Genomic DNA, 72,089 nt, shown 5'->3' with positions numbered 1-72,089 from the left:
AACCCACAGCCATACAATACTCAACAGGGAGAAATGGAAAGCCTTCCCCCTGAAAGCTGGAGCAGGACAAGGCTGCCCACTCTCACCACTGCTGTTCCACAAAGCGTTGGAAGTCCTGGCCACAGCAATCAGACAAGAGAAAGACGTAAAATGGATTCGAATTGGAAAGGAAGGGGTAAAATTGTCATCATACGCAGATGACATCATATTATGTATAGAAAAGCCTAGTGACGCCACATAAAAACGACTAGAGCTGATACATGAATTCAACAAGATAGCAGGACAAAAGGTTAAATACAGAAATTTACTGCATTTCTTTACACTTGAAATGTTAGAAAAAATAATTTTAAAAAATTCTTTTAAAATTGCACCAAAAAAATACTTAGGAATAAACCTGATCAAGGGGGGTGAAAGACTTATATGCAGAGAAACTAAAATATTAATAAAGAAAATTAAATATGTTTTAAAGAAATGGAAAGGTATCCTATGCTCTTGGATTGGAAGAATTAATATTGTTAAAATAGCCATAATACCCAAAGCAATCTATAGATTTAATGCGATCCCTATCAAATTACTCAGGACATTTTTCACAGAACTAGAACAAATAATCCTAAAATTTATGTGGAAGCACAAAAACCCAGAATTGCCAAAGCAATCCTGAAAAAAAAGAACAAAGCTGGAGGCATAACCCTCTCAGATCTCAGACAGCACTACAAAGCTAGAGCAATCAAAACACAGTGCTGTTGGCACAGAGACAGACACATGGATCAATGGAACAGAATAGAGAACTCAGAAATAAACTCACATAGTTACGGTCAATTAATCTTTGACAAAGTAGGCAAGAATATACAATGGAGAAAAGATTGTCTCTGTCAAGTTGTGTTGGGAAAGCTGAAGAGCAGCATGTAAATTAATAAAGTTAGAACACTCCCCCACACCATAAACAAAAATAAACTCAAAATGGCTTTATGACTTACACATAAGTCAGGACACCATAAATCTCCTAGAAGATAACATAGGCAAAACATTTTCTGATATAAATCGTAGCCATGTTTTCCTAGGTCTGTCTTCAAAGACAATAGAAATAAAAGCAAAAATAAAGAAATGAGAGCTAATTAAACTTAAAAGCTTTTCATAGCAAAGGAAACAAACAAATCCAAAATGAAACTTACAGACTGGGAGAAAATGTTTGCAAACAGTGCAGCTGACAAGGGCGCAATTTTAAGAATATACAATAGCTCATACAACTCAATAACAAACAATAAACAACCCACTCAAAAAAATGGGCAGAAGACCTAACTAAACAGATGTTTCTCCAATGAAGACATACAGACAGCCAATAGGTACGTGAAAAGATGCTCAATATCGCTAATTACCAGAGAAATGCAAATCAAAACTACAATGAGGTATCACCTCACACTATTCAGAATGGCCGCCAGCAAAAAAATCTACAAGAAAGATATCCTGGAGAGGTTGTGGGGGAAAGAGGACCCTCTTACACTGCTGGTGGGGATTTAAATCGGTGCAGCCACTATGGAAAACAGTATGAAGATTTCTTAAAAAACTAGAAATATAGTTATGTGATCTAGGAATCCCACCCCGGGCATATACCTGGAGAAAACTCTAGTTTGAAAAGATACATGGACCCCAATGTTCATAGCAGCATTATTTACAATTGCCAAGACATGGAAGCAATCTACAATAGCCATGGGTAGATGACTGGATAAGAAGGTGTGTGTGAGTGTGTGTGTGTGTGTGTACATGTGTGTACACACACACACACACACATATATATATGGTACTGGCATAAAAACAGACACATAGATTAAGAGAACAATACAGAAAACACGGAAATAAACCCACACACTCGTGCACTTACAGTCAATTGATCTATGACAAAGGAGGCAAGTATATACAATGGAGAAAAGACAGTCTCTTCAATATGTGGTGCTGGGAAAACTGGACAGCTACCTGTGAAAGAATGAAATTGGAACATTCTCTAAAGCCATATACAAAAATAAACTCAAAATTGATTAAAGACCTAAATGTTAAGACTGGATACTATAAAACTCTTAGAGGAAAACATAGGCAGAACAATCTTTGATATAAATCACAGTAATATTTTTTTGCTCTCTCTCCTAAAGTAAAGGAAATAAAAGCAAAAATAAACAAATGGGACCTAATCAAACTTAAAAGCTTTTGCACAGCAAAGAAAACCATTGAAAAAACAAAAAGACAACCTATTGAATGGGCAAAAATTTTTGCAAATGATATATCTGATAAAGCATTAATATTCAACATATATAAACAGCTCATACAACCCAACATCAAAAACAAACAACTGGAATAAAAAATGGGCAGAAGAACTGAATAGATATTTTTCCAAAGAGGGATGCAGATGGCTAAAAAGTACATGAAAAGATGCTCAACATTGCCAATTATCAGGGAAATGAAAATCAAAACCACAATAGTATGTCACTTCGCACCTGCCAAAATGGCTGTCATCAAAAAGAACACAAATAACAAATGTTGGTGAGGATGTGGTGAAAAGGGAGCCCTTTTACATAGTTGGTGGGAATCATGCAGCCACTGTGGGAAACAATATGCAGGTTTCTCAAAAAACTAAAAATAGAACTACTGTATGACCCAGCAATTCAACTCCTGGGTTTATATCTGAAAAAAAACAAACACTAATTCGAAAAGATACATGCACCCCAATGTTCATAGCATAATTATTTACAACTGCCAAGATACGTATGGCAATGACTTTAGTGTTCTTCAACAGATGTCTGGATGAAGATATACACAATGGAATATTACTTAGCCATAAAAATGAATAAGATTTTGCCATCTGCAGCAAAATGGATGGATGGATGGACTTGGAGGGCATTATGCTAAGTGAATTAAGTCAGACAGAGAAAGACAAATACTGTATGATGTCACTTACATGTGGAATCTAAAAATATAACCAACTAGTGAATATAACAAAAAAGCAGCAGACTCACAGATATAGAAAACAAACTAATGATTACCAGTGGGGGTGGGGGGGGCAATACAGGGGTGGGGCAGTGGGTGGTTCAAATTCTTGGGTGTTAGATGAACTCAAGGATATACTGTATAATATGAGGAATATAGCCAATATTTTTAAATAACTGTAAATAAAAAATAACATTTAAAATTCTATTAAAAAAGAAATCATTCTTTCTCTCTAAATCATTCATACTTTATAATAGAATCTTGAAAGTTTTTGTTTGATGTTTAATACCATTTCACACTGAATTTAGTATGCAGGCTGAAAGGGGGATTGGAATTTATATTTTTCCCTACAGACAATCTTTCTTACAGCTGTAATTACTAAACAAATAGTTCCATTTTTTTCCCATGTGCCCTCTCATCTAATTTCTATATCTGCTTGACATGTTTTACTCTATTTGTTTTGCCAATTTGTCTATCCTTATGCCAGTATGACACGTCTTAATTACTATAACTTCAGAATAAGCGTAAGTCTCACCGCTTCCTGTCTTTCTTTTTCAGCAGTATGGCTGTTCAGAGACCTCTATTTTTCCATACCCATTTAAGAATCAGCTTGTCAAATTTCATTAAAAGAAAATTTAAAGACTCGCTGGGATTTTAATTGGAGTTGTTTTGAAATGTTGAGTTGCTTTAGATTAATTTGGATGAATTTTAAGTCTTTACATTTTTAAGACATTCAACATTTAAGAAGCCAGAAAGTTTCAGCCAGGTGTGCCTACAAAAAGATCAGGAAGGCGTCCTACTTGGTCTTCCACAAGCTCTACAGGTTCAAGCCCTGTTGTATCTGAATTTAATTTTTATGTATGATATGAGGCAGGAGTCAAATTTTTCTCTTATGGATTCACAGTTGGTCTAGTATCATTCTTTTCCCCTTTAAGATTCATTTATGGTTTTCATGGAAGGATATGGATGCACAGAGATGCATTTTCTAGAGGTGGACCTAACAGCACTGGGTAGCAGACAGTGACAACTATGAGAATCTGGAGGCTTTTAAACCAATTAACAAGATTCATAGAATGCAGTCAAGAGGTTTCATGGCTTGAACCAGAATAGTGTTGTTGGAAAAATAATTTTTAATGAGAGGTGATCCTTCTTTTCTGTTCTTTGTTCTTTTTTGTCAGATCAGTGTCAATTTGGTATCTGAGGGGAGTTCCTTCTTCCTAGCAAAGTGATCTGTACCTATTCCTGTCTGATGACTCTTAAAAATATTTATTACATTCATATTTGTTAGGTATTAATGATGGGAATGATTTTGGTCATAGAAGTAGTACCTACTATGTGCCTAGTGCATTGACCTGTTATAACAATGACACGTTAACTAATCGATAGAGCCGGCAGATACAACTGATCTCACCTTTATAGATGACATTTATTTTTATTTTGCTATTTTGTTTTTGTTTTTTGTTTGTTTTTATTTTTAATTTTTTTTTATTGAGTTATAGTCAGTTTACCGTGTTGTATCTATTTCTCGTGTATAGCACAATGCTTCAGTCATACATGAATGTACATATATTCATTATAGATGAACTTTATAGATGAGTAAAGATTGGTAAGGTTTATACATATTTCATCTTCGTGATTTATCTAGAGGCAAAAAAGACAACAGAGCGTCCTTTGTTTCATGGCATGTTTTAGAGTGTTATACTGAAAAAGGATCAGTTGCTTGTGCACATAGTTTGAGGACCAAAGATCTAGACTTGAGGACCAGTCCCGCCACCTACCATATGACCTGGGGCTTTCATTTAACCACTCTTAACCACAATCATCATCTCTGTAAAACGGGAGTTAAAAAAAAAAAAACCACATATCTTTTTTGCTAAGAATTAAGAAACAGCAAATGGGAAAATATTTTAAAATTGTATAAATATTAGCTTGTATATTTCATGACACGTAGAGGATAAAAGCCCAGACTTTGGGAATGAGTTTTGTTCAAAGCTGTGCTCTGCAATTAAAACCAAAAAAATCTCCTCCAATTCTTGACTCCAGCTTTCAATCACTGCTTCTGGTTAAGGTACCGCTGTAGCTTTCAGCGTGCTGCTCCCTTGTTTTTCACTAATTTAAGGTGGTTCGATTCAGATGCTCCTGGTGGCATCATTCACATAGACTAGTGTGATCAATGCCTTCAGGTGTTGGTGGCCTGTCTCATGTTTTCAGTACAATTCTTACCTGTTAGTTCCTTTACTTTCTGGTTTAAGTTCCAGTCATCCGACTCAAGTCTACCTTCCCATTTAAGGTACAATTTTCAATCATACATGTCCTGAAAAATTATTTTAAAAATAGCTGAAAATTTAAAAAAAACCCAAAATCTTGCTGATGGAAATGCACACGAGCTAAACAGTTAGACTCACTAAGTGCATTTACAGTGGGAACTGATTCCACTCTGAATGATTTTTTTCATTTGAAGGAAAACTGGGCTTGAAAAACATGGAAACGATCAAGGGTCCTATCTGTGGTTACTGTTCAAATTTTTTATTCTGTTTTCTGTAGACACTGATGGATATATCTTCCCTTTGTTCCATTTACTTTTATGAGGGTGAACTGAATTGACAGAAATCAAATATAACACAAAAATAGCATTAAAAAAGCATAAAAAATGGCTTATCCGTGAATGAATGCCTTCAAATCCTTTCAGATACCTGGGTAGTTATAGCCCAGAACGGTCTAGATCATTGTCAAGATAATCATGCTTTTTAAGATAAAAATGATAACTTTTTGATTGTACTTTGCTTTGTATTCCTCACATATATTTTTCATTCATATAGACCATATAAATTGCGTTTATACATTATAGCCTAACATTATAAGCCATCTGCCTTGCGTATAGTATTGGAAATAAGTTTGAGATGTAGTCATATAAAGAATATGACTGCATTTAAAAAATGAAACAAAAACCTTTAAAAATGGGTAAGGAAGACAACTCCAACAGAAGAATGGGAAAAGTCTTAGGCAATGGAATCCATATTTCCAATCAATATATATATATGAAATGATTAATACCCCTGGATAGACAATAAATATAAATGAAAAGATTTATAAAATATTATTTTTGTTGTGTTCAAGTTGGCAAAGATTCAAATAATAATATTAAGTATTAACCAAGGTAACTGGAAACTCTCATAGATTATTAGTGGAAATATAAATTTTAAATCAGTGTAAATATAAACACTTCCTGGGGACATAATTGGGAGTACTAATAAAAAGTCTTTAAAAGTAGTCATTTGACTAAATTTTTTAGAAGCAACTTACATTTCATTCAGGTTCCTCATACTTTTTGGATGTAGGAACTTAAGGAAGGACAGAGAAGTCAGATCACTGACTTTTCTTTATTCTGCTTTCCACACAGAGGCAAAGGCTTACTTGTTTGCTGCTTCTTACGAATTCTTTTTTTTTTAAACAATGTCTCTAGGTATAGAACACCTGATTTATCAACAATTATGATTTGAGTCAGTGCTGTGTTGACTGCCTAAAACTAGTTGCTACACTTACATTCCTTATAAAAACATTTTTGAACAAATAAATAAGATAACTGGTATACTCCAGCTACTTGATCACCTGGCAAAGGTATTTATAGGGACTCTTTGTAGACAAAACAAATGTAGCTAATATGTGTAAATGGCATTTACCTCTTCTAACACTTGACTAATGATTGTTTCATTTCTCCTTAATGGAAAAAATCTAGGACCTTAAATTAATACTTTTGTAAAAAATGGTATGTAGTAAATGAGGTTTTTTAAGATATATTCAGTAGCTCATTACTGAATTATTGATAAATTAATCACACTGCTTTCTAATGAATGCTAAAAATAATGACTATTAAAGAAAAAGCAACACAATGGTCTCAAAATTAAATCTAGAAAACATATTTTCTTCAAACAAGAAAAAAATAATTTATAATCACTTTATTTATTTTTCAAAATACATATGAAACAGTAGAATTATATTTCAAGTGCTTTTCCATTTTCTTTTACAAAAGTAAGCATAAACTGTACACTTCATAACAGCTTTGAGGTTTCATTGTTACATAATTCATCTGAACCTGACAAATAAGTTCACACATTTTAAAGAATTCGTAAAAATACTGAGATATGTAACATCTTTTAAACGTGGTTGCAAAACATTTGTTCTAAGCAATACAATTATATGCTGTCAAGTTTCACAAATGGTTGGTTACCATGTACAAAAGCCAGATACATGAATTTCAAAAGATTTTTAAATTGCTGTTCTATGATACAGAAGTCAAAGATACTGATTTGAACAATGGCTACACAGTATATCACAAACTTCAGTTAAAAAGCCACCTTATGAACAATGACTGAAGGATACAAAAAAAAAAAAAAGATCAAATATAATGGATCCAAGTTACTCAATGTCATGTATGAAGTAAATAATTTTCATGGTTTCTGCCAGTTTAGAATAACTGACAAGTATCTTGGACTATTCATTGGTGGAATCATCGTATTTACAATGTGAGATATTTCTTTTCTGTTTTGACTTGTTCATTCTCCATTCTTCAATGGAATTCTCACTTCATGTGTTCCATAATTTACCTGTATTTTGCAGATGAAACCAATCATTGCTCTCAGTTGGAAGGGTCAATAAAAAGTTATTGCCAACGACATAAACTTGAATTGGACTTTTGTTTATAAGAACTAAAAATGCAAATATTTTGTATATTAGAGTTGGTCTATCTGCTTCTTTCCTACACGGTAATACAATTTATGATGCTGTTCACATTGGGGATTACTGTGCTTTTAAATGGAAAGCTTAAAGGGTCTTTTAAAAGAAAAAACAAAAAGGTATATAATAAAATCCACAAAACAATCTATATAGATATAAATAGAATAAACCATGCAATTTTTATAGATGATTATTCTGTGACCAGTTTGTTCACAGCCTTAGCGATTATAGGAAGCTTTCTGGTTAACAAACTTTATTCCAAAGCAAAGTCATAGTCAAACATAATTGACATTTAGATTGGGAAAACTTTTTTAATTTTGAAAAAGAAAATAAAAACAAATCCAATGCATTAACCTTACTACATTGGGACTTACTTTTCTTAACTGTGTTTGACTCATTTCAATAATATGCATTATTATCCAATGAATCATTTTTGAGAAAACAAAAACATGAAATTGAATAATTGAAATCCATCACCCTGTACAGGAAATAGGGATCCTGTGCATAGCAGATGCAAATCACAACAAAACTTCTGAAGAAAATGGCCAATTTTTATACCTTTATGACAAAATCAGGCAGTTTGCTCTTTGGAGAGGATCCTTAGGGATTAGAGCTTAGAAGAAATCATTGTCAGTTTGAGCTTAATATATTTCTGTATAAATACTATCTACTCTTTAGATCCATCGATAGCAAGTTATTTCCAGTGTTTTGGAATAGACAAAAATAGGACTATTCTAATCAATTCTCCTTATAGGAGTATATTTAAATTTTTTTCAGGCATGAAGATGCTTATTTTTCCCTTTAAATATCTTCTACTTATTTTTTCAGTCACCATTTCTAGTATCCAAAATGTTTGCATTCAATAAATCCTTAAGACTCACCTCCACCCTTAATTTAGTACTTTCTTTTTGAAGTCTATAGCATGATTTTATCATGCTATCAGGTCAAACCTTCACAATGAATAGAGTGGAAATAAAAACAATTTTTTACTTTGATGAGAAAACACTTGAACACAATATTAATTAATTACCACTGTTCAAATACACATTTTTTTGGTTAACCGATATTGACAGATGACAAGTATTACCAATGCATCCTTTATTAAATTACTATACACTTTAACATAAGACTGAGCAAATATTGGAAAAGTCTTTTAATGAAATAGAAAATTCTTACCTTAAAGAGTATCACTAAATAACATATTGGAAACATTTTGTTTAATTAGCTCTCTTTCCCATGTAAAATATATACTCATTACTTTCTTTTAAATAATGGGTCTTAGTAGGTTCAGATGAATCATATCCTGAGCCATGTCACTGAGTAACCATTAAAATGCTGTGTCATGGGTTTTTTGAACAGTGTTAGAAGGTTTACTTTCCCCTAAAAGTTGAAATACAAAGGTGGTTTTGATTTTGCATATGCTTTAACATTCTATTTTATTTCCATATGCTTTAACATCTGTGTTTAACTGTTTAACTATATAGATTCTTAATTTAAATGATTTAACTTCTGTGGGGAGGGCATAGCTCAAGTGGTAGAGCACATGCTTAGCACACACAAGGTCCTGGGTTCAATCCCCAGGACCTCATCTAAAAAATGAAAAAAAATAAGTAAAACCTAATTACTTCCCACCCCAAAACAAATATAAAAAAATTTTTTAATTAGAAAAAAACAATTGAACTTTCCATGTTTTTGTATCCTTTCTTATTGGCAGCAATAAATTATTGGTCTACAAACTCTAAAAGTTTAAATCAATTAAAATGCATCAGAACAATCGGAGATGTTCAAGAAAAAGTTGTAAAGAAAACAGATTTAGTGGAGAATGCATGACTTTCTAGAATCCTGACAACTCTAGTTTTTTCTTTCTTTTTTTCTAAAAAATTATCAGGTAATTAAATTATAAGATGGCAAAAAAAAATATGGAACTCTATTCCATGAAAATATATGTCTGAGATGATAATATCAAGTATTCTTTTAAAGAGTTAAAGAAATAACCATGTGTTCAATGTTAAGATTCTGAGTCCCTTTATTTGTTATAGTCTCTGGCTCTTTTGATAACTTATTCAGAAATAAGTTAGATTTTGTTTCATGGATAGTAAAAGTTGAGGAAGAAGTGAAATTTTGGCTTTTTCATTTGTGAAGCAATCAATTGTTAAATGAAAGCCTTAAGAAATTGATAAGTTCTTTATCATGTCTCCAAATTTTAAAATAATGAACGTCACAGAGCAAGCACAGGCGGAATTGTCAACTAAATATCACAATCAAGTAGGTTCAAATATATTTTTCTTTATCTAAAACCTGAGTCAGTATTGACCAGTTGCGGTCTCCCTGCAGTAATTAGAACATGCACACGCTCCCAAAAACTGCGTAAGAAAGTGGGTGCCTGGTTCTGTGTTCCCGTCTCGAGATCCCTGGCACTACTCCTGAAAATATGTTTACTGAGCTGTGAATGTATTGATATCATACGTTTTATATGTAAATCAAAGTATCAGAAACAGGGCTGGCCTCACAAAAAAGTTAAAATTGTCAAAAAAAAACCCCCATTATTCAGAAACTAGTGTAAAAAGGCATCTATCTACTGTTCAGATTTTTGTGAGAAGATTCTATATCCACAAACCAATGTTTTTTCATACTCAATTTCCTATTCTCCTAATTACTTAGTGAGTTAGGTTAAATAAGTAAATAAGTAAGTAAGTAAATAAATAAATAAACAAACAAAATAAAAAATAAAGCAAACAAACAAAAAAAGACATCAGTGTTGTTATGCTAATGGATCAACAGTTGTTCATTAGAGTTTTTTTTTAGATTTATGTTTGGCACATCCCTGAAAATGTCCCTGAAATTAGGTATTCATAATATATATACCTAAGCTGCAATTTCAAAATGTGTCAGTGCTGTCATTAAAATACAATGTCTCACACAAATTAATGGAGAATATTTGTAACATCAAATCTTATTTGAAATAATAAATGAAAAATATTCCGTCTTCAATTACAAGTAGAAAGAGGATAAGTTACGTTTGCACAGATGTGTGGCTATGCAGAGTGAGGGCACGTTGTATTGCAAATGGTAGGATTACATTTTTATAATATGAACTATCATTTTTAATAATGCGTGAAATCTGAGTTGTGAATTTTCTCTCCTTAAGCTTTCTCAAGGATTAACAAATACTCAGGCGTGATGGTTTATTCTAATTTCTAGGAAATATTTTTTTTAAATTACCTTAAACAATTATTTTAATCTATAATAGCCATATTAAAGTCCCCTGGTTGGCTGGTTGGTTGCATTTTTCCATCATAAACATTGACTTTCTCTCCATAGGAGGAAAAGAAAAGCATGAGCTTCTGAGAATAAATAAAAGTCCTTAAAATATGTTTTCAGGTGAAAATAATTATTACACTCAAGTAGGAAATATAGTTGCTAATTAATTGTAAGCTGAAGCTATTCCTACAAACAATCGTCTCCAAAAACGTCATTCTATTAAGCCTTCCCCTTTGATTATTTTATTTCTCAATAAAACAGAGAATTACAAAATGGAAGTGTCGTCTTCAGTCTTTCTGTCGACAGCAAGTGGTTCTTTTAGGCTTGATAAGGTAACCAGGTATTTTCAAAGAGATTTCTTTGATTATTTTCAACTAGAAAATGTTAACCAGCAATACTTGTTTTCATTAAGATGGCACAAGTAGTTTTGAAAAATTTTAGGGAATTGTGTTTGCCTTAAACGTTACTGTGTAAAATATCTACATTTTAGTTACTGGTAATACCACCATCATATGAGGGATGCCAACACACAAAATGTTAAAACTTTTAAAACTTTTTATTTTTTTCAATATTTAGAAATAGGGGATTTTGCTAAAATCAAAATTCTGTAATTGCTGATAAAATTTTCTCATTCAGATGAATATGTTTTTATATTCTAACTACAGATTTTCTTGCCTTTTGGGATTCTTGGGGGGGATTCCTTTAACTTTCCATCTTGGGATAAGCTTGAAAGATACACTATCCATGGCACTGAACTTAAAAAGTAAGGTTGGGATCATTCAATATAGATACCTTCCAATAGGGCCCAGAAATGAAACAATGAAAGGCTGGCATGATTTAAAGGAAAGTTCTGTCATGTAAAAATATTTGCATAGTTTTTACAACTAGTGGTCTGATCCTTGACCCTTATGAAAGCAAATGCCTTTCATAAAAAGACAGTGGGTCAGGGCCTTTAGAGTTCCTGTTTACTTTTATTAAATGTTGAAGTTGTATTATTTATGGTATAGTTCTATAATTTGCTGAAAAATAACTCATCCTTTCTTTAAGAAAATATCCTCTTCTAAGGATTAGCTAGCTTCTGATTGGGTTTAAAAGTCACCATTACTGCATACAGTCCACACAAGAGCACAGACATTTATTGTACCTTTGGTGTCTGTTATACCCAGAAATACAGGATCTATGTGATAGCTTTGTGTCACAAAATAAATATGTCACAGTACTGGAGAAACTTACAAACACTTACGAGTTCTGATTCTATTCACTTAAGAATACTAATGCTACATTTGAGTGTCAGAGTAACAGAATCTTTAAAATATCAGTTAAACAGTGCTATAGATATTTGAACTAATATAATTTTAAGACAGTATAAAATAACCCAAATGGCTCAATCTTCATTTTCCAGCTACTAAATATTACTCTTAAATTTATACTCAAAAAGGTCCTTTAAATTACAGGTTTTTCTCTCTATCTTAAAGAGTGAGCTTGAAAGAAAAAGTTTTGAGTTTAGCAAGAGCCAAACCTCATCAAGGAAAGATTCTGCTGAGAATGAAAGAATGTATTATCAGACAAGTAATATTAATTTGATTATGTAAGTGTTTAATACTGTGTGAGTGAAGTTCAAAGTTTCCATTAAAGTTTATATAGAACCATGTACACAACTAGAAATGAACATAGTTTTAACAAAGTCCAAACCATACATATGTGACATGTGCTACTTTACACAGCAGAAGCATTAACAATATTTAATTTTAGGTAAGTATGGATTCTTTTGAAAAAAATGTATTTCTTTGCTTATGCAAAGAATTTACAACTTATTAAAACACTCTGTGCTAACAGGCTTATGGCACGAAGAATAAAATGCCTTATGTAAGTAAGAACCATTAATATTCAAGTAAAATACACCAAGATGTCCAAAGTTAATAAGCAGACAAAAAAAGTAAAAGTTGCACACAAAGTTTGTTCATGATCAGGATATATTTTAAATGAGGAAATCAAACCTCTCACTCTTTTCTGATCTGCTGAGTACACGGTCCTGCGTCCTTACTATAATGGTTTTATTTTCGAGGCATTACGGTGTGGAAGGTGGTTTGGGAGATGAACAGGATCCTTGACTATCAAAACTGGTCGCCCGGCCAGGTAACTGAAAGATAATAATTTCATCATTTAGTGTAAAAAAAAAAAAGTGGGTAGTAGTTGTTACCTTCTAATAGTGAATATTCACGCATGATAGGCAAGTCTCTGAAGAGAAGACATACATGATCCTCCGTGCCATTCAGAACTCACCTCAGGTAACGTAAGGAAACACAAGCATCTCGCAGAGATGTAACAGAGCACGGTACGTGGATGGCTTTGCAGAGCAACACTGTGCAGGCGCAGTTCATGACTGCAGATTCATTTCACATTCTATGACAGGCTATTGGTCCTTATCGTAACATAATTAATGATTTGCCGTAGCTAGGGGTAACTGCCAGGTAAGAGCAAGACGGTTCATGACATAAGAGACTGCATTCCACTTGCTCTAAGGCAGGAAGTGACTTTCATAGGGGCAAATCAATGAAATGAGAGGGACTGAGTTTGGAGACTGAGAGCCACGGATGATAAATTACAACTTCTCACAGTCCCTAAACGTTAAATGCGTTTGGAAAGTTTAATTACAACAGAATAAACTTTTGTATCGAGGTAGATGCAGTCAGATTTTCCAAAGGATGCTTTAGTCTCTGTCTTAGCAACTTACACAGCTCTTGAGTAACTGCTCCCTCCTCATTTTAATCCCTGCTCTGGCAACAAGACACATACTTATACACCCATCAGTTTCCCACAATGCAAAATCCAGCCTGTTCTTAGGTTTCTGGTCCCTAGGTTCTGCTTGACCAGTGATGTGGATGTGTGAGTTAACAAAAAGGAGCTATTTGCTAGAGAAAGTCCATTTACATAATCTTTTTGGCCCACTTGTCCTCTGATAGTCAGCTGCTAAAAGAAAATATCTGGGCTCTTCTTCTGATGTCCATATTGTAGCTTACTCTTCCTGGGTGTCCTACAGTGACAGTAGTGTCCCCATGTTCTCAGACACAAACACATGCCTGTTCCATAGCTCCTCTTCACCAGATAAATGTGTAACTGCTTATTCAACAGTCATAAATAATTATAATACGCCTTGGGTAACACAACCGGTCCTTTCATTAGTTAAAAGTTGCTGATCACATTAGCTCATTTCTCCTTGCGTCATTCCTGTGGACTCTGTAGGAGGCGCATTTCTGTTTTCATTAAACACGGAGAAATGTCGCTGTAGACATTGTAAGTGGTCTGCCCAGGATTAGGCAGCCAGCCAAGCAAGGTACTCTCATGTCTAGGCTCTTAGAATTAATATTCACCTTTCAAACTTTAAATAAAAACAAAGCTGACAATCAGGAAAAGGATGATAAAGCAGCAGGGTAGACGTTATACTGTAGACAACGCACGTTGTCAAAATGAAACGACCACCTTGCTGAGGTGGACTCAGGGCTTGTTGAGCTACTACCTGGGGGAAAGTGCTGGGTGAATGTGCTTTTGTGTGTATTTAATCTAAATCATACAAGATTTACGTTAAATGACGAAGTGAGGTAAAGATCTGGAACATTAACATACAAAAACACGTATCTATGATGGCGGTTCACGTCTGTTGTCTGAGCATGTGCTGTTTGTACAGTGTTCGTTGAATTTTCCCTATAAATCCTGAGTCACACGGCCACGGTCACATTTCTGTGACTAAGCTAAGCTTAGAACCCAGGCCCATGGACATTTAGTTAACTCCACTGCCCTGCCTCTCCTACTCAACCTGCTGCCTGGACAAGAAGCAGGATCTTGTCGATGGGCGAGACGGCACTGTATCCTTCACTCACTACGTGGTTATCGATAACTTGTTACTGAATTGCATAAATTTCATCCTCTATACCATACATCCTTTTCTCAACCTGTATTACCTCTCAATTAATCAGGTCATATAAATTACTTACTTTGTGACTCTTTAAGATACATTCAGTGTATTGAGTAGATTGACAATTAACTTCATGGCCAAAAATCCTGATAGAAACTGATACTGATACTTCTCCTGGCTAATATAACCATTAACATTAGTTGCAATCAGAGCAAACCTGTGCAGTACTCTGGACTAAGCACTTAACATTCAGCATTTTGTTTAGTTTTACTCTTTGAGTTTACTGTATTACAGAGGAAAAGCAGAAACGTGGAGAAGACAAGTTTTGCCCAAGGTTCTCCAATATGTAGTCACACAGCAGACAGAGCCAGGCTTTCAACTCCTGCAAACTAATGCCTCAGTATTTTAAAAACCTGTGAGGCCTTTAACTCCCTGAGCACAGCCGGGGGCTGCATACGTGCCCCCATACACAGATAAGCTGTGTCAGATGACAGGGCCTCTATTTAGGGCTTCTGAGGAGGTGCAGTGAGGTGGCTGCTTTCACGAAAGGCAAGCAGCAAACCTGTTTCTAGTGAGCAATGAATTTACTTGATTTCTCCACCTTTCACTGATATAAGTTTTCATACTATGCCAAGAAAATCACAGACTTGCAGTTTTTATGGGCTTACTGTCAAAAGGAATACTAAACTCAGAAAGTGTAGTGGTTTTTAAAAACCAGCAAGGCACACAAAACCTTGCATACTGGATTATAGAGTCTGTGGGACCAAAGCAAGAACAATGCCTGTTTTTTTTTTTTTAAGTGAATATATAAAATGTCAGTGAAATGTTAGCAGATAAATAATATCTAAGCAATAGATTAAAAAGAGAGCAGACGTCAGAGAGTCCCAGCGCTCACCTCCAGCAAGGGATGCCAGTGTGTTATCGGCTTGCGGTGATAAGCCAGCATCTCGTTCCAGTGGTCTCGCCCAAGACCCTCAGCGTCCAGTCCTGCTCTACACACTCCTATGACCTCGTTGTGTCCCACCCTATGATTTGGAGAATATTATGCTTTCAGTCCAAATTTCAAAGATTAATGGATTTTTGTACACCTTAGCTGCATTTTAAACATATGATTTAAACGGTAGATTTTGTGATAAGTTCTACGTAATTTTACGTATTAAACTAGGTTCAGGTCACATGAAAAATCTTAAGTAACCTAAAATTTACTAAACAGGATTAGCCTTCAAAACTGAATCTGTAAAAGGAACACACACAACAATTTCAGCGCCTGTAACTTGAGTACACTTCACAATAGGAAGAATGGTGTGAGTGAGAAATGGCAGCGGGTCCTTACCTATGTGATGAGTTTCTTCCTTGGAAGCAGACCTATTAACTTTAAGTGATGTCAGTCAAATATCATTCTTTCCAAAGGGCCTGGATTTCTCACCAAGAGTTCAAGACCCACTTTCTTGTATAAATAACCATAATTAATTGACTCTAAATCGTATGTCAGTGAACATTACTGCTTGTACCACAATTAAACAGGGCAGGGCTATGTTCAATACCATGGCATTTGACTTATTTTTGCACAGCACCCAAAGCATACTGAACAACATTCTTATTTTCTATTCACGTCTTGTTTTCATAGCAACAAATCCAAATAATGATAACTAATGTTTCTGAGAGCTTATTATGTGCCAGACACTGTTCTAAGAAATTTAAATATACTGACTCAATCCTCACACCATGACCATGAATATCATTATCATCATCTCATTTTACAGACAAAGAAACCAAACACCCAGAAGTCAAGGGACCCACTTGCCTTTGTACACTTAGTAAGAGGCAAAGGCAGGACCTGAGCCAAGCACGTTTGTAGTTAGGTTGTGTCTCAAGAATGGAGTGTAATTTAAAGGCATTTTCTCTGGGGTTATTCGGACAGACATCTCTAAGGAGACTTCTCAGATAATTGTAGGACTTTTCACTTCTTTTTGCCTGTCATTGATGTAGAAATGTCCTTAATATGAAGTTTCCCAAACAAGTACGTTTTTCAAAATCACTTTGAAAAAATTTTTCTATTTTATATACTGTCAGTATCCATTTCCCTAAAATTGTTTGGGTGACAAATGCTCAATTGTATCTACCTGTAATCTGTGCTGTGAGAAATTAATAGGAGTAATTTTTTGGGAAATTAGAATGATGACTTGTGATGAAAACATTACAGCATTTTTAGAGTTTGCCATTTCAACTAATTCAAGATTTCTCTTTCTCTCTCATTCTTTAAATAGTGATGGCTTTTTTGTATACTGTGATGTAAACTAATTTCAAATAGATAGCATAAATAATTTTCTTTTTCAGTGCTTCATTTTTCTAGCTCTCATCCAGAGGATACAGTTTAATGTCTCTATGTTATAGGGTCCTGATTACTAAAGGCTGCACAATAATATAAAATAGACACTCTTTGAATACTTGTGCATGTTTATTCTGTACCATTTGTGTTATCATTTGGACAAAATACATGTAGTAAGACATTGTCTACATGCTTAATTCTGTAGATTAAACATACAAGATTCCTTTCAAAAGTCTTATAAATATACAAAGCGAAATAATCAGAACTATATAGCAAGGGCCAAATAAGAGACATAAATCTTCAGTGGGACAAAAGTTCAGAGGAGGAAGAGGCTGGTTAGCCGAGAAGGACACAGAAGTGGTGACCTGATCAGGGCTGAGCAGGGCAACATTTCAGATGAGGAAGGGAATGGGAGCTACAGCAAGACGAGGCTTCAGAGCTGCACTCAGGAGTCTGCCATTTGCTTTATGAAAGGGGAAGTGATCAGAGGGTGTGAGCTGGCAGAACTACCCACAAAGCGATGTTTTATTAAGACTGGTGGGAAAGCATCAAGGCAGTATCCTTGTGGACACCATTCACCGTCCTCTCTTAATACCCACTGTTCACAGGTCCACATTGTGCTCAGGTTTTACAAATGGACAAGTGACTCTCTAAGGGACAACTCGCCCTTTCACACGACCAGTTAACAATGGAGCTCAGGTAAATATCATGACATTCACATTCCAGCCCAGCTGGGAAAGCAAAATCTGTTGATCATAATTTCTGTTGTTACTGTAAAAAGACTTCACAAAAGAGCTTTCTACAACGTTATCATACAACTTCCACACTCGTTCTCTCACCAGCCCAGGTATCCTGTCCTTAAGAATGACATCTTTGGGGAAAGAAAAAAGAAATGTTATAACATGGGGAAAAATGAATTTTGAATGAGTAATTTTTTCCCTCTTCCAATTTCAATGAAAACTGTTAGAGCAGAAAATAACCTGAAAAGCTGAACTGGATCTACATATGACTAAACGTAGCTGAGCAGAGAGATGAACGCACCTGTCGTAATCCATGACTGCAATGGAGAGGCTGACCTGGTCCACATTCTCTGGAGGGATGTCGAAAACAATGGCCTCGTTGTACACGGGGTTCAGAGTGTTTTTCTTTGTAGTTGTTTTTCTCTTTTTTAATCTTCGACCCTCACACATCAGAGACACTTTGACATAAGGATCTAGGAATGGGACGGCAATTTTATTAAAATGAATGTAATAGTTCAAAGCGTAAGTAAAACTGTGGTTAATTGTTACTAAATAAGGAAAGTGGTATATTAAGCCCATTAGTATTACCAGTTTTAAATTCAAATGACTTAGCTGGGTGCCATAGACTCTCTAAAATTCCTTGCTTTAAATGGAAGAACTTGTCTTGAATGAGCTAGAAAAGAATCAACTTGACCACCGTGTTTAATAATGTTTAAAACTCACTAGTTTATCAAGAGCCAATCAAACCTGTAACGTTTCTTTTAGTCACAGCTATAGGAGGGAGTGTTTTGTCCCAGGTGACTTCTAGGGCATGTGATCCTAACAAGGAGAAGTAACTGTATTAAAGTTAATTTCCTTCACAGTGACTTAGAATAAGAAGACTAAAACTTACGAAAGAGCAACATTGTATTTCAACAAGTATATAGGATCACAAGGACCTGAAATTAGCAAAAACTGTATTTGTTAGAACCATTTTGAATTGTTGGAAAAAGTACTGAACTTAGAGGTGCCATTTTATAGTCATAGGGCTTGAGAAGGAGTTTGGGTTGAAGGAATGATTACTATACATCATTTATTAAATCCTCAATAGCATACAATTTAAGAAAGGTGGTATTTGGTTTACAGACGTCCTCAAGGAAGCTTCCTGATACGCACTGCCTGTGTAGTGACAACTGGAAAGAGAAAAACTCAGCTGGAATTGAACTATATTTTTATGGGCTAAAGAGGGCAAATAATTTTTAAGAAATTCTGCCCCAGTTGACTGACTCATCTCTACTCTCTTATTCCTGCTACCTTAATAATAACAATAATAATAGTTTTTTAATAGTATTTTTCTACTATTACAGTATTGTAGAAAATTATATAGTACCAATCAAAAGTTTCTTTTAAAAGCCTTACTTTTTGTACCTTTTAATACAAAGGAGGCATCATTTTGGGAGGGAGTGTCGGCACTGGGGTGAGTGTGCTACTTGGTTAAAACAATCAGTGTCTGTTCTGTCTTCATTTTTTTTTTTTTTATTCTGGTCACTCTTCAACTGTAGCACCACTACCTCTTTTTCTCTTTTCATTAATGGAATAATAAGAAAAAAAAATCTTATTTCTTTAGAATAAGCCAAAAAAACACGGCAATGTTATTTGAGCAAATGAATGCTTTTTATGCTCTACAAAAATGTATCTGTATTATTTCACAAGCATTTCTACTAACGGACAAAGACGTATTTTGTGGCTAGTAACAGGGTATAACGAGGAATACAAGGCAAAAGAGCGACGTTCGGTGGCTGTTTCCTATTTACGTTTCAGTTTTTTAACAAGAGGGGAAGTATGTTCTAAGGAAGAAGCTGGCTTTTGTGGTACACTTTTGTATAGGCTTCTCATCAATAGTGGGAACGAGGCCTGGTTTGTCATTTGCTGCCCCCATCATGTCTCTGATGACATTTCTCTACTAGTGACAAAGATAATTCACTGGCTCCTTAGTTGATTTACAAACCTGTTGTGAGAATTAATGAGGTGATGTTCTTAAAGCAGGCACTCCCTCAATGAGAAGCTTCATATAAATAAAAAGTAGTCTTGCACTTAGCGACAACTTCGGTGCTGTTTGCTTGTCTCAAAATTTGGTTCTCTTATGATACATGACAGAAAGAGTAAAATAATTTGCACAATACACTATTTATCTTTAAGTTCTTCAACATTTACTTACCTAAGACCTTTTCACCAAAATAAATTTACTTACTTACTCAGTATCTTTATATTTCAACTGTGCACTGCAGATTTTAAAAAATGAAGAGTAAATTCATCACATAGTTCAAAAATGAGATAACAGAGATCGATGTGCAACGAGAAGTGTCCCTCTCATCTGTCCCCATACCTCTCCACCTCTTAAGTTTTTGTATCACTTAAGTATTTCTCTATGCAGATATTAGCAACATGAATACATACTCCAAGATTCCCCATTCGTACATAGAGGGGAATATACATTTATGCCTGAACCTCAATTTTTTATTCACTTAGTATACTCTGGAGTTCCTTCTACACTAGACCTTAGAGTTCCTCCTACTTTTTTGTGATGCAAATTTAGTGTGTTTCTTTGTTCTGAAGAACCAGCTATTGATCCCCCTCCCCATGTCATCCATTACTATATCTATACTACTATTATTTTTTATTATTGAGTTATAGTCAGTTTACCATGTTGTGTCCATTTCTGGTGTACAGAACAATTTTTCAGTCATTTTTTTAACTGAGTTATAGTCTACTACTATTTATTTATTTGATTCAACAAATGCTTACTGACCTTCCTACTCTGCCCTCATCATTTCTTGCTTCCACAGAGCTGGGCCAGAGTTCACCTGTTAAGTTATAAATAACCCTCTACAACTGAGGTGACTTAAATGGAGGGACTAAAGAGAATGAAGTGGTTTAACTACTTTTATCAAAGTTAGCACAAGAGAAATTTCCTTCAAGAATGTCTTTAAGAAACGTCAAGAAGTGTTCATTTACTCTAGTATTTCTTTCAGTCCCTACTGTTGTCCAAATTTTTCATGAGAAAGTGTTAAGAATACAAATGCAAATGGTGGTTTTGGAAACTTGTTTTTTCTCTGCAGATCAGGTGAAGGAGATGAATTTGGTCTAAATATGTCTTCACGTGGCTCTTACTGGTAGATTAATGCAAGTTTAAGCTGAATGGCTCAAAGTCCAAGGCTCTTCCCTTAATAAGCAATTGACTAGCTGGAAGTAGGGAAGTGTATGGTAAATGATTTATTTTTGAGAAAGAACAGCATCAGCAGAGAAAGAAATAAAAAGAGAAACCCAAGTTCACAGTCAATCAATTTGATGATACCTTTAAAAAAATGTCACAATGATAAATTAAAGAGGTGTTTGGAGCACGTTATTTGGTAATCTTTTTCTCCTTCTGTAGTATCCCATGACAGACAAATGAACTCAGTACTTCAGCAGCGATATAGAATTTTGGCTAGGTACAGTATTTTCTTTGGGAATATACTCTTGACCCACTAGCCAACTGTGTTCATACCTGATGAACCAGTGATATCCATGGCCTTCAGATTTCTGCACTTGATGACTGTCAATGTCATACGTCCAGCAGTTGGCAAATAACAAAGGGAAAACATGATTTCACCCAGGTCTATACTTTCCTAGAAAGACAATCAGTCATGTTAGCAATTTCAAATACCAGATGGTGAAAACAAAATATAATTGGTGAAAAATCACTTTAATGGAGTAGTTGAGTGTCATTTTAAATTGTTTCTAATTGAGAATACAGATTACATTGCAAAAAAAAGTGTAGTAAAAAGAGGAAGAAGAGAGTCAAGATGGTGGAGTGGTAGGACCACGAGCTCGCCTCTCCTCGCAACTACAACAAACCATCGAAAAAAAGACTGGAACCTAGCAAAAAAGATCAATGGCTGCAGAGATGGTGGACAAATGAAAATGAGTTGTGAACAATTTAAGATCCTTCTCAAAGAGTTGTTTACAGGATTTAATCAAATTATCCCTGGAAAGACAATCTGTAGTAGATTTAATATGGGGGGAAATAAATTGCTCTGCATCCAGGTCCACAGAATTGGGTTCTTAAAAATTCTTCATGAATTATTAACATTTGTTGGACGTATTCTTATAGCTCAGGTTCTAATTTATGTAATTCCCATTTCTTTATTCATGGTCTAGAAGTAGCAGGGCCTAGTAATTAAGAACATAAATTTTAAAGTCAGTTAAACTTGAGTTGACTCCTGTTTGCTACTTCTTAGCTGTGAGATCCTAGGAAACTTAATTAAGCTTTGAGTATCGGAAACTTCATTTTCAGGTTGAGAAAAATGCCACTCAAAGGGGTTTTAAGTCATTAATTGAGATAATGTAAATAAAGCCCCAGCTATTTAACACAGTGTCTGGCATATGATAAAGCACGTTATTTTTTCATTGCTATATTGCCGTCACGTGGAGCAGTACTTAACACAGATCAGGTGTTCAGAAACACTGGATAAGTAAGAAAAAATTAATAAAGAAAAGCAATTTTTTGAGAAAATTATTAAGAAAGCAATTATGTAAAAATATATCCAAATGGGTCTCCTCTGGGCTGCTGGATTACTGCAGATCCAAAATAGTGAGCAACAGCTAAAAGGAGAGGGTTGGGGGAAAACAGGAAGCGTACACCCTCCTACTGGGACTCATTCTTTCCACCACCAGGCAATTACTGAGCCTCAGATGTTAGACGCACTGGAAGGTGCTGCACAAGCCAACATAGAAACGGCATGACTCTGCCCTTGAAGATCCTGGTTGAGGAGGAAGAGAGAGGGCTATAAAGAACTACGAAAATATGTCTGAATTTTATTTTTATCTGATGATTCTCTGTTTCTCTTTCTCTCTCTTTTTCCAAGTGTTTCTTCAGGCTCAGTCAATGGGCTGAAGCTCTCCCTCTGGGAGCCATCCATCTTCCCCTTACTGGACATCTCCCCTTCCCAGAACTGTCAATCAGAGTAGGCGTATAGTGTTGAAAGCTAGTAAAACTTAAGGAATCCCTTTATAATTGTAGAACAAGATACCAAGGACCACCAAGGAACGTGGCGGGGGTGGGGACGGAGAAGCTAGGAAAGAAACAGGAGACACGGTCTCGGAGATGAAATGCTTAGACTTCAACATGAAAGGTACCGCGTACAAGCAAAACAAACATACACAGAGACATCCCAAGGATTAGTAAACAAGACCTCTCCACATGTTTGACTGATACGGTTTTATTGTTACACATTATGCAACCTATAGAAGTAATTTTTCTATTTCTCTAGATTTATCATGTGCTTACTGGCTGGAACAAAGACAGTTTGCTGTGTTTGGGCCCATCTCTCAAAGATCCTTTCTCTGAATCCAGCTACAACATCATTTTGATTGTTAACAAGTACTGGCAAATATAAAGAGGTTAAATTGAGGAGTGAGCAAAGAACCAGCCCAGATAAACTGAAAGCAAAGAGCATGATTAAAGGACATCCCTGAGCAGCTCTGTGTGACAAGCTAGTTTGCTTTTTAGTAGTAAGAAATCTACTTAAACATTTAAGTTCCAAGTAGTCAGGGGTTTTAAGGAAACTGAAATGAACTGCGTGGAGAAGACGAATGTATAGTATGCATGCATGATAATTGCACAAAAGTTTGGTTTTCCAGTATACAAAATTTTTCCTTCAGGAAGTACGAATGTGAAAGAACTAAAATGGCCTACCTATGGAAAAGGGCAAAATACTCTTTAAGGTAAATATTCTTCAATATTCTTCAACTTTTTAGCTATGAAAGCAATGTAAGAGATAATTATGGGAAATAAACTCAATGAAGGTAAATGGGTGTGGGACCTTTAAAAAGGTCCTGTAGCAAATGCAACATCAGAACTCTAGACTTTGGCTACAGTTCTCTGAGCTACGGTGCGCACTGGTCTCAGCACCCACCACTGAGTGTCCCAACTCCAGGGAGCAGGCTGAGTTTTAATTGCTGCCTCTTCTCTGCTTGCCCCAGACCACTGAGGTTTGTAAGGAAGGTCATACTCAGTTTCAACAATCTGAAACTTCTAGTGCCCAGCAAGGAACCAGGAAATAAACTGAAAAGTCTCTAACATACAGCTTATATATAACAAAGTTATGCAGTAAAATTCCTTTATATAAGGAGAATATATCATCTCTTATTCAACACCCATTTACTATTATTTTAGACAAAATTCTAAGAGTGTTGACTTGGTATATCCATCCACAGCAGGTCAAAACTCACATGTGAAATGTAGAGATGGGGGAACTAGCAGCCCCAGGTTTAGTGAAGGCAGAGATAAATGATAGCTGTAAAGACACAAGACATATAAAAAAGCAGATATTCTAGAAAGGATAGAAATCTAGAATCACTTTTCTCTCAAGGGCACCTAACACTAATAATGCCCCAGTAACTTAAAAACAACATTTTATTACAGACTGGAACAGTAATTAATACTCAAAATGATGACTCAGTCATTAAGCCAGGGAAAATTCTCTTATATGTTTTGTTTAAGAAGATAGAGAGGTGAACACTCTTTTTTTAAGAGTTATTTTTATCCAAAATCCTTAAAATTTTTGAAGTGGTAATTTTGGCTTAACATGAGAAAGGTTTTGAGTTTCTGAAAATTTTATTTATGGATAATCTCATTTACTACAATACTATATAAACATGAACTTCCCATATTAACCTTTGAAAAACTTTTGTGTCTTTGGGCAAACAACCATTTGAAAGCCTGTAAGTGTAGTATGTCATGTTCCATGAAATTTCTTTTGGGTAAGAAGACTTTTATTTCATTCTTATACACACCAATTTATTTGGTGAAATGTTCACAATGACAGTCTTCTAACTCAATACCTGGAAAAGGGCCTTAAGGAAACAAGGAACTCTGATGCTGAGTCAGGGACTGCACATTTGGTTTCTTCGACCTGGTTCCACAGACAAGAGATGGGGCAATAAAGATCATTTTCTGACGACTGGCTATTGTCAACATCACAAACACGGTCATGGTTATAAAGTTTTTTTTCTACGTTCTGTCTCTCCAAAATGAAACTAAAAGCCATTGGAAAGATAAAGTGATATACAAATAGTTGCAGTGCACATTTTATTTCAGGACTAACTGAACTCAAATTAAGATCAAGCTATCGCAACTCAGTGTGCGAACATGGAGAGGAGGCAGCTGGAAGGCTCGATAACTAGTGAGCATAATAACAATGGAATCACCCCTGGAGGGAAATAGTCATGACTCTGGGGCTGGAAGGATTAAAGAGATGGGATTTCACAGGGAAGATGAGGAACAATGCTGCATGTGAGGGCTATGCGTAAAACTCAGAAATAAGAACGGACAAATGTACGTTGAGAAGTACGGAGTTTGGTGACATGATGGAGGAGGTAAGGCTAGATGTAGCTGGTCTGGTGACTTGTCTGGGCAATAGGGATCCAAAGGTTTTGGTAACACGGAACAGCGGGGAGCTTAGAAGAATGGAGAGGGCAAGGGTTCAGAAAAACCAGAGTTAAAATCCTACATCTTCCATGCACTGGTTCCCAAGTACATAGAAAAACCACTTTTATCTCCTTGAACTTCGGTTTAATCACAAGTAAAATGGGGATAATGACATCTGCCTCACAAGGTCGGCATCATGCATGTTAACGTGCCTGGCGTAAACAGGCACTCAAAAATGAGGATGCTAATGAAAATCATATTTTTTTTTAAAGTTTCTTTATTTTTAGCAGGCTAGATTAGGATGGAAAAAACCAGAAGGGCCGTTGAAGTAAACAGGTGTGCGAAGGTGTTGGCTGAAGGAAGGTTTGAATTCAGAGATACATTAAGAAGAATCATCAAGACTAATTTTTTTTTAAATCCTTAAACAAACAATTGGTTGCCATGGTGACAGCAGTCATCACAACCACTTAGCACCCTGAATGCAGCCTGCCTTCCACATTTCCTGGTTGGTAAGAAACAGATGGTTTTCCTCACACTGTTAAATGATGTGTTATGGGATCAAATGAGCTGCTTCTTTGAGTTAGTACATTACTTCATGAAATGAAGCTACAGTGAAACACAGACCCAAAGCGGGTCTACCGAATCCAACTTACAGTAAAATACTTATTTCTCTCTGACCTGCACCTCCCATCCACCTGAGAAAATCATGGAATTTAACCTCAAGCATTTAACCCCCTTGACCTCGGTTTCTTTGGTGTAAAATGATGGTGTTCAAAGAGATAAACTAGTTTATTTTCTAGCTCTAAAATTTTGTAGTCTTAGGCACCAGTAAAATAAGGACTAAATAGGATACATAGTTCAGGTATGTTCAGGAACGTATGGGCAGGTTCTTTTAGACTTTGCTACAGAGCTGGCAAAGCCTCACTGGAAAGACCAGAAAGGATCAACTCGTGCGAATAGCTTGATTTCAAGTTCGAGAACAGGTGGTCATAAAACATGGCTATTAATTAAATCTCCAGACAGCGTGGCTTAGATGAGGAGGCATATAGCCCTTAAGGCAGAGAGCATAGGCTTGATTTAGCTGGGGATTCAAGAGAAAACGCCAGGGGTGGGTGGATATAGCTCAAGCGGTAGAGCCCAAGCTTAGCACACACAAGGTCCTGGGTTCAATCCCAAGTGCCTCCTCTAAAAATAACATAAATAAGCAAATCTAATTACCTCCACCATCCCCATGAAAACAAACAAACAAAAATGTTTTAAAAGAAGAGAAAATACCACACTAGACAATAAGTGTGTGCAATGTCATTTATATTGTCTGCTGTCTCTTCTAAAAATTTCAAGGAGATCGTGTTTCACTCTCTGATACGCGTTGGACACACAGGGCCTACAATAGAGTCCACACTCATCAACATGACACATGGAATCCCTAACAATCCAGCCCCTAAGTTGTTTCCTACCTTCGTGTTACCAGTTTCTTTAACATTTTTTTTTCTGTTGTTGAAGGGGGAGGTAATCAGGCTTATTTATTTATTTTTAGAGGAGGGCTGGGGATTGAACCCAGGACCGCATGCACTGCTAAGCATGCGCTCTGCCACTTGAGCTATACCCGCCCACTCACGTTACCAATTTCTTGTTAAACTTGGTAAACCCCAAAACTCTGCACTCCAGCTGTATTAAGTGCCCTGTCAGCCTCTGAACAGTCATCCATTCACGAGCACGCTTATTTTTTGAGAACATCCAGAATGGCAGACACTACTCTAGTCACTGGGAGGGACACACCGATGATCAAGACAAAACTTTCCTCCCCGTAGGGCTTATTTGGGATTTTGGACACGTCACATAATCTCTCAGAACATCACGTAATTAATCAGGGGACAAGCTGGAATAAAAACATAGGCCTGCATATTTTCTAAGTACTTGCTTTTTTGGATCCAGTGTTGTAAGTGCTTTGCGGAGGGATTCTTGGATTTTAGTTAGGGAATAGAGATGAAAAGTACCTGATTCTTCCCGTGAGGATCTAGGAAGCCTTCAGAGGTGGACGACTTTCAATCTGAATCTTGAAGAATGACTGATGTGAAGGGAATTAAAAATAGAGGGAGCAGCATATAAAGAAGCTGTGAGGGGAGGCTCTGGAGTGTCGAACCACAACCAGAAGGTAAACAGAAACCACTGGCTCTGGCAATGCCACGGGATAATATAAATGGCAACACAGTGGCCTTATTATAAATGACCCTTTCTCAAGAATACTTAACTCAGATCAACCCCATTTTCCTCCATAGTCAGGATGACATCCATGTTCACGGCTAACAGCAATTACCTAGACAGGGTGCATTTCGATTTAAAGGGACAGCATACAAAGATAACGTGTCATGGGCCCAGTTTGCAGCCTGACACATAGCAGATGCTCCAAAAAATACTATTTTTTTTCTTGTTTATAACTGTTTTTCTAGGGTCAGTGACTGATCTAAGGTCGATGCTCAGTAAAAAAGTACACTGAATAAATAAATCATACGAGCATCAGGCTAGGTCTTGACTTCAGTGGTAGCAGGGACATCTAGCCTTTGAAGAAGTGAAGACTTTTCAGTAACCGGAGAACAAGTGAGCAGAGGCATTGTTTATGAGAGTTGAAGGCTGTCAGCGGAACCCCCTAGAAGTGTGCACGGGCATGTCCAGTATATGGTGGCCCTCAGGGAACAATAAACACAGTCAAAACACTTGTGAGCCATTTAAAGGTACACTAAGGATTTGGGAAGCTAAAGTCACAGGATTCTCATCTAGTAGTTTTACTGAACTCTTATTTGTTTATATGTCACTTTATTTTTTTTTAATTGAGTTATAGTCAGTTTACAATGTTGTGTCAATTGCTGGTGCACAGCACAAGCTTCAGTCATACATGAATACACATATATTCGTTTTCATATTCTTTTTCACTGTAAGCTACTACAAGATAGTGAATATATTTCTCTGTGCTATGCAGTATAAACTAGTTTATCTATTTGTACGTCACTTTAGTGCCATCTGGTATTATGTTTGCTATAATTCCGTAGAACATTGGAATTTCAGAATTAAATGTATCCCTAAGGTGGACAAAATGCTCTTTTACTTTGTGCACCTGGCCATCTCCTCCACTCAGCCAGCATAAGCAGCCTAGTGACGATGGGAAGCAAATGGGGAGGGAGAAGCTGTTTGACAGAATACAATTAGGAAATGTAATTAACATTACAACCCTTCTCCAGTTTCTAGCCCACTTCCCTCCTTCTCCTTCAAAGAATCCCAATTTTCATACAACACTTCCTCCAAGCCCTTCCTCTCCCTCTCAGTGATTCTGATTAAACTAGCTTTCATCACGTTCAATTGTTAGAGCAGGCAGACAGCCAGATATGAGCAGAGAAAGGCGGACACAGACCAAATGGCAGGGATTGGGCAGAAAGGAGGGGCACAAGCCAAACGCAGGAAAATATACATCATGGAAGCATCAGGGGTCCCTGGGCAGAGAGAGAAAAGCAGGAACCTTTGGGCTGATAAGGGGCCACACCTTTTGGGGTGATAAGTGGCCTGGAGACCAACAAAGAAAGGTCAGAAAAGGCAGGAATTTCCAGTGTCCGAATGCAACCTTTTGCTCACTATGCCCTCATATCAATAAAATTAGCCTTGCAGGTCAGAAGTACCCATCATGCACGGACGCCATGACACCTCCGATCCAGACTAAATAAGGACAAAAACCCCTCCTCCTTTTGGGGAGGTGGAGTTGGGATGATGATCAGGGAATATGACCCCAAACCCTCTCCTCCCCAATGAATATTCTACCCATTCGGTTTTACACCCTATATAACTAACTTGCCAAAAAAACTGAGGACAGCCGCTCAGCTGAGCCTGCCCGCTCTCCCCTTGAGAGCGTACTGTCCATCCCTTAACAAATCCTCACTTTACTTTTTTAAACACTACGTCTTGTCTCTGAATTCTTTCTGGGATGGGACAAGAACCTGGAACATCGGTTGCATCCACCGGCAACACAGTGAAGGTTGGGGAAGCAGCAGCCGGAGGTGGGGTTCTATCACAGAACCTAGTTGCCTTTCTGGATTTTTACATCACAGTTTCATTACTGATTCTTTCCCACCATCTCCACTTGAAGACAGAGAAGATGCTCACCTGGTGTCCTTCAGCAGGACCTGCTTGTATTTTTATAAGAAGGAAGGAGTGTATTTTCTATTAAACATATAATATTAAGCACTGTGTTCTTGGCCATGGCACAAAGACAAGCTGAAACTGCTGAAGCCAGGGCAGAAATGGGCAGAGAGCATGGCAGTGTCAGACGGGACAACTGCAAACCCACTGGGAATTAAGTGGGGCTTAATGGCCACAACCCAGAGCTATTACTGCCAGAGATACTGTTTAATAGTGCCTGTGTTTCTTCTCAGTGGGAGAATAATTTTCAGCCCTCATTCCAGTGGGCAATAACTCTGCTGGGCACGATGGCTTGGTTCTTACCCTCTCCCTCATAGCTACCGGGAGTCAAGAAGTGTGCAGGTTGTAGAGACAGAGATGAGGCCTTAAAACAGCCTTTCCTGGATTTAACAGAGCAAGTCTTCTAACGACCTACATTCTAAGGACCTTGAAGCAAAGAGGGGATGGCCTGGTGTAGGCACTGGGACAAGAGGAACTTGGGACACAATAAGAAGATACAAATTTGGTAAGAACGCATCCCTTCATCATACTGGCTAACAGATCTCATGAGCTCCTTGCTAAGACAAACTGGAGACTTATTCTCAAATCTTCATCACCATTTACAGAGAGGGGCATAGAAACTTGTGTGGTAAACTGTATACAGCTGTCCGGAGTATCTGATGCTTTTAAACATCATTACAAAATTCCTAATTGAAGGACTCCCTCTCAGTACTGCTGCACCTAGACACTTGAGCTGAATGAACTTGGCTTTGTTTATTTTAAAGAATAAGACATTGGTTTACTTGGTTTCATCCCTCCCCCCCGAAGTCTCTTCTCCACACAGTAGCAAGAAATCTTATTGATAATAAATGAGGCCACAGCTCACTTCTGACCAAAAGCCATGCGTAGTCTCCCGTGCCACTCAGAATAAAATTCAAAGTTCTTCCCAAGACCTAAAGGTTGTGGGTGATCTGGCTCTTTGATCTCATCTCCTAACCTCTCATCCGACCGCCCTGTGAAGAGTGGCCCCACCTCACTGCCATTCTCATCCCTCACCTGCCTCGGGTTTCACAGAGCCCTTCCATTCACTGGACACACGACATATTTCTTTCATTATTATCTGTCTCCTTTTTCTACAAAGTAGGTCTTATTAAATTGGGAACATTTTATGTCCTAAAACATCCAGAAGAGTTTCTGGTAAATAGGAGAACTAGATAGAAATAGGCTGAATTGACAGATTTAAGATCTTTTTTTCTATAAGTGGGCACAGCAGGTAACCAGCCTGTTACAAAATGTTCTCTTGGTCATTATTTTTCTCTGGATGAGCAATATATATCATGCTTGCTTCTCGGTAAATAATCAGATTATAAACTAAAACATCTGCAATCTACTTGGTACAACAGCCTGTTTGGACATAATTTTCTCCTTCTGGTTATCTAAGTGCTTCTGTAGACTGGTTTTAAGGTGCCTGCACTTATGAAGCATCCGTTTACTTACTGTGGGCGTGAGATTGTGCACAGAATATAGAAAACTTAAAAGCACTCCAAAAGTATTAAGAACATTGGTATTCAGTTAGTGAGATCCATGGTTTAGTGAATTAAATTAAAAAGACTTAATGCCATGTATGCCACAGCACAGCCTTTTAAAACATTGTCATGTTTTATTCAATTTCAAGATTGAGGATAAGAGTAAACACTAAGTATATCACATTCATGGAGAGGCTGTGGAGAAAAGGGAACCCTCCTGCACTGCTGGTGGGAATGCAGTTTGGTGCAGCCACTGTGGAAAACAATATGGAGATTCCTCAAAAGACTAGGAATAGACTTACCAGATGACCTAGGAATCCTGCTCCTGGTCATATATCCAGAAGGAACCCTACTTCAAAATGACACCTGCACCCCAATGTTCATAGCAGAACTATTTACAATAGCCAAGACATGGAAACAGCCTAAAGTCCATCAACAGATGACTGGATAAAGAAGATGTGGTACATTTATACAATGGAATACTACTCAGCCATAAAAAGCCGACAACATAATGCCATTTGCAGCAACATGGATGCTCCTGGAGAATGTCATTCTAAGTGAAGTAAGCCAGAAAGAGAAAGAAAAATACCATATGAGATCACTCATATGTGGAATCTAAAAAAAAAAAAAATACATAAATCATAAATACAAAACAAAAACAGACTCACAGACATAGAATACAAACTTATGGTTGCCAAGGGGAAGGGGGGGAGGAAGGGACAGACTGGAAGTTCAAAATTTGTAGATACTGACAGGCATATGCAGAATAGATAAACAAGATTATACTTTATAGCACAGAGAAACATATACAAGATCTTGTGGTAGCTCACAGCGAAAAAACATGTGACAATGAATATATGTGTGTTCATGTATAACTGAAAAATTGTGCTCTACATTGGAATTTGACACAGCATTGTAAAAAGACTATACCTTAATAAAAAAACGTTTAAATAAAACAAAAAAACAAACAAAAAAGTATATTGCATTCATTTTTTCTAATTGTGAGGGCAATACATTAAGAAATATTAAAGTAAGAAATTTAAGACATGGAAGGAACTGGATACTAGCAATCAAGTGGATAACAAATATCCACTTTGTAAGATGTTGAGGATAACTAACACTTAGCAACCTTAAGTTTTACAAGAACTGCACATTTATTATCTTGTTTTATTTTCAAAATATTCATGTGGGTTGATATTATTATAAACTTCTTTTTATGGATGTGGAAAGAAGTTCAGAAATGTTAAGCAATTTACCCAAAGTGAAATGGTCAGATGGTTATACATCCAGGATTCTGATTAAAGGACACTCTGAGTTCCTGCGGTCTTCTGCTTTCCTCTGTGACTTTCCCCCGTGGAAATAATGCTTCACATTTTACTAGCCAGAAGAACAAACTCAAAATTGTTTTCATGGCCTCAGATTTCAGAGCTAGCAAATGAAGTACTATATATCTTTGAATTTTTTAATTAGAAAATCAGTTACCTGAATTATAGGAAACTATTTAACGCAGTTTATTATACAGGAAGAGAATATTTTGAATGTTCACATTTAAATTCAACTGTATATTCTTTTCGCTATGTAAGAGAATGTTAATAATTAAACTAGTTAAATGTAAGAGAGAAAGAGACAATTTTAACTCAACGCTACCTTTAGAATTATACTAAATTCCTAAAGCTTGCAACAAACCCACGTACATGGCTAGACCATCATGGGGATAAAAGGCTTCTCCTTTGTCTCCCACAACCTGCAAGCATTACAATGCAGAGAGGCACAAATGGTACAATCAAATTATGCCTCCAATATGGATTTTTTACCAATTACATTTAAGAAAGAAAAATGGCCTAGAACTCTGATTCTGACTGCTCTTTTTTGAATAAGGCCAGAGGAGTCATTGTTTAGTTCTTCATGCATTTTGATAAACATTATTAGCAAAATAAATGTGACAGGATTATACATTTTAAAGGCCTTATGTATATATTTCTTCATAAGTATCATATTAAAAATTTCTTTAATTCAATTTGTGTAGTATTTTGAGATTTTAATTCTGTAAACCAAAAGTGAACTTCCATGTTAAAAAATTGAATTCTTTTCATTTCTTTTTCATATGTTTCAAGCCTGGTAACAATCTAACATAATTCAGGGCAAACAACACTTAAATAAGAGTTAATTAAAGATTTAGAATCTAGTTTTCGACCTTCTATTAATCAGCTGTGGGAATTTAAGTGATTTTCTTAATATCACTGGACCTCCATTTGCTAAACTATGAAGTCAAAGGATCACTTGAACTCTCTACCAATTCTAAAATAAGATCTAGACTCTCAAAATCCTACTTAGAACATACCCATGAACTTTTAACTTAATATTAAAAGACTTCTGACCTATTATAAGTAAGTCTCACGTACTTTACTCTGAGAGCAAGATCTCAGGTCATTATCTAAGACTTACTGATTTTACTTATATATATAATTCTCCCAACTTAGGTATTTTATTAAAAAGCAACAAATTAAAGAATTAAGAAATGCAGGAAGCATGTATACTTACAAAGGGGAAAGAATTGTGTAACTGAAGAATGATGGACAAAAATTAAAATCTGCTTTCTAAATTTACTCTCATAATTAATGGTCACAAAAATCATCACTGTCAAGAAAAAGTTAAATCATTTTCAGTAGCTTCTACTTAAAAAGTAAGGACATGTATAGCTTTTCATGTGTTTCTATTTTATATTTCTAAAGTAAGAAATTGGGCACATAAATACATGTTTTGAAGCCTATAAAATTACCATAAATAGACTTATTTTTCCAGACTATTCTAAATACATCATGTATTATGTTTGCTGAAACCTTGATTTTAAGAAGCAGAAATTCAGATGTTTTCAGGTGGGATGAAATGTGAAATTCCACTGGAAGGAGGTTCTCATTCTCTGTGTAAAAAAAGATGAGAAGCTTTTAACAATGTCATGGTTCTTTCTGTGGATGAAAACTTTGTCTTATTATCCAGTATTTAAAGGACTAATTTAGCTTCCCTAAAGGTAATAAACACACCAAACATCCTAGGACGTGGCATGGTCCAAGGAGGTTACAGCAAATTAACCTGTTTGTAATCAGGAATCTTGTTCTTTCTTAGTGGTGTCAGGCGGGGATATAGGAAGAAACAGATGGCACACACAAATTAGAGTAATTCCAGAGGGCTTAATGGGGAGACTGTCTACAGACGTGTGAGCAGGAAGCAGGGAAACCACAAAAACGCTGGTAACAGCACAAGGGCTGTAATGACCGCTAGGCCTGAAAGGGCAAGAGGGGGGACAGCTGAATTCAGAGAGAAGTGGCAAGAAGAAAAGCTTGCTCTGAGAGGAACTGTACCCTCAGGGGAAGGACACAGCCAGCTTGAGGAAGACCTAAAGAGAACACCCATCCGTGTGTCATTCTCGTCCTGCCCTGACATCTCTTGCCAGAACTCAGAGAGCAGAGTTTGTGGACCAAAAGGCCAGCCTCTTGAGGCACCAAACAGGGTGAGGAGCAGTGGAAAGTGGAAATCCTCACCATGATGATAGGATATAGCCATTTTTAGCACCATGATCTTCATTCCCATTTAGTATGTCAGCTACATTAACAACCAGATCCATGGCCCAGCGATAACATTCTGCAAACACTTCTTGGCAGCTAATGTACATGAAGCATTTACAAATGCCTGGTTCCATCATAAGCACTTATCTTATTTAGTGTAGTCAACAAACTATGGTTCACCTTCTCATAATCCCCATTTAGCAGATAAGATAATTAAGGCTCAGAGAGATTTAGTAACTTGCCCAAAGACATAACAGATAAGTGACCCAGCAAGGATGCTATACCGTATTATACAGGAAGAAAATCCATTTACTAAGGCTAGAGCTTCTGCCAGATGAGCAAGGAAATGCTGGATTCCTCTCTGGGGTCGGAGGTGCAGTGACCACCAGTGTTTAAGTCCCGCTGGGACTCTTCCCAGCCCAAGCCTGCTCCAGCTCCAGCCACAGCCAACCCCCAAGGTGACATCGGGTGCAGCATCCCTCAAGGACGGCCCCCAGCCTAGCCTGATCAGCTTCAGTTGCCCCACAGGGGCAGCCCCAGGCACAGCACTACCCAGAAGCTGCCCCGGCCCGCGCTGCTCCAGCTTCAGCCAGCCTGTCAGAACCACTAGGCACAGCCATTCACACTGATGGAGCCACGCAGGACCACCCCATCCAGACCAGAGAGAGTTAGCTATTTCGCCTAATTCATAGAAACAGAAAACAGAAGTCAAACAAAATAAGACACGAGGAGGATGTTCTAAACAAATAGATTCAAACATGTATAATGATGGACTTCTTGAAAAAAATTAATTTAAAGTTTGAATAATATTATTCTCACGTATTTAAAAATAAAATGTATCTAAAGCAGTATGTTACAAATCCTTCCTTTTCCACATTCATCTAGTTTCTACCATTTTTGCCAACAACTATTATTAAATCTTTGTGTGCCTTTACATAGACTATTTTTGCATATATAACTGAATATGAATCTGTATTTTTCCTTCCTATTGCAGAAGTAGTGGCAAAGGTTACACACTATCCTTCAATGTGGTTTGTCCCTAAGTTGGGAATATTTTTATGTTAGTGCAAGAGCTGATTGGCTTGCCTTATCCATAATATATAGTGGGATAAACTTTAATGTGAAAATTTATTTTTCGCACAGGATAAAGACACACCTTTATTGTTTTCTTTGTCATTCAAATTGAAATTAAAAAAAAACTTGCTAATTCCTGATTAAAATATTAATATTTCTTATATAGAAATAATTTATTAGTGGTGAAATTATGAATACATAATTTGTGACTCTTGTTTCAACTTGATAGGATTTTTAATAATAAATTTTAAATATTACTGGTTTATTTTACATATGAATTTGTGCTATACATTGAATAATCGTTTAAGTTTTTGTCTACAGAAAGTAGTCAAAATTAACAAATATAACCAAGCATATCAATAGGACACATCATTGTATTTATTGTTTTTTTTCTTCTGGGAGGTGTGTACTAACACACATTCTTTCACTTAGGACCTTACACGAAAATATGCTAAGTCATTTCTTCAACAAGTATCTAGTGAGGGCACATGACTACATTAATTTCTATTTCTTTCCCTTCTCCTTCTTTCTAGAAAACTCTGTGATTTCTGTGTGAAATCGTTTAAAATTAAAAATGTGAGTAGGAGAAGAAAGCTTTTAAGCAAATTTCAACTCACATCACTTTTCTTATTTTATTGATCTGAAAATATAAAATTGTTTAATGATTTTTCAAAAGCTGAAGGGACGTTTAAATTAAACACTACATTAACCATAAAGATGATAGTAGTGTATACTGTGAACTGGGATCCCACAGTCAAGAAATCTAGGTTTCATGACAATCTTCTCAACAAAAAAGCCACAAGCATTTCTGGAACAGTGTGTGGGTCAGTGTTCCAGCTAAAGAGAAACACTATTTGACTAGAATAATTTAATCATACATTTTATTATCCGCATACTTCTTTTTATATCCAGAATACTGAAATGAAAATGTCTATAGCTGGGGAGGCAAAATAAATGCATCTCTAAGGATGGCTACGTCCTAACCTCCAGATCTGAATATGGTTCCTACATGCCAAAAGGGACTTGGCAGACGTGATTAAGATTATAAGCCAAAATTGACACAACATTGTAAACTGACTATACTTCAATTAAAAAAAAAAGATTATAAACCATGAGATGGGGAGAATATCCTTGCTTGCTCACATAGGCTCACCCAAAACCAAAGAATACCAGTGGCCTCTAAAATCTGAAAAGGCAGGGGAACAGATCACCCCTAGACCAGAGCCTCCAGATCGGAACACAGACCAGCCAGCACTTCGGTTTTCGGCCAATTAACACCTATGTTGGACTTCTTTTTTTTTTTTTTTTAACATTTTTTATTGAGTTATAGTCATTTTACAATGTTGTGTCAATTTCCAGTGTAGAGCACAATTTTTCAGTCATACATGAACATACATATATTCATTGTCGCTTAGGTTGGACTTCTAACCTACAGAAGTATGAGATGATAAATTTGCATTATTTTAAGACACAAAACTTGTAACTTTTACAGCAGAAATAGAAAATAAATACATTAAGCACATAGGAGAGTTGAAAATAAAATTGAGGGGTGTATTAATATTTACCAAAAAAAAAAAACCAGGTATGCTCTATTAGCAGTCAAAAATTGAAACTTCCATGAGTAATTCTTACTGTTTTTTTAAGGACCAGTATGGAACAGAGAAATTTATTAATGTAATAAAAAAAATCCACTGTTAATCACCTGTAAAATTATGCCAATTTTTAGACCTCGTTTGGTGGTTACTTACCTCTGAACCCAAATATATGAATAGAACATGTGTCAAAACAATTTTTATGGTAATGTTTGTTGCATCCCTAATACTTAGAGTATGCCAAACACATAGGAGGCAATTAGCAAATGTTTGTTGAATGAATAAAAGGAGGTATAATATAAGACTGGAGAATCAAGAGAAATAGCCTAATAATTAATTATTATCTGCATTTGTAGAATTCTAAAAGGTGTCATATATTTAAAACAGTAAAATGCACTCCTTATCCTTGTAGGAATATGTTATAAAGTGAAAAACAATATGAAATCAAAAGAACTCCAATGTGCCTTTGAAATATGGTCCAGTTTGTTCCCTAATAAATTATCAGTGTAGACCATGAAATAAAAACCCTAGAACTAAAAATGTTTTGATGATGTAATGCAATAAACTGACAATATAATTTTTAATTTAATGTATCCATATACTTTATAATGGAAATATAATGACTCCAAATACTGACTGTACTTAGTAAAATATTGATGAGAAAAATACAAAAGGAGCTATTTTGAATTAAGAAAATAATTCTTGTTTTTAATAATCCCTGTCTCTGTCCAGACTTCAACATCTCAAGCTTATAAATTGTGGTAAACCTTAGACAAAAGATGGTAAATACACAGACAACCTCATGGTAGAAAATTAAGTGCTTTCATTTAAAAACTAACAAATGAAAACAGTTTAGCAGCCTAACCTCCCAAGAAACCCGTTCCCTAATTCTGCTTCTCTAATTCTATTCTAGACAAAATCATCTTGAATAAAAATATTTATGTAAAAAAAACAAAACACAACAGTGTTTAGTATAATAAAATTTATGCCCAATTTAAATGTCAAAAATAAAAAAATGGTTAGGTTAATGGATCATATATTTAAACATTATGTACCAAAACAAATAAAGCATGAAAAAAATCAGTGTGAAAAAACTTAAACTTAGTTTGATCTGAATTATTTTAAAACAGTCATAGAAAAAAGCTGGAAAGCGATACGCCAAGATTTTACGTATAAGTCATGGCATGGTAAGATTATTTTATACTTTTTTATTCTGCTTTTCAAATTTTTAATATTAAATTATTTAATAATCAGAAAAGGCATCTTGTAATGAAAAAGAATCACTTCCTGATCATTTAGCAGTTCAAACTGTATCCATTCCACAAAAGCTACTGAAGGAACGGTCTGTTTTAGACCAAATCAAGGACTTTTCCAAAGAGCAGCAAGTACATCTTAGGTTTGATCTGAGGAACAAACTCATCTTAAATAATAAAAGTCAGTAATAACTGTGAGGAAATTAAGTGCTGAGAATAGGTTACGGATCAGTATTTCACAAGAGAAAAGGCCTACTGTTTTTGGTAAATTACAAAAGCTGTGGTTTTTTTTTAATTTATTTACACAATCACTAATGTTACCCACATAGTGCTAAGTGCCAGGCTAATTATGTATGTACATGATCATATACTCCATTTGCAGGTCTTCAGGGCATAAACTCCCTAACTTGGTAGAAATAATCTGGGTAATAATTAGTTTTATATCACTGCAGGTCAAACAAAAGGCAATACTTTGGTGGAATTATAACTTACCGTGGTGGCACAATGGATATCTTTCCACATCGTGGCTTCCCTGGAGAGATCAGAGGCTTCGAACAAATTGTCAAGAATCGCTTCCCCAATCATGTCATGTCTAGAAAATCGGTCAAAATCATATATACTGAAATGTAGTTTTCGGTTGCTTAGTTGATCATATGCTACAGGAAACTGAAAAGTTTCGTCAAATAGAGGATTTAAAGTCTTTCTGTGCACACGGGTCTGAAATTTCTTTTTCCTGTCTGGAAGAAGATACATCTTCACGTAAGGGTCAGATGTTCCTGCGAAGTCTTTAGCAGGGAGATCTAGGGCTTTGACAATTTTAACAACTAGAAGTTCATTTTCATAATCGTACTGGAGGGTGAAGTTAAGCTTCCCACAGATTTTGATATCTTCCTTCCTGTCGTCCTCAGAGTCGACTGATTTCTGTTTGTAGAGCTCTGGTTTTATCCTCCCAATGCTGGTGGTGGTTTCTCCTTTTTGTAAGACGGGTTCCGTGCCCATGCCAAAATCGACGCTGGAGACCTGCATTTGCCTTGGGAGGTGTCTTCTGAAGGAATTGTGGCTGCACACACGCACACACACACAAAATCATTTAGGTGGGTCATTCTGATGACAGTGTCCCACAGTGGCATGTAAACGCTCCCCTACACCCAGGATAATGAAAGCGTTATATCCACAGAAGTAAACAGGTGAACACACACACACACACACACGTAAGCAAACAGCTGCTTTTGAAAAACCAGAAATGCAATATTCAAAAGAAAAGTCTCCTAAAACTATAGAAACACTTAAAGCACAAAAATTTACATTTTTATGACTTTTTGGAATTTTTACTTACCATCATAAGCACATAATTAAATACAATTGTAAAGAAAGATGGGTACCAAAAAAGTTCAGTGTTCCACAAACTATTATCAATGTTACCGATTTTCTGGAATTTTTATCTAGATGTAAATATTATATAGACAAATCATTCAGATGGCTGATTTCTTTTCATCTGGATATTTTGGTCTCATGAATTTCACGTTTTAGTGATGACAGTATTAAAAAGAATGTATCAGAAGTCCATATTCCTATACTATATTAATTATTTCGAATACCTAAGATAACTAAATGAATGTTTACTTTTCAAAAGGACATATAGTTACAATAGTCAAAACAAGTACATTTTCCTTTTTTCAACATGGAATGGGCTTCAGAAACTCTTAAAGATTAAAAAAAATGTAGAATTTTGGAATTTGGGGCTAAATAATTGTTCTTAAAATTCAAACTGAATTTCCCATTCAGTTACTATTTATCCCGCCAACATGTCCAGAACACTAGCTATCAGCTTACTAATGTCTTGTAAATGTGGCTCACATTAAGATCTGCTTCTCTTACACCTTCTCCATGATTTCTAGTGAGAGCTAGGTCAACTAACATGTCTCCTAAGGCCTGGTCCCAGATCTTTTGTTCTTTTCTCAATCACTCCGTCAGACTAAGAATCAATTTGGGGGCTAGAGTTATTGTCTTGCATCTGATGATTCTTTAGATATGTCTCAGGCAGACAAAATTCTAGTTCTATGTATCTTTGTCTTCAGTTTCAAACCAGTTCTGTCTTCCACGATCTCTGACAATAAATAGTGCTAATGCTTTTATCAGTCGCTTGTGCTTGGAAGCCTGTGGTATGTTTTGGATCACCTCCCCTTCAGTCTATGGGATTTACTCGATTTTCTAAGACCTCTTGATTTTTGCTTTGCGACATCTCATATACTTGTCCATTCTGCTCCATTCCCATCACTACTTGGTCCAGATCCTCTTCAGTCATACTCTGCTTTCTACAGTAGACCTGCAGCTTGATTTTCCTTCTTTCAGCTTTCTCTGATACTCAGTATCTCTCTAGCACCTACATCAAAACATTTACTCACTTATGTTGTCTGTTGCATTAAGTCTGTATCTTTTTATAGCGTTAATATTGAGGACTTTGCTTAGTTAATATTTGCCTCACCGGTATACACAGAAGGACTGATTTAAGAGGAGCAGAAAACGAGTCCGTACCCAGAAGTGAGCTACCTGGGCACAATCCCGTTTGGGAAGTGGTCAGAGGAACTGAGGATGTTGAACCTGGACGGGAAAGGAAGAAGCAGAGGCAAGAGTAACAGTGAGATGGACACTAACTGTTGTCTAATAGCTGAAGGACTTTCAGGACAGAATTAATAAGAACTCATGGAATTTACATAGATAGACTTCAATTCAACATAATGAAATGTTTAAAAATGTCTAGAGATCTCCAACGTGGTGAAGCAATAAACTCCCCCAACAAGAAATGTAGAAACAAAGGTCAGATGTTGAAGGGAAAAAATTTCTGCCTTGATGCTAGACCACAGTGTTTTCTAACACTTTCTGTAATTTTAGCTATCTAAATATTCAATATCATTACTATGTATATTAATGAAATGAAATTTTAAATATCAGAATTTTAAACTGAGGTGTTCCAAATTCACTCTCTTACACTTAGCTTACTTTCTATAAACTGGACTGAAACCCTGAACAATTATTTAAACATTGTAACGAATACTTGGAGCTATACTGAAATTAATTCAACCTTCCTATGGTCTCCTTTTATACAAATAAAGAAGATGAAATAAAGTGATCTGTGAAAATACCAGCAATGCTTTGCCTGCTACCGTGTTATTTACAGACTTAGCTCAAAAAATTTTTTTTAAATAGACATATCACCACCTGAAAGAGAGGCCTTCAGTGTGCTGTCATAAAGACTTATATGGAAGAAGGGAGAAGGCTGAAGGAAAAATAATATTCTAGCATCAGATAAGAGTTAGGATAGGAGAAAATACTACCCAATGACAATTAGGGATGAAATAAAAGTTGAATAATAAAAGCCCCCAAAATGAAAGAAATCTACCATATAAAATTTTCTCAATAAAAAAATTAAGTCTGACCTGGCTTTTCAGATTTTGCCTAAAGGCCAACACACTGAGTGCTTACTCTGTGGCAGGAACACTGTAAATTCTTTATCAGCTTCCTATGAGGTATTTACCACTATGTTTCCCATTTTACAAATGAGGATACTGAAGCACGAGACGTAAATTGCTTAAAGTCACACAGTAGGCAGGTTCTAAAACTAAAATATGACCAATCTGATCAAGGCAGTCTGGGTCCAGTGGCCACAATCTGTGCCACCATGCTATGCGGTTAAAGTAGTGATTATTCCATTCAATTAAATTATTTAAAAATTAACTCCAAGTAGCTATAGAAGATACTTTAAAATTATTTATATATGCTTTGATATAAAATTTTCCACTTAAACATTATATGTAATATAATTATGTAATCCACTAAGATCCAAAGTTTACTTGGTTGAAATAACTTCAGATATGTTTCCAGATTTTTTTTTTTTAACTTCTTTGGCAAGTTACCATAAATTGAAAGGGAACAAAGATGTTTACTTTGCAGGTAAAATTATATCAGACATGTACAATACTTTTCTCATGGCAATAGTTTTTCTTTTATAAGAAATAACATGTTTTGAAAATACCAAGTAGCAAGGTGAAACTCATTAGGCAATTTTTGCTGTATTGTTTGTCAAAATGATTAAGTTAAAAATTTTTGATCATAATTGAAAAATATTTCTATATAAAGAAACAAACTAGGGCTACTCCGTCTCAGGTTAGGGAATTAGCTCCTAATTAAATCCATAGGGAATTTAAGACCCAATATTTTAGTTTCAGTGTCTAAGTGAGTATATATGCAGAAGTCGTTACTAACTTAAAGCTTAAAATGATCTTTTTCCTTAGACTGATCTTCAGATTGATCCCACTTTAATGGGTTGAATGTGCTCTGAATCTATCCCAGATACACAAGATCAGGGACTTAAATGAGGGTCAGGGAACAATCATGGAGCATTTATGAAAATAATAAGAAAAAAGTAATATAAGTAGTATATGTTGTTATGGCTTATTAAACGGGTCTAGTATAATCCAGTTTATATATTCAATATTCCTAAGAGATGTAGAATATTTTATTGAACAATCTAATATTTCTGCCAAAATTCTTCACTTATGCAATGATTTTTATTATTTTTTTTAATTTTTGTGAGCAAGAAAACCCCAAGAAATTAATTATTTTCCATAAATTGATCTATAATTTCACATTATCTTACGCTTTTCAATGTAATAAAAATTTAGTCTTCTATCCTCTCCTTAAAAAAATCAATAATTTCTTTCTCATGCATCTGGAATATAATTGTGCAGCTGTAAAGCCCCTTCTCACAGGAATCAGAGTAGTAACATTTTTGTTCTACTAAGCCAGTGCCCTAATTACAGAGTAAACAGTGCACGTACTAAGTCACAGTTTAGCTAGTCAGTTAAGAGACGCTTTAATTATTACAGTGTTAAACTATTGCCATGACAACACAGATCTTCTTTATCTTCTTGCATTTTCTTCTTTTTGGGAATGACAGTGGTAAGTGGCTATTTAGTTTCACACAAATGTCCAACCAATTAACAAACAGACCATTTGACTGTGACTGATCTCATTCTTACCCTTCCAACCCAGGAAGGCACCACGTCAGTCCTCTTCCAGATGGAGAAGGGAAAACCTTCCCACTTCACCTGGAGCACCTGAGAGTAGCTCTAGGCATTACTCGATGCCATAGGAATAAAATGTATTAATATGGTGATTGTCAAATATTTTTTTACCAACAGATCCTTTCAAACAAAATCAGAGACCAGAAGTTGAATATAAATAGGAGCCACTTTGGCTGATATACAGAGAGTCCTGGAATCTCACTGGAAACTGTGCCCATTTTTCCCCACTACCCAGAATTGCGTTACCCTGAGATGAGACAGAACAAATGCTGGGCTGGGCTGAAATCAGACTGCAGTTTGGTACCAGCCTCCCGTATGGAGTGAGGGCAACTCTGAGCCAGTCACTGTGCTAAGTTTGAGCTCTACTCTTCTCCTCCATAAGACAATTCTTTCATAGTTGTGAAGGTCAAGTGAGATATGACAGACAGCTTTAAAACCGATCATTTTTCATACTGATAATAATTATCACTAGAGTTCAGGACCCAAGGAGCCAAAGGGCAAACGCCACAGTGAACTCTCTGGATGTGACCGTCTCAAACCTAGCCTTCCTGTTTGTGGCACAGAGTCACTGCTGTGTGAACACGTCCTGGACGACAGGTGCCCTCGGACTCGCTCACTTCTCAGCACCCAGCAGTTCTTTCTTCCTTCAGTGGGAAACCTACATCCCCCTACTCTTACTTGCAAAATTTATTAAATTTACCTTAGATATTGCTTGAGAAATCAGATGGGGAAAAGCAAAAATATACTTAGTAGCATTTTATTTGTTTATTCAACACGTTTACAAGGAGCTCATTTCTTCTTGTCTTAATATTGACATTTATATCAGAAACTAACATGTATTAAAGCTATAACCCCATTTCATAGCTAAGGAGGCTCAAATATAAAGAGTGTATCAATTTTCTGGTTAAGTTTTCATCTTTGTTCCCTGTTTTCTTCCGTTTGGAAGAAATCTGTTCAGTTTGGAACAAGGACAAGCGCGATTCACTCATCACACGGGTATCTGAGCACAGACTGTGCAGGGCGCTGTATATATGAAGACAGACCAACTTGTATAACATAGCACAATGAATTTTTGAGACTAATTTATTCTCTGATGTCAACAAAATTGTTCTATATCCTTAATCTCTTCTTTAAGTGTTCTTCTCACCTTATTGCTCACTAGAAACCTGGCTCTGGCTCTTCCCCAAGGACACTGTTTTTCCTCTATGCCCTTCTCATGTGATGGCTATTTTCCCCATAGTCCCCCTTCCACTGGACCTAGAGGTGGAGTAGCTCTTGCCCTCCATCACCACTTTCACAGCATCCTCCCTGAACACACCGCTCCCAACTCTGCAGCTCAAGTCAAACCACCATATCCCCATTACTGCTCACTGTCAGTCATTTACTCATTCTCAGATCCCTCCCTTTAAAGCTTTCATTATTTTAATCTCTTGGTTCACTAACATTCTCCTTGACAATGTTTTTGTTTTAATTCCTAGCAATGCACAAGTTTCTTCCAACTACTTGACCTCTAGGTTCTTTGAATTCCTTTCCGCCAGTGAAGTTGTCTACCTACGTCTGATACCACCATGTACACAGCCAGATTTCCTCCTTAGCTTTCTCTGCAAACTCTCCACAACCCCAATTTCATGCATGTCTCTCTCTGATCAACACCTCTTTCCAGCTCACACCCTCTTATGCTCCGACTCAAGCAACTTTTCCAACTCACAAGAACCTCTAATCCATTGATTCTATCACTATTTCACAATCCCTAGTTCTTTAATATCATTTTTCCTTCTTTATCTGGCTTCAGTTCCATGGTTAATCATTAGAGCCACTCATGCGTATATCCCCAGTTCCCATGTTGCTCTCTACCTTCTTTGTTGCAGGACAAAAATCAGTCCTGGTTGAATCCAACCTTCCATCACCTCTATACCCGTACATGTGCAAGTGAAAGTAACCAGAGACAGACAAAACAGCTCTCACTGTTCCACTTGAAATCCATGACCACATTCCTCTTGTAGACCCTCCTGTTGCTCAGTCTCCTAGATTCACAAGAACTTTCACACCTTCTCACCTTCCTTCAAACCTCCATCACCTTCCTCATTCCAACCTCCGTTCATGGAAATTTACTTCATATTTTCACTAATGAAATTGAAACAAAGAGCAGAAACCTTCCACATACTTCCACTATCTCATCAACCTTCTTATCAGCATTTGTACCCATATTTTTTACCTTCCTGATCAATATTAGATGAATGACCCATGCTCTTGTCTAAAGCCAGTCCCTCCACTTGTATACCAAATTCCATTTACTCTGTTTCGAGTTTGTTGTCTCAATGTCGCTTTCGAGATTGTCCCTCTTTGATTCTTGCATTTTGAATTCCGCCTCTTTGTTGGATTTTTACCATAAGCACAAGAGGGTACTGTTGTTTCTGCCATCTTAAAGGAACATTCCATTCACCCTACTTCCTTTCTCTCTGCTGTGCTGTTTCTCTAATACATTTGTAGCAAAATTCCTTCAAAGATTTGAGGACAGTTTATCCACTGTCCAATTTATCTCCTCCCATTCTATATAAACCCACTCTAGTCTCACATACAAACCCTAGCATAATCGCTCTTGAAAATGTCGATGATGTCTCCCCTACATTGCTAGATTCAGGGGTCAATCCATGGTCCGCACCCCCCTTGACGTCATCATAGTCACCTGACAGTTAATCACTCCTGATTGTTCATACTCTCTTCACTTGGCTTTCAGATTATACACCCCTGGCTTTCCTTCCACTTTACTAGTCTCTCCTTATCAGTCTACTGTGCTGTTCCTGGTGTCTTAATGTTGGAGTACCTCAGGATTCATCTCTGGTTTTCTTTCCTATCTGCACTCACCTCTTTGATATATCTCTATATGGACCCCAAATGTACGTATCACAGGTTTTCTCCAGAATTTCAGAGTCATTATCCAGTTGCTTACTCCATTTTTCCACTTAGATTTCCAACAAAATCCTTAAACACAATAGTTCCAGATCTCCTGTTCTTGGCTCTCAAACTCACTCCACTCATCTTTCTCAATTTGATCGTTCCAGATGCTCAGGCCAAAACACTGGAGTCATTCTTGACGCCTCTCTTTTTACTCATGTGCCTAATGTATCAAATTCTGTGTGTTCTATCTTCACAATATATCTCGAATCCAGCCAGATCTACCATCTCCCTGCTCTGAACCACCATCACTTCTGGCTTCCATAGAGGTCTTTCTGCTTCTACCCTTTTGCCTCCTTCAATGTTGATACTCAAAACAACACAGAAATTCTTTCAAGACATTAGTCAGATCATGGCACTTCTCTGATTAAAAACTCTCTGGTGGCTTTCCATGTTACTCAAGAGTAAAAGCCAAAATGGTGTAGGTCCTGCTACCTCTCTGATTTTTCTACTAGTATTCTCCACCTTGTTCTCTCGGCTACACCCACAGTGGCTTCCCTGCTGTTGATGGAACACAAAAAGCAGGTTCCACCTTCAGGGTCTTCCCCACGCGAAGTTCTTCCCAAACATCCACATGGACCACCCTTCCACCTCCTTCAGTATTTGCTCAAATGTTACCTTCTCAGCAAACTCTACCCTGATTATCAAATGTTAAATTGGGACGCTGGTCCCCTTTCAGACCTACCAATCCTTTATTTCACACTACTATTTTCTACAGAATTTGTTATCTCCTAAAACATCATGTAATTACTATGCTGTTTGGTCCCTCTCCACAAGAACGCAGGTGGGGATTTTTGAGTTTTGTTCCCTAAAGTGTATCAAATGTCTAGAAAAATGGCATGTAACAAGTGTTCTATAAATACTATTGAATAAATTAATTAATTTAAAAATTTCCCTGAAAAATGTAGCCATATGACTAATAACCCTATAATAATAAAAATTGTTGAGACAAAAAAAAAACTGGTTTTCTTCTCAATTATGCAATATAATGGTTGAAACTAATTTAGGTAACTTATCTTTATACTATTCAAAGAATTAACAGGAAACTTGTTTTTTAATAGCAGTTCATGAAGTGAATGTTCAGTTATTCTGAAAATACTTGTCCCTTCAACTCTCATCATGTTAAAAAAAAAGATATACAAATCATAACAAGAGATAAGCAATTGCTTTTGATCCTGCAAATATTTAAAGGAATGCATATGAAATGATTAGGTCAGGAAATATTTCTTGGTAGTTTTGATCTACAAATAAATTTCTGAGAATGTAATATTTTATATTATAAGAAAAGAAGTAATATAAAATGAAGCCTAAAATTATACAAAAATATCTCAATAACAATGTGTTAGAATAATAAATCCAAGAACATTCTGGTTGGTACTACTAGGTCACTATAAAGTCTTTTGACCTTAATTATGGATGCTCTAAATTTCTACACTCAAAGTGTCACTTAGGCCTTCCCTTACTTGGAAGTATGTTGCTAGTAAGCTCAGCTAGGTTTTGGAGGAAAATGTTAGTCTTCCAGCTAAGTTCACCTATCCGACCCTGGGACCTTCCTTTTGTGTATCCACATCTCCCTGAGCATATTGTACATAGCGTATTGAAATGACCTATTCTCAGATTTGTTTTCCATTCCCCAACTCTTTTACTAGACTGTGGTCTTTATAACGGCAGAAATTAAGTATCATTAATCTTTTCATGAACTTCATATTAAATATATGCTGGGATTTCATGACCTGTCTGTTAAGACTTTGTATGAAATCATTTACTCCAAGATTCCTGTGACCAATAAAAGCCAACTTCCCAAGAATTATTTGTACAATGAAGAAGGAGGGCCCAATCAACATATAATTAGTGTTTGTAAAGAGGAGATAATATTTCTCCCTGATAGAAAACAAACTCTCCAAGTTGGATAAATTTTGTAAGGTTTTGCCTCTGACCTTGGTTCGAAGTGCTGTTCCATTCCAGAAAGGAAGTTAGTTTATATACCAAATACGTATGTTTCATACAGGAGATTATTTAACTACCTCAAGCAACTGCACAGCATGTTTTATGAACTTTTATTTCATGGAGACAGATCACAGGTTCTCCCATTGTTTAGGGCAAGCACTACGTCCTATCTTAGCTAATTAAATACCTTTTAAATTCTTCCTTTGTGTAACAGTTTACTTCCCATTCCTTACCATATCTTGGAATGAAAATTGTAATTTTTGCTATCTCTTGAGAATAATTTAACTAAAAAAAATCTCTTAAAGAAAACTTCACAATCCAGTTTTATATATTTTTACATCATTTTTCATTTCTCTTATAACAATGTATATTAAGTGTCCTTTCTAACTTTTATGTGTAATGATTTGAAGAATTACTTTTCTAAGCAAACACAGCTCATTGTAAATCCATCAGCACACTTGAGTCAATGATCTCCTTGCATGTCCTGCTTTTTGTTCGTGTTCAGTTGGATCTGCCGCTAGGACCCCTAATTACTTTTTGTAGATACTTAGAATCCTCTCTAACAGTGGCTAACTTACAAAATTTCTCAAATTATTTTGCCATTTGTAAGTCACCTCATTTCATACCATTAACGACTACACAGACAATTGGTCCTTATACTCATCCTTGGGAGTGTATCATCATTAACCTCTTCTTAATATTAGCACTGTTTACCTCACCACCCAATGCTGTCTTTAAGGAAGAAAAGTGGAGAGATAATCAATCAATCAATCAAAACCACGTGCTGCTTTTTATGCACCTACTCATTGATGGAAATTAGGAGCACCTTAAAGCAGGTTATACAGCCTTGTTCTCCAAGAACTTAGCATCTCAGGTTTGGCAAACAACTAGAGCTCAATGTTACTGCTAGATTGTAGCTACGGCTTTAAATAATAAAGGACAATAGCTTATAATGGGACAGAAAAGGTACTCGCAGATGCATTTTCCTTGAAGATCTTACAGTAGATTACAAAAAAGAGGTATCACTCTAGACGAGGGAAGCAGTCTGAGCAAAAGCAAAGAGACAGAGAGTTGAGGTCTATAGCAAGATGATAAAAGGACCAAGCCCCCTTCTAACTGGTAACCATGAGAGATCCACTTGGGAAGATAAGATGCAGTCATCAAATTCACTTACTGATTTTTTTAAATCAACAAATATACCCTCTTGTTCCTACAGTGCTTTGTCTAGCTGTCAAGAGCAATACAGAAGTGAAATCGGCAGGTTCTCTGCCTAACAAAGCAGCATGGAGCTATATGTGTGGGGCAATATGGAACCGAAATATTATAATGGGAGCTCGGTGTCATTAGATTTTTACAGTTTGATTGTCAGACTTTTAATAGGTTTGGACTAGACTTAGAATGACTGTAATGTCACTGAATTCTTTTTATAAGAGATCTGAGATTCTTCCTTTATAATTTTTCGCAGGTTTCTTTTTGTTGCTGTTTGTAACTTCCTGGTTTTGATCATACCTGGCCTACTAAATTAGTTTCATAATAGATGTCTTTTTTCTACAGTGTCCTATAAATTGTTGCCAAATTAATTTTCTTAACACACCGCTCTTTATCCAAGGGACTTTTCTGTTGAAAATATTTTTGACAGAACAGACTTTGAACATCTTGGCCATGATTGCAAGGCCTCCCCAGACTTTAACACTAGCTGACTTTATCTTCCATTATTCCTCCACTGACCTCTGTTTTCCAATCAAGGTAATTTACTTGGTGTTTTCGTAGCATGATTTCCTCTTCCGTGTCTTTTCACATAAAATGCTTCCATCTGGAATGCATATCCTCTTCCAATTGGTATTTAGATGCATTCCTAGTTTTCTGTGGCCTCAGTTTAATGGCCCTTCTCCATGCCTCAGCTAGAAGTGATTTTTCTATTCTATTAATTCCACATTCTCCACCACACAGTTTGTACTTGTAATTCCTTAAATTGAAGATGGTGTCTTCTCTCTCTGCATTATGATGTGACTTTTTTTCTAGTTTCCTAGAATTTGCAAAGTGGAGAGTATGCAGAATATACTGACTATATCTGTTACAGAAACCTGAATCCTGTCAAGAGACCAAGGGATACTCAGAGGGTTGGAGAACTCAGGTTTATTAAGCCAGCAGGCCCAGAGGAGTTAACACTCCAAGCTCTGGACCCCATCTGTAGGTTTATATATACTTTTATAGGATTTTAGATTTCAATTAAGTTTGTGCCATATACAAATGAGGTGTTAAAAATGGACCAATCAGGAGTGAGCTTTCAGAAACCAATGGAATTTTAGGGGTAAATGCAAATGAGGTGTTAGAAATGGGCCAATCAGGAGTGAGCTTTTGGGAACCAATGGAATCTTAGGACTAAGTTTTGTTTTCCTAGAAGCAAGCCATTTTACAGAAGCACAAAAGCCTGGGAGGTCTTGCTGGTCACTTTGTGGGTTTTGCCCCTTCATATCTAGCCATTAATATCAACTGAGCAAGGCTATTAGATGAATGAACAATCAATCAAGATTGTTAATAGAAGAATATTAATAGTAAGAAATACACAGACACCTGTTGGGTTGTTTGACTGACTGCCAGTACGCTGATGGGGTTAACTGTCCAGGTATTCGAAAAGCAAGATGAGAATATGGGAAATGTGGCAGTTTCCAGCAATGCTGTTAATTAATCAGGATGTCCCTTAACTAAAGAGACAAGTAAAACCTGAGGGAATATGATGTCCTGTCATTTATTGTCTGAACCAAATAAAAGGGAGTTTCAACACCAAACTTGAGCTGAGATATCTTAATAAGGTGAGGAAACCAAGTATTAAAGTTAAATTTATTGTGTGTGGCAGTGGGGTGGAGGTTGTTTGATTTCACTACACTGCAATGAAAAGTTAGCATTTGAGCAGAACAATCTGATTCATAATAATGTACCCGCAATCTCTGTGTCTGCATAATAAACTTGGTAATTTCCCCTTCCTCTCCATATAAAGGTAATTTTTAGTATGATGATGTAATTAATGTAGATAAAGGTTTTTGAGAACTGGGAACAATCAAGTTTTCTGCAAGGAATTCATCCCAAGGCCAAATAGATTAAAACCATAACTGTAGTCATTCATGATAACCACATATAATTCCAGATTTCTGACTGAGCAGGATGAGCAGGAAGGTGTCCTCATTTTCCAGCCTCCCAACTACCTGACCTCAGCAGACCTCATAACCATCTTTGGTTGTGAAAAACCATATCCTCTTGGCTTTAACTCTTAAATTGTGTTCCATCAATCTGGATAAATTTGAATTCTAACTTTCACCAGCTGTATGGCTGTAGGCAATGTTTTAAATCTCTCTGGGCTTCAGTTAACTCACAAGTAATAGGGATAATTAATAACATTTCATGCAGGTTGCCAGAAGATTATCAGGAAGAGTGTCTGCCATAGTGACTAAGTTGCAAGCACTCAAAAACTATACATTTTTTTTCTTCCTTCCCCAGCCACTCATAAACAAGGAAATTCAAAGAAACCGATGAAATGGTATCAAAGTTCTAGCAAAACTATGAATTTGTATTCCACTTTTTCGCTCAGAAAATATGAGATACACAAGCACAATCAATTTTGTTTTTTAAGGTTGAAAGAAACAGGTTTTCTTCTGATTTCTTCAATTTCACATAATTACTGAGAAATCCAGGGACAGAATGATGTGTTGTCATTCCTATTGTGTTTTATTTCTAGAAACCAATTCTGTATCCAAAACCAAGTCTTCACACATGTGTTCTCAGTATGAATTTTTTCATTCTCCCATAGCTAGGGATCATCAGATAAGCTGTATGTTTACATTCAACAGATACTATTTTGGAGATAGTACTTTGTTTTTCTGAGGTTTCCGAAAAAAATTTGAGCAAAGAATGGCAAGCTACTCTCATAGCTTACCTCAATTTGCTTTCATAAATTGAGAGTCCTTTTGTGGGGTGCACTTAACCAACTAAAAGAGTTGAATTATTCTGAATGCTAAGTTGATACATAGTCATAGCTGTTACCAATATTTTTTAAATGTTCTGTAGATTATTTAAACATTTTTACCCTGAAATTGATGAGTATATTAAGGCTTTGTTAAACATCATATTTAGCCATCGTTTGCAATAGCAGCGATAATCAAGTAACCACAGGAGATAATTTTAAAGTAGTTTTTTCTTTAAATATAAAAAAAGTGACACATGGGATAATTATTTTATAGTTAAATATCAATAATAAATAAATTTCAATTAATGTATACTGGACCATATGATGTAAAAATCACACACACACACAAAAATAAACCTAAATGCCTAGATGCCACTGCTCAGGAAAACTTGTCAAAATAATAATTAAATATGAAGCATATCTTGGTTATAAAATTTAAATAGCTGAGAAAAGTGTAACACCTCCCCATCCTCCTTATCCCAAAGTAACAATTATTCTTATTCCTCTGGAATTTATTTCAGAAAGAAAAGGATTTATTTGTAGATACAATCCTGTTTTATTTATAAAAGATACAGTGAATAATCTTTCAATCCTAGTACCAAACATGACCCAGGCAGTTTTTCAATCTGATTGACTTCCAGACCCACAAAAGTAAGTCGTGTCAGAAAAGCATGAATGCATCTTTGATTTAGAGGCAGCAAGGTAAGATTAGGAAGTCCATTAGTCAGCAGGAAACAGCACTTAATTCCCATTACCACTGATTTTTCACCCTGTCCTAGAGTAAAACTACTTGCTATTCTGGGAATCAGAGAAACACTGCTACTAACATGTTGTTTTTCATTTTAAAGATTAAAGACCATACTTTAGTAGAAAAAAATGGCTTTTTACAAGAATCTTCTTTTTTCCTTTATAGTTAACATCATTTGAAATATACTATAGCAAATTATTTTCATTCAAGCAAATTCCTGCTGATTTTTCCAGGCTAAGTTAAAATGTACATCCTTAAAATGTGTCTCCTTAAGGAGGGTTCCCCCTCCCCTCCTGCTGTGTACACTCCTTGGTATGTCCAGGATACTCACTGACACTCCTGTGGAACTTACCATACTCTGACCAGGATAAGGGCTTGGTCTATGTGAGCCCAAATAAGCAATGAAATTTTCCAGCAGTTTATGGTACAGGCGCTAAACCACTGTAGACTAAACATTAGTCTCTGTTACTCAGTTTTGACTGTAAATTTCTGGGTGATTGCATGAAATCCCTGGCTGTTTTCTTGATATTGATTGGCTGAATTAAACTAAATTGAAAGACTGCAAAGACTTCAAAGGAAAGAGTCAATAAACAATGATCTCTAGTTAGATGGTTTTAATGAGACCTCAAATTCCCCTAAGCCCCTTTCACGGTACTGCTCTCTATTTGGCGTCTTTGTCTTCAGTTTCTCTCTCCATCCCTACTTATTCTGTCCCACCCATTCCCTCCTTATTCTATTATCTGCTTCCTGTGTCTTTCTCATTTCTTCTGTTGGTCTTTTTCTTTTCTCCTTTCCCACCTCAGTTTTTCTCTCTTAGGAAATCACATACAACACACACACACACACATACACACACACGCCCCACAAGTAGTTTTATCTATTTTGATCCTTCCTTACCGGGATGAAGATGTCGGCTCAGTAGTTTGTCTCTGCACACGTGCATGTTTAATTAAATGTTCTTTTAAAGCAGTCTGGACTTCTGCTGGGATATCAGGGGAAGTGTGGCTGATTTTTATTGCGGGCTCAATAGCTTTTAGTGCTGGCTTTCCATTTTCTTTAACTTCTTTCTTCTCTTCAGTCTCTTGAAAAACTTCAGTAGGAGCACTTGAAACGCTCGGTGGGAGTGTGCTGACGTTGGAAGCCAGGGGTTTGCTCTTCCAGCAAGGCCAGCACAACTTCCAGAAGACAAAAAGTGAGACAACCAACAAGGCCAGGCCACAAAAGCTGACAACGACTGCTAACAGGCTGACTGAAATGTCTGGAAAAATTACAACGCAAAAAAAAAAAAAAAAAGTCATTGACAGTACACATTATAAGGCAGTAATGGTGACATAATTTTACATTATGGGTATTAGTAATAGTTTGCTGATTTAGAGTTCCAAAAATTTACTTAAGTTCTATTTGTAAGGAGGAAATAATAATTATGTTTGAAAATTCACAATGGAGATGTTTGAAAAATTTCACCCCAGGAAGTTTCCAGTTGTGTACAACAAAAGCATGATATGTACATATAATTTCCAGGAACAGTAAAAGGGGTCCAAGAATGCAAAATGAAGGCTACTTATCTGTAACCTGCCTTGAAGTCATGAAGCTTAAGAAGCTCTGAATCTGTATAGAACAAGCAGGGCTTCTGTGAGCTTCACTTTTGATCTAAAGATGCAAACTCCCTGTGCTCTGAGCAGGTAATAATGTTAAATATGTGCATATAAACTGCTTTCTATGGTCTAAATGAGAATAACACCTTGCTAAGAGAGAATAGGTACACAGTTAGCTGTATTTTCAAGCTCCCTAGGTCCTTTCTAATAAGCTTGCATGCTCCTAATTGCTAAAGTCCAAAATTAGTTAATGATTTGTTACCTAAGTATGTTTAAAATATTCTTAGTTAAAAATAATTACAAATTAATATATGCTCATTGCAAAGGGGTAAAAAAAGGTGTGACTTTACAGAAGAGAAACCTGAAAAATACTAACCTCCCCCAGGTGACCAAGGTGACCATCAGCAGTGCCCAATCATGTCGTACCCTTGACAGGATGTGCTGAGAATGGCGCTTTATCTCTGTGGTCTGCCTCCCCAACCCAATAACCTGAATCTAATCATGAGAAAAATTTATGACAAATTCCAGTAAAGGGACATTCTACAAAATACCTGGCCAGTACTCTTCAAAACTGCCTATGTTGTCAAGAAAGAAATTTTGAGAAAGTGTCACAGCCCAGAAAGACTAAGAAGACATGACAACTAAATGTAATGTGGTATCCTAGATGGAATTTAAAAAAAAAAAAAAAAAAAAGGACATTAGGTAAAAACTAAGGAAATCTGGATAAAGTATGGACGTTAGTCAGCATGTATCCACACTAGTTCATCAGCTGTGAGACATGTACCATGCTATTGCAAAGCGTTAATAACAGGAGAAAGGGGGTGTGGGGAGTATGGGAACGCTGCACTATCTTCCCCAATTTTTCTGCACATCTACAACTGTTTTAAAAAGTAAAATCCTTTCAAAAATGTTAATAATATCCCCCTATCACTTTCGTTTTCACCTTCCTAGAATAACCGACGTTAGCCATCTGGCGCTACAGCATTCTCAAAGTTCGGAAGACAAATGGATTTCCCATGAAGGGAAATTTTTCTAGATTTAGATAAGCTTATACTTTTCTTTTACAACTTTGTTTAACATCATGGTCCAATATGAATCCAATATCTTTTGTTTTAAATAAAGATGTTAGGGATACAGGGATCGGCTGAACTGTGTCCGTTCCTCCACCCTGTCCAAATGCGTTATGTTAAAGCCCTGATCTCGGTCCCTGGGAATGTGGCTGCATTTGGAGGCGGGGCCTTTTAAATTAGTAATGAAGGCATAATGAGGTCATACGGATGAGCCCTTATCCAGTATGACTGGTGTCCTTGTAAGAGCAGATGAAGACAAAGATCGTCACAGGAGGAAGACCGCTTGGAGACCCAGGGAGGAAGCAGCCACCTATAAACCAAAGAGAAGCGGACTCCGAAGCAACCAGCTATTCTGACACCTTTATCTCAGACTTGCAGCTTTCACAACTCCGGGGAGTAAGTTTCTGCTGTTGAAGCCGCCAAGTCTGTGGCACTAGGCTACGGCAGGCCTAGCAAACTAGAGAACAAACCCAGTTCCCTTTAACCACCACCGGAGACCCAGGAGGTCCCGCGGACAAGGCAAAGCAACCACGGACCTCAGCTTGGTGCTATGTCTGTCTGTTCGGCTCAAGCACTAATAAACTAAAAAATCTCCTAAGCACCCAGGTAGAACGATTTAATACACTTTTATATAAATGATTACTGCATCTTTCTTTATTCAATTTGCTTATTTTTTTAAATTCAGCAATACTTAAGGTCTAACTTCATGTCACAGCACTCCATAATACTTCATCAAAAAAGATATTTGGATAATGCCCAATATTTGCTATTACAGCACAGCTACCTTCTTGTCCCCTTGTCCCTGCTATCTGGGGACTGTTTCTTTAAGGTAAGTATCTAAAGATAGAACTGCAGGGTCATACGTGCATATTTAGTTTTACTAAATTATTTCCAAAAAGACTGACTAATAAAACATCATATAAATTGACCAGTTCTGACAATTTTGGAGAAATATTGCTGTATTTTAATCTTGATCTGATGGGGAAATGATAGGTTGTTTCAATTTACATTTCCGTGATTAGTAAGATAAAATGGTTCTGGCTAAATTCTCAATTTGCAGCTAATGCAAATCCATTCAGAAATTGAAATGATTCCAAGTTTTTATTGCTCCTTAATCATAAGAATAAAAATTAATTTTGACATGCTATGATCCATAGACACCAATGTTTCTCTTCATTTTTCCACTGCTTACTGAAGCTGCCTTGAATATATTTTCCATTTATATTCCATTGATGAGGAATGTGTGATCGTATTTTGTATTTTATAGTTTATTTTTACTTTTTAAAATTATTCATTGGCATCAAAGCTTGAGGAAAAGAGAAAAATATGTAATTAATGTGTTTCTTAATTATTAACTCATTTTAAAATGGAAGAATAAATATTACAACGATGGCTTTATAATCTTCATGTATTTTCAGTTTCACTTACATTAGATTTTCCTGGACATTTTAACTCAATTAACTTCTTTCACAAACTAACTTCTGCCCAGCTGGAGCCAAAGCCAAGACATAAGGAAACTGCTGGACAATGTGGGTTAGAAGAAAGAGAGAAGTAGTTTTCAGTCTATGACTGAAATGCTCCCATTTTTAGGTTCTTTGACCCAGTTTCAACTTGTGTGTAGTGGGGGGAGGGGGAGTCCCCACACCGCTAACAGTTCTCTGGACACCAACTGCATGTTCTTTCCACTCCGTTCTGCTGACTACCCTCCCACAGGTAGCATCAGATTCTTCTCCGACCAACCAGCTACCGACTGGAGGGTCCCACAACCCCTTCTTTGGGTTTGATTAATTTGCCAGAGCAGCTTACAGAACTCAGGAAACTCACTTATTTATCAGTTTATTACAAAAAGATAAAAGGATATATTATAAAAGGATTACCAATTTATTACAAAAGGATATAACTGAGAACAGCCAGATGCAAGAGATGCATGGGAAAAGGCCATGGAGTTTCCATGCCCTCTGAAAGCATGATGTCCTCAAATGTCTGCATGTTCAACGCAGAAGTGCTCAAACCCCATCCTTTTGGTGTTTTATGGAGGCTTCATTACACTGGCATGATTGAGTAAATAACTGGCCACTGGTGACTGATTCAACCTCCCGCCCCTGGAGATTATTAGTAGCAAGGGTGGGAAGGAAAATTCCAAACCTCTAATCATATGGTTGATTCTGCTGGAAGCCAGTCCCTCTCCTTAGGTTGAGTCCAAAAGTCACCTTATCAACCTAACAGGACGCTTTTATGACTCTCATCACTAAGGAAATTCCAAGGGTTCTGGGAGCTGTGAGTCAGGAACTGTGGACAAAGGCTATACATATACACACAATATCACACCTCCCTTCTCACTAACGTGGGTCATAAAATATTTCATTCAAGTCAAGTCACTTTTGAAAGTGAAAGGCTGTACTATAAACCATACAAGGGTAGTGGGAATAAACTGTCATAGTCTGGCAACTCAGATGGTCAACCTACCTCTTTAAGACTGACATCTTCCCAGGTCACCCCTTAGCCATCTGGGTTCAAATCCAAACTTTGCATGGCATTTCTCAGTGTCTTTCTGATTTGACTATTGATCCAATGCCATTCTTCTGCCACTCTCCTTCCCCTGATCACTAATTACTCTCTCATGATTTTGTTCAGGCTGTTTCAAGCAGCTCCAGTGCATTTTCTCCTCTCATCTGGCTGCCTGGCAAATCTACATTCATGCTTCATTAACTAGACCGAGTAGCACCTCTCCTCTGAAGCTCTCCCGTTCTCCTTTGTTCTAAGGGCTTTTAAAGCACACCCACCACCATAGCACGAGTGCTGTAATGATTCATTGGCCTAAAAGCCTTTATCCCAAATGTTGGACACATGATGTGTTTCAAAATTATTATTATTTGCTTTTGGATATCAGAAAGGTAGTAGGGTACACATTATCTAGGGTAACATCTAGTAACCAAATACATTAATATATCTGTAATAAAATGTACGGATTAGTCACACTGAATCTGAAACTGAAACTGTAGGCAGCTTAATGCCAAACCAATGTAGGTAAGGTGCTGGTGCCAAACTGGATAATTTACAACATAATTTTCAGTTTCCAGAGGTTTGGAGGTTTCATAATTGGGGATAAGGAATTGTGGATGTTTACATATTTTGCTCTCCAAATGCTCTCATCCTACCAATACACTCACTCCCTTTATTCCTTTTTATTTTTAGTGTTCAGTGTGTATCACATGTTCAAAAACATTTATGGAGCTACTGAATACATACTTTGGGAAGTATCTGAAAAGATATGCAAATGCCTGTGAATTTCAAGGTGGCTGGATAACTAAAAATTGAGCGATATGAAGGAAATATGCAAAAATCCTTATTCTAGGAAAATGGTATAACATACTGTGGAACCATTCAGACCTGGGTTCAAATGTCAACTCCACCACTGTGTGACTTTGGGCAAATTGTTTGGACTTTAATAACAGTCTCAGTAAAATAGGGGAATGTTTATTTCATCAGAATGTTGTGGGGTTTATATAGAAAATGTATGTAAATTATTTAGCATCATAATTTGCATAATAAGTACAACAATGGGTTGCCACTATTATCAATGATCTTTTTTTTCTTTAAACAAGAGTACCTAGGGGAAAAGAGGCGTGGGTATGGATTGAGTATGAATTGAACGCTGATTCACAGATCACTAAGAAGAAAAGTGATTCTACTGCTGTATGTATGGCATTGAAAGGAATGAATTTGTTTATAATGGAGACCAAAATTTCTAAGTAAATATTAATGTTTCAGAAGCTAATAAATACCATTCTATTTTCCTACCCATTTGTGCTCAGAACAACTGAGAGACACAGGTAGAGATTAAAATACCAGGAAACATCATCTTAGGTCTATCAGAAAGTGAACTTGCCAGCACATCACCTTGAATTAACTGTGGACTTGCCCGTACAGTCACAGGCCTGGCTGGACAACCATCAGTGTTCCCCATGGGCACTTGACCCTGTAAGGTTTACTATAATGAAGAGTAGAGAATAGTTCTTTCCTGAGGGTATCAAGCTTATGCCCCAAAAAAGGAAGAAATAGATAAGTCATTTCTTAGAGATGGGATGGGCCAAGATTCTATGATTATTCCTCTCTTGTAGCTCCTTCCATCTAGAAATGCAAAGTAAGGGGGAAAGGGATTTCCCTACAACAGCAAAAAGTAAAAGAACTTCTATGAATTAGAATCTTACCCAGAAAACTAAAACTAAAATTATAAAAACAAGCTTACTGTATTACATAGTTCTACATTGCTTATTACTTCAATCATGACTAATTATTTAAAAATATTTTTAAAAAACAAAACCAAGACTTTAATTCTTAGGTCTTTATGATTATTTTTTTCAACAAAATTTGTTTACTAAGAATCTGACTATCAAAAGATGAAGGGAGGATCTGTGAGATCAAAATTCATCAAAGTGTCTAAAATGATTTTTTTATGATTATGATTCAACATTTAACTGTGACATGGGGGATGGTATGAGTTTGGACTTAGTTCAAATTAAAATAAGCAGTCCCAGAAACATTTTTAAGTCAAGGTTTTGAAATGGTTGGATATATACTTCAGAAATATTCTGGCTAGGCAGAAGAGTGGAGGCCAGATTAGAAAAGGAAAATTAGTTAACAGATTATGGTAGTCATCCGTATGAGATCACAGTGGCTCTGAACAAGGGTTGCTGAAATGAGAAAAATAATAGATTTCTGGAGATAACTGGGAAATTAAAAGTTCTAGGGAAGAAGTATAAAGATTGAAGGACCAGAACAGGACTCGCTGGGAGATGAACAGGACTAAAGTAAGGAAAACCAGGACTTCACCTTTAGCTGAACTGGGGTGGGAGCACTTGTGTTCACACAAGCAGAAATTTTGAATAAGGTGTTGGTCACACATGATTGCCACTCAAGATAAAACTGGAGGAATTTCTCAAATAGTAGAATCTGAACCCATGAAAGAGAAGATTAAAAACTCCAGAGAACCCTGAGTGCACCAATACTGAAAGACAGAGAACTTGAAGGAACAAAGAATGCACATTGAAGACCAAGAAAGAGCAGATGTATGAAAAAAATGAGATCACCGTGTTTTCATAGAAGTCTGGAAAAGAGTATTTTTAAGAAGTGGTAAGCAGTATAAAAAGTTAAAATAAGTTTAATTAAAACAAGAGTTGACAAGTAACCATTAACTTGAACAAATAAGTCATTAGTGAATTCGACGAGACTAGTGAAGCAGAGGCTGTGTTAACCAGATTGACGCCATTTAATGGATAAATAGGAGTAAGGAATTGGAGTCTGTGAATGAAGATAGTTCCTTTAGGAACCTGTATTTAGGAAAGGAGGAAGGAGACAGCACTAGAGCAGCCCATGAAATTGATGGAGGTGTTTTTATTAGTATGTGCAATATATTTTAGCATGTTTCAAAATTTATGGAATGGAGTGAGTAGCCAAGAGATATGAAATTAAGCAGAGTGAAAGATTAATTGTAATGTCTCATAAAAGGTGACAATGGATGGATTCTGAAGCAAAGGTGAGCGGTTTGGATCACTTCTTTCCTTGTAGGAAAGAGATGGTTCTGGAATCAGGTAAGTTTATAGGTATAGGCTGGAAGTCAAGTGAATTCTTGTTTATAATGTTCTCTACAAAGTACGAGTTAGGATCAACAGCCACTTATTTTGGGATCTTTGGGAATAATCTGAAATATTTAATAGAGTGGGAAAAGTTTGAACTTTAGAGAACAGGAGAAAACTGAATAGGAAAACATGGGATGTCTGGTCAGAATTGAGGGTTCTTTTGAAAATTGGAGACTAAGAATGATACCGGTCTTCTTGGTTTTAAAATCTCCTAAATTTTCAGTTTCTCTGGTGTATGAGCAGAGAAGAAGATTGATTTATCCATGAATGAGAACCCCCTACCCTCTCAGGCGAATGTGATAAAACTCAAAAGAAAGTGATTGCAAGGATGAAATGATGTATGCTAAGCACAACACCGTATTTATTGACAGGGAATTCACAAGGAAGTAGAAAAGTGCATGAAGTTTCCCAATGAGAGAGAGAAAAGCACAGCAGGTTTGGGTTGGAGATTGGGATATCTGAATTTATACTTCTAACACAGCACTGTTGACAAGTGTTTGGGCATGACCATAAAAGCCAAGGTAACGGAGAGAGGAGGAGAAGGCCACCGGAGGAAAGGGGCCAGCCACTGGGGAGCCAGGGTGATGAATATGCATGGATTGCCTTCTCCACTAAGACTTTGATGTTACCCACTGTAATAAGCAAACTGGAGGAATAGGATCTCTCTAGCACAGACTTTCAATGTCTCTGGATAATCAAAGAGAATCCATTATATGCCATTCATTGAGTGATTATCTCAGTAAGAATCACAGTTCATGAAATTGACAAAAATTAGATTACATTCAAAAATAATCAGATTTAAAATTGCTCAAACTCTGGTTTCATCACACACATTGGCATATATGGATAATTGTTTCCACCACTATCTATAGACATCTGTCTGTCTGACTGACTTGATAGCTCTGACCCATTTTTAGCTATAAAGATGTCACTCTTACCATGTCTTAATATCTCAAAAAAGTGACATAGTTCTGAAAACACTAAAAAGACCACTTTCATCAGAAAACAGTAAGCCAAAAAAATGCCAATTCCTCAAACTTTTAGCAAAATAGAACTTTGCTGAAGTATATGATTAGGTCATAACATTTGCACAGTCTTGATCACCATGGATTGTACATTCTGTTAGATCTAATTACCTATTACCCATGCAGATAACGATGCAGGAAAGAACAGACCAATTGGTGTGCTTTCAATTCTAATTCCTGCTGCCTTAGTTGATAATCCTGTGTCTTTTCTGTATCACTTTTTTAAATTTTAGAATTCTAGTTCTTTAATTTTTTCAAATGTGCCAAAAAGTTATTTCTGAACTAATCTGAAATTATAATTCAGTTCATGTCTATTCCAAGCCTTTTGTTTCTTTGGTTGATTCTCCATTGCTGCCTGAGGACTGATCACATTTATGGCAACATTCTGTAGAGAGTGAGCAGTCATAAAACTCAGATCAGCACCTCTTATTCAAAGAAAGCTGAGGAAAGCTGCCTCTAAAGTGAAAAGTTTTAATTATCTTTGCAGTTAACTTACTCATACTCTTCATACGGTGTTACTATAATAGGGCGTAATTCTGACACCCATAACAGAAGACCAAAATAATAGCCAGTTAAACGTAAGGTATAAAATAAAAATTCTATGTGATAAGAAAGCATCAAGCCATAATTTCATTTACAACATTCTTTTCCCCTTTTTCATACCATATAAAATAATGGTGCATCTTATAATTAACAACATCTTAGATTCAATGAAACATGGTATCAAGTATGGTACCAGACATGGTATTAAAATATCCAGGGAGAGGTTATAGCTCAAGAGGTAGAGCACTGGCTTAGCATGCTTGAGGTCCTGGGTTCAATCCCTAGTACCTCCTCTAAAAATAAATCAAACTTAGTTACCTCCCCCCCACCAAAATAAAATAATTAAATAATATAATAATAAATAAAATATAAAGCTATTTAAATAAAAAAGAAATATCCAAATTTATTTTTAAAATCTTTATGTATATTCATAATTGAGTAATGACTTATAATCTGTGACTGTATATCAATTCCACCTTTACATTAACTTGAACAGCTATGCACAACAGTTAATTACTAGTACCAGGACATTTTAATGTCCAGCACAGTGGTTTTCACATGGTACAAGCTGAATAACTATTTGTTGAATAAAAGTATAATACTAAAACCACCTCTCACATTAACAACTCATACTATAACATATTTGAGATGATAATAGGCTTCTTAATATTGCTTTGTCTGTGACTATAAATCTGTGACTACTGAAACAGAACTAAGGAAATAATGGAGACTGAAGAGAAAATAACAGTCTTCATTGTTTAATTAAAATCATTCTGCAGTATGGACAAGCTGATATTTACAAGGCTTTTAAAACTGACTGTAATGTTCTCTATTCAATAACAGAATGTTAAATTAAACAGTAGATCATAACACACTTCGGGATCCATCTGAGTGAAAAATAAAGGTTAATATCAGTTCCTTTTTCCTCTCACCACCGCTTGTTGATAATGCTGCCTTCTAGCTCTTAGGCCATCACAGCACCATTCCATGAAGGAGCGTGTGCGCGTGTGTATACTGTGTTACATATTATACACATGTAGTATTATATTTTCTGATAGTCTACCTAAGCCATGTTTAATGTCAGCTCTTACAGCTTTAGTGGCCACTTAGGGTAATTAAATTATGAGGGAAAAAAATTACCTTATTTAGATAATAAGCAGCAGCTATCTCTTCTGTCAGGGATTCAGTTTCTAAACTTGGTCAGTGTTGGGCATTCCACCAAAAGAGGAAATTGCTATTGTACAGATTAGAAACAAACAAAATAATTCATTGACCTTTAATAGTAACACTCCTCATTAGGAGGTCTATTTTCTTGGAAACATCCATACTATTATACTTCGGGACCTTTGAACAAATGACTCTCAGCTCTTTTCCATTGTAGTATTTTGTCTCCAATGCCTCATAGTGTTGAATTTTAATAATAATATGGATTGCTAATTACATAACCTAGTCAAAATATAGTAGGAAAATAAAACGGATGAGATTTTAATAAATTATTTTTCTAATTTTAAATTATCAAAAAACAATTTAGCTGATAATTGAGTTTTCATCTGTTTTCACCATAGGCTTTTTAATGAATGTATAAAAAGAGCTCTATTGCTAATTACATGAGTTCAAAGTTGTACATTTCAAGCACACCAAAATTGTTTACATGATGTTAAGGTTGAAACAAATCAATTATATTTGGCCAAGAATATGAGTAAACACTAGTGCACACTTAAGCGCATATGCAGGCATATACTCAAGTAAATACACAATGAAAACATTGTGTCTTATATTTGGATGACAGCAAGCCTCAAAAAAAAAAATTGGGGATTTGGGTCATAATGCACACTGAGAAATCTAATTGATACCTCCCAATATGCCACTAATTATAGTCAATAGCACAATAATAAAAAGCCTTTCTTTACAAACATTTGTTCCATTGCCCTTTACCACCACGAGTGTCTCCAGGATCTCTTATTATTCCTACTTTTTGTTGAGCCTAGGACAGGATCTAAGAAGCCCTGAGTTCTTATCCTAGCTAAATCACTAATGAGGTGTGATTTGAGGGGAAGCTGTTAACTTCTCCTCCCTTAGTTTTCAAAACTGCAAAATGATGATTTCTTGTTCTAACGGTAACGACTAACAGAAATTTGAATAATGATTATGATTATTTCTCCCATGCTACTTTCTACTTAAGCAAACTAACAAGGTTCTCTTTTACTATTGTAAATGGATGTATTAAACAGATATTCCCACTTTTCTAGAACTTTAATAAACTCAATACCTTTATTATGTAACATTTACAAATTTAGCCATGGATCATAGTCCTACCTGAACACACTCTGAGGAAAGTCAATGGACATCCACACGATGTTCAATTGCCTTTTCATGAGTATGTTGACCATTATATCCTACCTTTTAAATGCCTCGAGTGCTCTAATTTTTGCCATTATCAGAAAGCTAAATACCTGGTAGGCATATCTACATAGGATACGTACTGGACGCTGTAGACAAAGATACAAATATATACAATTTAGGTTCAGAATGGATTTGGAGATTATTAAATAGCACCCATTGCTATACAAATAAGTATACTGAGGCTCCTTGAGGATAAACACGTTAATTAGTTATTCATTCTTTCATTCATTCAACAAATGTTTATTGAGATTCTTAAAGGAGCCACAGGTTTTTCCAGGCACTGAGGATAAAACAGTAAATAAGCCACTTCCCTTAAAAAGTTTAGTCTATTGAATTAACATGTATGCCATTAGCAGAATAAAATGTAGATCAGAACACAATTATGTTTTCAAAGTATAGATTATTTTAATTGGCATTGGACATTTATTAAACATTTATGATAATGTTTATTTTCTGCCATAATCTTGTACCAAAAAAATTTGTAAATGAATGCAGATGTATCCCAAATAATGGCCTTTTTTTTTTCTTTCCATAAAACAAAATTACAATGATGATTAGCTTTTAAAGAAAATGTGATCAGAATGAAATGGACAGCTATATACTTTGTATATTAAATCATTCTTGAAAGAATCAGATTTCAGAGATTCACAGCTCATATAAAGAGGAAATATAGGTCTCAACTTGTCTTAAGGGGGAGAAAGATTACGGCAAAAAAAAAAAAAAAAATCCTGTCAATACTGCCAAAATATTGACATCTCAGAATGAGGAATAATAGATGTTTGCTGATACCTGCGTGGCCTTTGAAGCCAAGGGAGTTGTCTATTTCCCTTTGAAGCAAATGAGACTAAGAATAATGTGCATTGATGATCACATAAAAATGAGACTGGAAGTAGTAGGAACTGGACATTCTTCAGTGGAGTATCAATGTCTGGGAAGAAAAAACCCTCTAGGGCATATAGCTCTTCAGATGGGCTGATAGTTTTGAATTCTTTGTGGTTCAACTATAGGTTTCAGACCTGTAAGTCTCAAGGAAAACTTTCTACTAAGTTTCTAAATTGTAATTCTTCATACAATCATTAGAATGTGTAAAACTCAGACACAAAAAAATGAAATTAATTATGTAATCATTTGCTTTATACTTGTAGGAAAAAAATCCTATGAAGCCCCCTCCTCATTTTAAACAATTATGGTAGACTTATTCTCGGGGGAAATCATGATGTAATATTAAAATTTTTACTTAGCCGTCTTTTTTCTTATTAGTCCAGTAACTTCAATGAAATTGTTTGCCATACACCTACCTGTCCCCACAGCTAAGAAACTGAAGAACATATATCTGAATTTAGAAGAATGTGTTTAAATTTTTATTTTAGAATTCTCAGTACCAAATTAAAAGTGTAAAAATGCAAATTTACAACATTGATGAATTAAAAGTTTATTTAAAATATTTAAATCATGGTTAGGTCTATACAGCTGTGATGTGACTGTGAGCTTAGGTGGGTTTGATCAGCTGCATTTATGCGGTATGTCTTTCAATCACCATGGTTTCCGAAAACCTCATAAGCATCTGGATATGGAGCAGCAATTAAATTCTGACCGGAAATGAACTCAAATCCAGTTCAAAAACTATTATGTATAATGCATCACAGTACATTTAAGGCCAATTGCTTATTCTGTATTTTCCCTAAGTATTCTAATACTAAATCATATTGTACGTTAATGACTTAGTGGGTAGACTATCTATTTAGGGGTAGAGGGAGAATCAGTGGTAGAATGACTGCAAAAATTTGATTTTCCAAAGAAATTCCATATGATGAACTTTCTAGTGTGCTAGTAATGATGCCTTCAATAGTCTCTAATAAACTATTCCAAAAGAGTAAATTAACTGGTGTTGTCATCTGCAGTTAAGCTTCATAAATTTTACTAAAGCAGAGGATCTGTCAATTTGCTTGTTTGATCCTCAAGACAGTAACACTGCTGTAGCGGGACTTGAATTTGCCACCTATGGGCAACTATTGACATTGCATTTACAACTATTTACATAGTATTTGCATTGCATTAAGTTTTATAAATAATCTAGAGATGAGTTCAGGGATATGGGAGGATGTGGCTTTAGGTTATATGCAAACACCACACCACTGTATATAAGGAACTTGAGCATCATGGATTTTGGTTATCTGTAGGGGCTCCTGGAACAAATACCCCATGGATACCAAGGGAGGACTGTACCTGACATTCTTTCCCTCTGCCCCTATGTGAAGGAATCTAAAAATATACACAATCTGCAAACCTGCAGCTGTCACCGCACCTTTGGGGTAACTGACACCATCTGGGCAGGCAGTGCTGACAGACATTTAAAGTAAAAAAACCACTGTACCATTCAATGTCCATGTCCTCCTACAACTATGTCTTTCTCATTAAACAAACAAGTAGGACCACCTACCGGAAGTATGTTATGTAGGGATCTTTAATAAAGGGCACAAGTGCATATGTTATAAAAAAAAACCTACTTTAAAGAACAAAGTGAGGCTGGGTGGCTAATTACTGTAAGTTAAGATTTGGTAACTAATCTTTAATCCATTTCATAGCTCTCTATTGGTATTGGGAGTTTATTTGCAGATTAGAGTATTTTACTTTCAATGATTGTACAAATTTACAAATAGAGAATGTAAATCAATCTTATGCCTCTTTATATCTTAGACAATCTTGTAGAATGTCTTTTCTAGTGATAACCATTCAATAAATAGTCTTATATTAAATCAAATACCTTATTTGAATAGCATATATTTTCCCTTAAGGATGAAAAAATATCCATGTGATTGTTTTAGGCTATTTTTTGCCCACTTTTTGCTCTCAAGGGGAAGTCCGAGAGGAATTAGGGCTACAACTACTTCTGCTTTTGACAAGCTCAGACAATTCATATATTGTTTGACCTCAAACTGCTAGTTGTGTATTGATAAAAGATTTAGGAGCTAGTATTTGGTTTCCAATCTTCAAATTTTCTTCATTATCAGTCAATTCGAGACCCAGGAAATCAATCCTTGGTGTATGATCACGAAGGAGGGGGTGTGGGGTGGAAATCAGTACTTTTATCCACAGCATCAACTATTAAACGACCACGTATAGGTCTTCAAACTTAAATACTCTCATTTCTTCCACTGCAGCTTTGTCTCCGAGTCTTATCTTTAGCGCGCGTATCATCAAAGGCATTTCACAGGAGCTTATTCCATCATCACAAAGGACTTTAAGTTCTCACTATTTGGAGTGTTTACCTCATGCTTAGCAGCTGTACACATGACACGTATACTCAGTGTTCACTCAGCCCCTTCCACGAATACAGTTTCATAACTTCCTAGGAATGTAACACCCACTGAACAAATGGAAAAAAGCTCATTGTCTGTTGCGATTCACAAAATGTCTAAGTTCTCAGCACATGCACTGCAGCAATTATGCATCATTCCACTCCAGGGCATCTTCTCCAGTTCTGCCAAATGCAGATAGAAGCTTCTCTTGGTTCCTGTTGCCATGATCAGAGGTTTTTCACAAGGGCAGATATTCCACCTAGATAATGGTATGTAAAAGCTAAGCCACACCGATTCCCCACCTCCATCCCCTCTCCCTTTGCCTCTGGTGGTGGCGGCGGCTGGGGGATCACTGACAGTGGGCTCCTCGCCTCCTTCCCAACGCGCAGGCTTTTCCACCGTCGCGCTGCGCACTGAGCTGAGGTCCAGCTCTACTTGTTGCCCTGGCTACCCTTAACCCACCAAGGCCGCCGCGGTCCTAAAATGACAGGAGAGCAAAGAGAGAAAGAAACAAGGCACTACAGAAGTAATGGCAACCTTCCAGCCCGATGACGAAAATCTGAAGCCAGTTTGTCTCCCGAAGCAACAAGTGACCCTCTCACAAGGGACTCCTGAAACCACGGGGCCCGCAGCTCCCGAAATCCATCTCGCCCGCGTCCACAGCACAACAGGCTGCACAAATCGCCTCTCCCCCGAGCATGACCAAAACACTGGCTCTGATACGCCCCCCACCCTCTTTAAGAAAAACCTGTCACCTGAGACTTCTTTCCGCCTCCAGAGTTCTGCTGCTCGTTGTGCTCTTGAGCCCACTCAGGGTTTTGGCAAGTTTCCTGAAGGGGCAGAGAGGATGCCTGTGTGTTGGGATGCGTATGAGCGCGTGAATGGAAGGGATTTATAACCTCCTCCCCGTCTTCCCACTTAATTATGTATCTGCGCTGAGCCTTACTTGTCGCCTCAAAAAAATGGAAGTAATCCCTGCTGTTGCGCCAAAGGCATCACGAAGCCCTGGAAAATCATATGTATTACGTGAAAGAGCTCTGGCACCGGCACATGCTCCACAGTTTGCGGTCGCGGGTTGCCCCTATCGGGATCCTTTCTGCTCTCGGGGAACCAAGGCAGCCCCGTTTGCTTGGCGGTTCTTGGCGCCCAAGCACGTTTTCTCCGGCCCGGTCCCTTCCCCGGGACGAGCGAGGGCAGCCGGAGTCCGATGGCGAGCGGCCCCCGCGGGCAGCGCTCGGGGAACCGTCCCGGCGCCGCCGCCCGCGCTCGCCTCTCGGCTCCGGGAGGGCGATCGGAAGCGTGGGAGAGCGCGGGAAGAGGGGGGTGCGGGCGCCTGGGAGCGAGAGACGGTGCCGGCTGGCGAGGAGCGGACCAGAGACGCGGAAGAAGCCCGGCAGACGGAGACGAGGAGACAAAACCCAAACAGCACGCGCGCAAAGTCACCAGGCGCGGAGAAGGAAGGAGCGAGGTAGGACAGGAAGGCGCCGCATCCCAAAGATGCCCGGGCGCGGCGCGGCCGGCGCCGGACCCGGGAGCCCGGAGCCCATGCCAGTCCCGGGGGGCTGCGGGGTCGCGAGCGGAGCCCTCCCCCGGTTACCTGTGCTGCCGCCGCCCTGGCTGCCCCTGTCCGGGGGGAAGATGCTGGAGCACTTCTCCCACTCCACCTGGCCCGCGAAGCACAGCTCTGTGACGATGTGCAGCGCCTTCTGGCACAGGCTGCTCACTCCGTCCTCCTTGTGGAAACTCATTGTTTGGCCTCGTTTACCCCCGGGAGCCGTCGTTTCCCCTTCGCGTCACCTCTAGGCTGGCCCTTCTGGCGCCCTAAGCCATATCCCGCCCGCAGGGGCTCGGGCCCGCCAGGGAGCGCGCGGCTAAGAGGCGGCAACTCTTAGGGGCCCCACGTTGGCCCCATGGCGGGAGCGGAGGGCTCGGGAGAAGGCGCAGAGGCTGGGGCAGGAGCGGCGCGAAGCGGCGGCGACGCGAGGTTTTCGGGAACTCTCACGCCGTCCTAAGGAGCCAAAGCAAGCTGCAGAGAGAGACCCGGCGTGGAGCGCGGAGGGGAGGAGAGGACGCAGAAAAGCTAAAGCCCTCGACTCGCACAAGCGTTTGTGTTTGTGGCGGGTGCCTGGCAGCGGCGCGTCCAATCGCAGCCTGCGAGGGCCCGGTGACCCCCGGCGGGATGCGCGATCCCCCTTCTCTAGTTCGGGGTGGGGTGGGATTGGCACTGGGGGAGGGGGCTCTGGCGCGCCTGCTGGGCTCGCCTGCTGAGCCCCGGGGGTGCTCTTCTGTGCGCTCTGCGCCGCAGAGAGATCTCGATTTTTCTCCGTACCTTTCCCAGCATCCGTACCCGGTACCCCAGTCTCCTAATCACCCCAGGCCTACTACAGATATGTGCTGCTGTCTGTGTTCTATCCTGTTCCACTTTTCTGAAAAGTCATTCCAACTGAAAACAAGCCGGAAAAAATTAAATTGAAGAAAATGAGTAATCAAACCAGACGTCTATAGAAAGAAGAAAGACGTCCCTGGAAAGTATTTTTAAAATGATTTCTAATCATGATGGTTTAGAGACAATGTTTAACCGGAGAGATCTTTTCATTACTTGTAGTGAAATTCACCATAAGGTACATTCACTGTTTACCCAGTTTAGTTTTTCTTTATGCGTAAATAAAGTGAATAGGCAGATTTAAATGTATTGCCTTTCTGATTTTTTGTTGTTTGTTTATTAACCTTAGGAGATCACAAAATGAAATGTTATTTGTTTTCATGTTAAGTTAGGATTCTGTCCATTAATCTGCAACTGGCAATTGAAATAGCAATAACCTGACCCTTTTATCACCCTGTTTGTTGACTGGGGAAGAAAAAAAAAGCACAACCTCAAAGTTGAGAAGTATGTTTTATTTGGTGGACCTTCTGAAGCCTTCAAGCCCAGGAGACAGAGGGACTGCTCTGAAGAGATAAGGGAGGAGCCAGAATACACAAAAGTTTTTGCAACAAAGACCAGGTAGTCAGAACATCAAAAGATTACTGCTAATCAAAGAAAAGTAGATATTTCAGGGTAAAGAACTTAGCGCTTTTCTGTGTATAGGAAGATGCAAGAGCCTGGGCTCATTGAAGTCATTCCTTGGATATGCACTTTAGCTATCTGGAGCAGTATTCTGTTTTTTCCCATCCCGAGGCCCCTCTGGGTGCACTGGGGTGGCTGCAGTAGCTGAGGGCTTGGCAGCCCTTTGTCTCCATCCCGAGTT

The 72,089-nt window shown here is 37.0% G+C and overlaps 1 protein-coding gene across 1 annotated transcript; it reads right to left on the bottom strand.

Moving 5' to 3' along the window:
- Positions 1-12,187: 12,187 nt before the first annotated feature.
- On the bottom strand, positions 12,188-71,162 carry SYT10 (synaptotagmin 10). The gene is made up of 7 exons (XM_006184254.3): positions 70,442-71,162; positions 54,168-54,528; positions 39,068-39,635; positions 21,480-21,600; positions 18,255-18,426; positions 15,780-15,909; positions 12,188-13,111 (listed from the first exon to the last, which is right to left on the bottom strand). The coding sequence occupies exons 1-7, from the start codon at positions 70,590-70,592 to the stop codon at positions 13,040-13,042; spliced, it is 1,575 nt and encodes a 524-aa protein (XP_006184316.1). The 5' UTR covers positions 70,593-71,162; the 3' UTR covers positions 12,188-13,039.
- Between the last annotated feature and the right edge of the window lie 927 nt (positions 71,163-72,089).

This window comes from Camelus ferus, chromosome 34, assembly GCF_009834535.1.
Source record: "Camelus ferus isolate YT-003-E chromosome 34, BCGSAC_Cfer_1.0, whole genome shotgun sequence".
In the NCBI taxonomy this organism is placed as follows: domain Eukaryota; kingdom Metazoa; phylum Chordata; class Mammalia; order Artiodactyla; family Camelidae; genus Camelus; species Camelus ferus.
Note: the sequence above shows the minus strand (reverse complement) of the source record. Positions and strands in the feature narration are given on the sequence as shown.

Bases quoted from the DNA above. Each gene is read 5' to 3' on its own strand.
- SYT10 (XM_006184254.3), bottom strand. From the start codon at position 70,592: ATGAGTTTCCACAAGGAGGACGGAGTGAGCAGCCTGTGCCAGAAGGCG. The intron at 21,601-39,067 runs GTAAGTTATAAT...TTGTCTTTCTAG, and splicing joins ATATCCATTGTGCCACCACG to GAAAGTATAGACCTGGGTGA. The intron at 18,427-21,479 runs GTATGAACACAG...TCCCATTCCTAG, and splicing joins GGATATCACTGGTTCATCAG to ATCCTTATGTCAAAGTGTCT.